This window comes from Schistocerca gregaria, chromosome 1, assembly GCF_023897955.1.
Source record: "Schistocerca gregaria isolate iqSchGreg1 chromosome 1, iqSchGreg1.2, whole genome shotgun sequence".
Taxonomy (NCBI): Eukaryota; Metazoa; Arthropoda; class Insecta; order Orthoptera; family Acrididae; genus Schistocerca; species Schistocerca gregaria.
The window spans coordinates 1,166,814,397-1,166,886,485 of record NC_064920.1 but is presented as its reverse complement, the minus strand read 5'-3'; the positions used below and the strand labels follow the sequence as shown (position 1 = coordinate 1,166,886,485).

Genomic DNA, 72,089 nt, shown 5'->3' with positions numbered 1-72,089 from the left:
TCACTCCTAATGCGTACTCCCAGATAATTTATGGAATTAACTGCTTCCAGTTGCTGACCTGCTATTTTGTAGTTAAATGATAAGGGACCTATCTTTCTATCTATCTTTTTTAAAGAGAAATACAAAAGTTTACATTATATTTTACTTTTTTAAGTCACAGCTACACATGTACATAAAGTAATACATGTACTACAATCTCAGTGTTCGGACTGTGAAGTTGTCCTCAATGAATTCATTGACAGAATAATAACACTTTTCCACCAGAAGAGTAAAGAGCAACCTTTCAGTGAACCAAGCTTCATTTTAAATATATTAATGCCTTTTATTTTATTGAAAATTGTTAACCCCCTAAACTATGGCATTTGGGCATAAAGTTTTAAACGATGTGTTGGAAGTTTGAAGTTATCTCTGTGGCGAGTGCTATAGTTGTGGTCAAAACGGAAAGTGTCTAGTGTATATTGATTTTATATAGGAACAATGCCATCTCATATATGTAAAGTGTGGGGATAGATAGTATTTTAAATTTTTTAACGGTGGTCAACAGGATTCACATTTTTTTGCAATGCACATGTTTCTAATTTCTTTCTTTTGCAAAACTAGAAGCCTAGTGACATTTGCTGAATTTCCCCAGAAGATTATGCCATAAAGAGTAACTGACTCAAAGTAACAGTGATAAACTATCTTTTTGGTATCCATGTTTGTGGCAGCTGACAAAATACAAATTGCAAATGCTAAGTTGTTCAGTTTATTAGCTAAGTAATCTATGTGTACCTTCCAATTTAAATTTTTGTCAAGATTTAGGCCTAAGAACTTCATGTGGTTTGCTTCTGTGATATCTTGATCATTGCAAGTTATCTTTATTTCCATCCTTTCTACTGCTTTAGCTTCAAATTGCATCATTTTGGTTTTAGTTACATTTAGTTTTAGTCCATTTTGATAGAACCAAGATTTGAGTTTTTCGAAATATTTTTTGGCTTTTTCTGGAATATTTTCAGATACCTCATTTTCAATTAGAACTGATGTATCAGCAGCAAATAAGACTGAATTAACATCAATAATAATAATAATAATAATAATAATTTTATTGTCATTCAGCTGATTACAGCAATAGACAAAGTCAAGAGCATATATTTCTACATAAACAACTATATTGATGTAAATTGGTTTACATAAAATAGGTACACGTTAGAATACAGTATTTTCATCTTCAAAGAATTCATCAATGGTATAAAATGGATTGTTCACTAGTAGCTTGTATAATTTAGCTTTAAAGATATTTACAGGCAGTTCTTTAAAGTCAGCACTTAGTCTATTAAACATCCTTAGTCCAAGAATTAGGCAAGAGTTATGCGATTTTGATAATCTATGATATGGAACATCTACAGATGTTCTGTTTCTAGTATTATGGCTATGAATATCACTTCTCAACACAAAATTAGACACATTGTTTCTAATGTACATTAAAACATTGTAGATGAATAAGTTTACTACTGTAAGACACTGAAATTTTATAAACAGAGGTTTACAATGTTCTGTTTTATCAGAATCTGTTATTATCCTTATTACTTTCTTCTGTAAAAGTAAAATGTCATTTACATGACAGCTACTACCCCACAGTAAAATTCCATAAGAGATGATGCTTTGGAAGAAAGCAGAATATGCTGATCTCACATAGTCATTGTTTACATGTCTTTTTAAATTTCTAACTAGATAAATAACTCTTGAAAGCCTGGCCAATATATTTTTAATGTGTGGTTCCCATGTCAATTTATTGTCAATAGTAACACCTAAAAATTTATCAGTTTCTAATACCTGGTAGTTAGGAATCTCTTTGACGCTAAAGTAAGGTCTTTGGGTTTTGTTTTCATTTAGCAAGAAGCCATTAGCTTTGAACCATAATGAGGACTGAGGAAGGTTATTTTTGGTCAGTGTTTTCAGTGTACCTAGATCAGAGCTTTCATGTAGAAAAGTTGTGTCATCAGCATACAATATTGTATGAGAATTTATGAATAAGGGCAGGTCATTAATCATTAGTATAAAAAGTAAAGGTCCAAGCACCGACCCTTGAGGCACTCCGTACCTAACATTAACCAAATTTGATTTCTCCCTACCAATGCACACAACTTGTTGATGGTTCTCTAGAAAAGACCTGAACATATTTATACTGTTGTCATTGACACCATAGTAAACTAGCTTATTCAGCACAGTGTCATGCTCTACACAGTCAAAGGCTCTGCTCAGGTCACAAAATGTAGCCTGGGCATAGTCCCAAGCCTCGAACACATCTAGGACTAATTTTACGAGGGAGTCCATTGCATCTGTTGTGGATTTACCTTTCCTAAATCCAAACTGTTTATCACTAATTATATTTAGTTTACCCAAGTAGGCACTAACTTGCTCATACGTAACCATTTCTAAAATTTTTGAAAAAACTGGGGTTATGGATATTTGTCTGTAACTAGCGGGACAGTTCTTTTCCCCTTTTTTGTGGGCACAACTCTAGAAATTTTTAGTATGTCGGAGAACTTACTTTCAACTAGGAATTTGTTAACACAATAGGCTAAAGGATAAATCACACAATCAATAACATCTTTCAACAAATTACATGACATATCATCAACACTAACTAAAGGTTTTAAAGTTTTCACTGTTTTTAGGATATTATTTGGGCTCATTTCTGTGAAAGTGAAAGTGCTTGGGAGAAACTTTTCAAAGCAGCTGTCCATAATACTAAGTGCATTTTCAGGTGGTTTGATTATTGAACTACTAATTTTTTCAATGGACTGAATGCAATATTTATTAAATTCTTCTGGGGTAATGGCAATTTCCACTTTGTGTTTAGTGTGTGTAATGGAGTTTATTACACTCCAGGCCTTCTTGTATTTATTGTTAGATTTTTCAATGTTTACCATGTTATTCAGTTTCTTTGTTCATTTATTGCCTTCCTATACTTGCATTTAGCTTTAGCATACAGGTCTTTATACAGTTCTGATTTACTGGTTTTGTACAGACTAGAATACAGCATAACAGTATTTTTCAGTTGCCCTAACTGTGGAGTATACCATTCCTTCATTTTCCTTTTCTTGTAATTACTACTAATATTCGCTGTACATTTTTTAGAGGGATGTTATTTTCAAATACATTTAAAAAGATGGAGAAAATCTTTGTGAATACAATATCAGCTGAACAGTGTTGAAGCCTAATAAAATATGTGTGCCAACTGAAATAAGTGAAGGCATGTCTAAACCTATCCATCCTCTCTCTGCTCACTGGTCTAGTAATCACAGTTTTAGATTCTGGTTTAGTGTAGTCTGAAGTTACATTATTAAGACTAAGATATACTACATCATGGTCTGAGAAAGGGAAACTAATTACATCAGTGGACATACAAGTTCTCTTAATGTTTGTAAATATATTGTCTAGACAGGATGAGCCTCTGGTAGGTTTGCAGTTAACGTAGTACAGTTTAAAATGTCGAAGCACATTTTTGAGCTCTGTCGCAATTTTTCTGTCCTGCAGGACATCAAAAATTGAATTGATGTCCCCTCCAATGACAACATTGTATTTTTTCCATTTGGGTATACATATGTATATTAAGAGTTCCTCATGTTTCTCCAGAAAGATATGGGGGTCACCACTAGGTGGCCTGTATGCTACTACTACCATTAGCTTAAGGCTCTCAATTACTAGACCTGATATTTCAAAATGCATTTCATCACAAAAGGTATTGAGATCTATCCTGCCACAGTTTGGTGCAAGAGGTGTTTTTGCATTTATTTCTACCTCACCACGTAAGTGCTGTTTTCTGCAATAGCAACTAAGTAGTATGTAATCATCCAATACTTTGTACCCAAGCTCATACTCTTTACACCAATGTTCACTTAAACATAGAATATCTATCACGTTTTCATTTGAAAATTCGTTGACAATTAAGTTTTTATCTACCATGCCCTGAATATTGAGGTAGCATATTTTAAACTCTACTTTAGGCATTTCTTTTTTTTGCATATTTTCTTAGTTGTCATGACCTACTGTTACTGCATGAAAGTTGAGCAGGTTGTGTCCTTATGTTACTAGAACATCCAACCTGGTCTATGCATGCAACATAGATTAGTAACTCTGATAATAAAATTAAAGCAATTTGGAATATTATTGAAAGGGAAACAGGGCAACCAAGAGCACAGGAAGACTTTAGTGCCATAAAACTGAATGACAAGTGTACTAACAAACAATCTGAAATTGGAAATATTTTCAATAATCATTTTTTAAATGTTGTAGAGAAAGTAGGGTCTAGATCTTCACTAGAAGAAACAAGGCTTCTAATAAAAGAGGCCATACCTGTGCAGTTTGAAACAACTGTATTTCCACAAACCTCTCCCTCTGAAATCAGTAAAATAATAAACTCACTGAAAACTAAAAGCTCTTATGGAATTGATGGCATTTCCAGCAAGATACTTAAAGCTTGTTCCCCACAGATAGGTAGGATTCTCAGCCACGTATGTAATACCACTTTGGAGCAGGGTGTTTTCCTCGATAGACTGAAATATGCCATTGTAAAACCATTGCATAAAAAGGGGGATACGTCAGATGTCAACAACTATCGCCCAATCTCTCTTCTGACAGCTCTATCAAAATTTTTTGAGAAAGTAATGTATTCAAGAGTAGCCTCCCATATATGTAAAAATAAAATGCTAACAAAATATCAGTTTGGTTTTCAGAAAGGCTTTTCAACAGAAAATGCTATATACGCTTTCACTGATCAAATATTAAATGCTCTGAATAACCGGACATCACCCATTGGTATTTTTTGTGATCTCTCAAAGGCCTTTGGCTGTGTAAATCATGGAATTCTTTTAGATAAGCTAAATCATTATGGTTTGAGGGGGGCAGTGCACAAATGGTTTAATTCATACTTAACTGGAAGAATGCAGAAAGTTGAAATAAGTGAAACTTCCTGGCAGATTAAAACTGTGTGCCCGACCGAGACTCGAGTCTCGGTCGGGCACACAGTTTTAATCTGCCAGGAAGTTTCATATCAGCGCACACTCCGCTGCAGAGTGAAAATCTCATTCTTGTAATAAGTGGTTCATGTAGTGTTAATACAACAGCTGATTCCTCAAACTGGGAGGCTATCAAGCATGGGGTCCCACAGGGTTCGGTCTTAGGTCCTTTACTGTTCTTGGTATACATTAATGACTTACCATTCCATATTGATGAAGATGCAAAGTTAGTTCTTTTTGCTGATGATACAAGTATAGTAATAACATCCAAAAACCAAGAACTAAGTGATGTAATTGTAAATAATGTTTTTCACAGAATTATTAAGTGGTCCTCAGCAAACGGACTCTCTTTAAATTTTGATAAAACACTGTATATACAGTTCCGTACAGTAAATGGCACAACTCCAGTAATAAATATAGACTTTGAACAGAAGTCTGTAGCTAAGGTGGAATTTTCAAAATTTTTAGGTGTGTCCATTGATGAGAGGTTAAACTGGAAGCAACACATTGATGGTCTGCTGAAACGTCTGAGTTCGGCTACGTATGCTATCAGGGTTATTGCAAATTTTGGTGATAAGAATCTCAGTAAATTAGCTTACTATGCCTACTTTCATTCACTGCTTTCGTATGGTATCATATTCTGGGGTAATTCATCGTTGAGTAGAAAAGTATTCATTGCTCAAAAACGTGTAATCAGAATAATTGCTGGAGCCCACCCACGGTCATCTTGCAGACTTCTATTTAAGGATCTGAGGATCCTCACAGTAATCTCACAGTATGTATATTCACTTATGAAATTTGTTGTTAATAATCCAGCCCAGTTCAAAAGTAATAGCAGTGTGCATAGCTATAACACCAGGAGAAAGGATGATCTTCACTATGCAGGGTTAAATCTGACTTTGGCACAGAAGGGGGTAAATTATGCTGCCACAAAAGACTTTGGTCACCTACCAAACAGCATCAAAAGCCTGACAGATAGTCAACCAACATTTAATAATAAATTGAAAGAATTTCTAGATGACAACTCCTTCTACTCATTGGCTGAATTTTTAGATATAAATTAAGGGAGGGAAAAAAACTAACTTAAGCATTAGTGTCATGCAATATTTTGTGTAATGTAATATCTTGTACAGACATCTTTCATTAACCTGACACGTTCCACATCATTACGAAGTGTTGTATTCATGATCTATGGAACAACTATTAATCTAATCTCAAGTTTTTTGTCATCTCAGTTGAAACATAATCCAAACACAATAGCAAGTGGTAGGTCATTTATGTAAAAAAGAAACAGATAGGGACCCAATATCGAACCTTGTGGGACTCCTTGGGGAACTGTTTTCCAGTCTGAGGAATAATTGTTTCCATTTGAAGTTAAAAATACTCCTTGTTTCCTACCTGACAGGTAAGAGCTAAACCATTTTAAAGCAGTGTTCCTGATAACATACATATGTAATTTGTGGAGGAGTAATGCATGGTATACTGAATTGAAAGCTTTAGTTAGATCACATTATATTCCTGTGACCTTTCTAACGTGGAGCATATTTTTTTTGCTAAACTCATTTATAGCATTCACAGTGCTTTTACCGTGTTGGAATCCGAACTGGTTTTTAAAAATTATACCATTTACAGTAAGAAATTTATTAATTTGTTTTGCTACAATATTTTCAAACACTTTAGAGAAAACCGGCAAGAGAGAGATAGGGTGGTAATTCCCCATATCCTCTGTGGATCCTTTCTTGAATAGAGGTTTGATCTCAGCATATTTCAATACATCTGGAAAGCATCCCTGTTCAAAAGATTGATTTATAGTAACTGACATTGGTTGAGAAATATAACCGTACAAACACTTGATTACAGATGTTGTTATTTCATTCCACCCATGTGAGGTTTTGTTTTTTAGAGACAATATTACCCTTTCCACATCCCTTTGGGTGATGTTTTCAAATTGTTTAAAAGCTGTTTTCTGGCTGTTTTCCAAATTTGTGATGCCCTAATAGAATGTCATATCTACTTCCAATATTACTACATTTAGGAAGAATTCATTGAAACAACTTGACATCTGAACAGGGTTTACTATAATTTCATTTTCATGTCTAATTTTCAAAATTTTTGCTTTGGCTCCTAATGCAGGCTGAACAGCTGACCACACTGCTTTTGTCTTATTTCTGTGTTCTCGTATGAATTTATTATTTGTACTTTTTTTAGCTGCCACTACAACTTTCCTAAATACAGCTTTACACTGTTTGACATAATTAACAAACTCCAAATTTATGTTTGATTTTAACTCATTGTGGAGCTCTCTCTTTCTGGCACTAGAAATTTTTACTCCTGTTGTAATCCATTTGAGTTCACCATTTACTTCCTTCTGCTTATATCTACGAGGAAATGATTAATTAAAAACCTCTAAGAAACAATTTAAGAATTTGTCATATTTGACCAAGCTTGAACTATTGTGGTCTACAGGACAGGTTATTATACTTAATTTACTGTGGAATAAATCCATTTTACTTTTACTGAGATCCCTTTTTATATACACTCCTGGAGGCTTTAGGTTATTTGCTTTTGGGTGCTCAATAAACAGAGGTGAGTGATCTGAAATACCCAAGTCTCACCAGTATTTGAGCTTATTTCCACTGTTAAAGTTGTAGTCAGTAATAATATTATCAATGCAGGTCACTGATCTGCTGTTTTCCCTAGTTCCTTCAGAAAACTTAGCTTGAAACCTGATTTCTGAATTAAGTCATGAAATTTTGTGGAATCATTGCTTTAAACTAAGACATTTAGGTTAAAGTCTGCTGCTATAACAAATTTTTTCTTAATTTTTTTCTGGAGTTTTTCTAGGAGGCATTCGAATTTGGCTAAAAACACTTTTCTTACCGCACATCCAGGAATTCTGTAGATTGCTATAACCAGTGTGTTCAGATCACTTATTTCTACAGAGCAACATTCAAACACGCTCTCTTCATTTAAATAATTAAAATTATCTCTGACTGTAAACTTACAGAAGAATTCCCAAGAATGCAGGAGCCTCCATGAAATTTGCTTTTTCCACAAAAGCTAGCAGCTACCTTAAAATTATTAATACTATTTAATACTTTTATACTATCTTCTGTTAACCAGTGTTCAGTTAGGCAGATTATTTTAATATTTACAGATTCTGAAAGCAGAATTTTTGGTTTGTCGATTTTTGAGTATTTACGATTTGGTAGTTCTGCCCCTGTTGTTGTTATTGTTGTTGCTGTTGTGGTCTTCAGTCCTAAGACTGGTTTGATGCAGATCTCCATGCTACTCTATCCTGTGCGAGCTTCTTCATTTCCCAGTACGTACTAAAGCCTACATCCTTCTGAATCTGCTTAGTATATTCATCTCTTGGTATCCCTCTACAATTTTTACCCTCCACTCTGCCCTCCAATACTAAATTGGTGATGCCTTCACGCCTCAGAACATGATCTACCTGGTCAAGCTGTGCCACAAACTTCTCTTCTTCCTAATCCTATTCAATACCTCCTCATTAGTTATGTGGTCTACCCATCTAATCTTCAGCATTCTTCTGTAGCACCACATTTCAAAAGCTTCTATTCTCTTCTCGTCCAAACTATTTATTGTCCATGTTTCACTTCCATTCATGGCTACAATCCATACAAATACTTTCAGAAACGACTTCCTGACAGTTAAATCTATACTCGATGTTAACAAATTTCTCTTCTTCAGAAACGCTTTCCTTGCCATTGCCAGTCTACATTTTATGTCCTCTCTACTTCGACCATCGTCATTTATTTTGCTCCCCAAATAGCAAAACTCCTTTACTACTTTCAGTGTCTCATTTCCTAATCTAATTCCCTCAGCATCGCCCGACTTAATTCGACTACATTCCATGATTCTCGTTTTGCTTTTGTTGATGTTCATCTTATATCCTCCTTTCAAGACTCTGCCCATTCCGTTCAACTGCTCTTTCAAGTCCTTTGCTGTCTCTGACAGAATTACAACGTCATCGTCGAACCTCAAAGTTTTTATTTCTTCTCCGTGAATTTTAATACCTACTCCAAATTTTTCTTTTGTTTCCTTTACTGCTTGCTCAATATACAGATTGAATAACATCGGAGACAGGCTACAACCCTGTCTCACTCCCTTCCCAACCACTGCTTCCCTTTCATGCCCCTTGACTCTTATAACTGCCATCTGGTTTCTGAACAAATTGTAAATAGCCTTTTGCTCTCTGTATTTTACCCCTGACACCTTCAGAATCTGAAGGAGAGTATTCCAGTCAACATTGTCAAAAGCTTTCTCTAAGTCTACAAATGCCAGAAATGTAGGATTGCCTTTCATTAATCTAGCTTTTAAGATAAGTTGTAGGGTCAGTATTGCCTCACGTGTACCAATATTTCTATGGAATCCAAACTGATTTTCACCAAGGTCGGCTTCTACTAGTTTTTCCATTCGTCTGTAAAGAATTTGCGTTAGTATTTTGCAGCTGTGACTTATTAAACTGATAATTCGGCAATTTACACACCTGTCAACATCTACTTTCTTTGGGACTGGAATTATTATATTCTTCTTGAAGTCTGAGGGTTTTTCACCTGCCTCATAAATCTTGCTCACCAGATGGTAGAGTTTTGTCAGGACTGGTTCCTCCAAGGCTGTCAGTAGTTCTAATGTAATGTTGTCTACTCCTGGGGCCTTTTTTCATATCAGGTCTTTCGGTGCTCTGTGAAACTCTTCAAACAGTATCATATCTCCCATTTCATCATCTACATCATCTTCCATTTCCATAATATTGTTCTCAAGTACATCATCCTTGTATAGACCCTCTATATACTCCTTCCACCTTTCTGCTTTCCCTTCTTTGCTTAGAACTGGGTTTTGATCTGAGCTCTTGATATTCATACAAGTGGTTCTCTTTTCTCCAAAGGTCTCTTTAATTTTCCTGTAGGCAGTATCTATCTTACCCCTGGTGAGATAAGCCTCTACATCCTTACATTTGTCCTCTAGCCATCCCTCTTAGCCATTTTGCACTTCCTGTCGATATCATTTTTGAAACATTTGTATTCCTTTTTGCCTGAATTTTTATATTTTCTCCTTTCATCAGTTAAATTCAATATTTCTTCTGTTACCCAAGGATTTCTACTAGCCCTCATCTTTTTACATATTTCATCCTCTGCTGCCTTCACTACTTCATCCCTCAGAGCTACCAATTCTTCTTCTACTGTATTTCTTCCCCTCATTCCTGTCAATTGTTCCCCTATGCTCTCCCTGAATCTCTGTACAACCTCTGGTTTAGGCAGTTTATCGGGGTCCCATTTCCTTAAATTCCCACCTTTTTGCAGTTTCTTCAGTTTTAATCTACAGTTCATAACCAATAGATTGTGGTCAGAGTCCACATCTGTCCCTAGAAATGTTTGACAATTTAAAATTTGATTCCTAAATCTCTGTCTTACCATTATATAATTTATCTGAAACCTGCCAGTATCTCCAGGCTCCTTCCATGTATACAACCTTCTTTTATGATTCTTGAACCAAGTGTTAGCTATGATTAATATATGATCTGTGCAAAATTCTACCAGGCGGCTTCCTCTTTCATTCCTTAACCCCATTCCATATTCACCTACAATGTTTCCTTTTCTCCCTTTTCCTATTACCAAATTCCAGTCACCCATGACAATTAAATTTTCATCTCCCTTCACTATATGAATAATTTTTTTTAATTTCATCATACATTTCTTCAATTTGTTCGTCATCTGCAGAGCTAGTTGGCATATAAACTTGTACTGCTGTAGTAGGCATGGGCTATGTATCTATCTTGGCCACAATAATGCATTCACTATGCTGTTTGTAGTAGCTTACCCACACTCCTATTTTTTAATTCATTATTAGGCTTGCGTGCCTCAGCTATACAGATAGCTGTACCGTAGATACAACCACAACGGAGGGGTATCTGTTGAGAGGCCAGACAAACATGTGGTTCCTGAAGAGGGGCAGCAGCCTTTTCAGTAGTTGCAGGGGCAACAGTCTGGATGATTGACTGATCTTGTAATAATAACCAAAACGGCCTTGCTGTGCTGGTACTGCGAACGGGTGAAATCAAGGGGAAACTACAGCCGTAATTTTTCCCGAGGACATGCAGCTTTACTGTATGATTAAATGATGATGGCATCCTCTTGGGTAAAATATTCCGGAGGTAAAATAATCCCCCATTCGGATCTCCGGGTGGGGACTACTCAGGAGGACGTCGTTATCAGGAGAAAGAAAACTGGTGTTCTACGGATCAGAGCGTGGAATGTCAGATCCCTTAATCGGGCAGGTAGGTTAGAAAATTTAAAAAGGGAAACGGATAGGTTAAAGTTAGATATAGTGGGAATTAGTGAAGTTTGGTGGCAGGAGGAACAAGACTTTTGCTCAGGTGAATACAGGGTTATAAATACAAAATCAAATAGGGGTAATGCAGCAGTAGGTTTAATAATGAATAAAAAATAGGAGTGTGGGTAAGCTACTACAAACAGCATAGTGAACGCATTATTGTGGCCAAGATAGACACAAAGCCCATGCCTACTACAGTAGTACAAGTTTATATGCCAACTAGCTCTGCAGATGATGAAGAAATTGATGAAATGTATGATGAAATAAAAGAAATTATTCAAGTAGTGAAGGGAGACGAAAATTTAATAGTCATGGGTGACTGGAATTCGTCAGTAGGAAAAGGGAGAGAAGGAAACATAGTAGGTGATTATGGATTGCGGCTAAGAAATGAAAGAGGAAGCCGTCTGGTAGAATTCTGCACAGAGCATAAATTAATCATAGCTAACACTTGGTTCAAGAATCATAAAAGAAGGTTGTATACATGGAAGAATCCTAGAGATACTAAAAGGTATCAGACAGAGATTTAGGAATCAGGTTTTAAATTGTAGGACATTTCCAGGGGCAGATGTGGACTCTGACCACAATCTATTGGTTATGACCTGCAGGTTAAAACTGAAGAAACTGCAAAAAGGTGGGAATTTAAGGACATGGGATCTGGATAAGCTGAAAGAACCAGAGATTGTACAGAGTTTCAAGGAGAGCATAAGGGAACAATTGACAGCAATGGGGGAAAGAAACACAGTTGAAGAAGAATGGGTAGCTCTGAGGGATGAAGTAGTGAAGGCAGCAGAGGATAAAGTAGGTAAAAAGATGAGGGCTGCTAGAAATCCTTGGGTAACAGAAGAAATATTGAATTTAATTGATGAAAGGAGAAAATATAAAAATGCAGTAAATGAAGCAGGCAAAAATGAATACAAACGTCTCAAAAACGAGATCGACAGGAAGTGCAAAATGGCCAAGCAGGGATGGCTAGAGGACAAATGTAAGGATGTAGAAGTTTATCTCACTAGGGGTAAGATAGATGCTGCCTACAGGAACATTAACAAGACCTTTGGAGAGAAGAGAAGCACGTGTATGAATATCAAGAGCTCAGTTCTAAGCAAAGAAGGGAAGGCAGAAAGGTGGAAGGAGTATATAGAAGGTTTATACAAGGGTGGTGTACTTGAGGACAATATTATGGAAATGGAAGAGGATGTAGATGAAGATGAAATGGGAGATACGATACTTCGTGAAGAGTTTGACAGAGCACTAAAAGACCTGAGTCGAAACAAGGCCCCCAGAGTAGACAACATTCCATTAGAACTACTGATGGCCTTGGGAGAGCCATTCATGACAAAACTCTACCAGCTGGTGAGCAAGATGTATGAGACAGGCTAAATACCCTCAGACTTCAAGAAGAATATAATACTTCCAATCCCAAAGAAAGCAGGTGCTGACAGATGTGAAAATTACCGAACTATCAGTTTAATAAGTCACAGCTGCAAAATACTAACGAAAATTCTTTACAGACGAATGGAAAAACTGGTAGATGCAGACCTTGGGGAGGATCAGTTTGGATTCCGTAGAAATGTTGGAACACGTGAGGCAATACTGACCTTACGACTTATCTTAGAAGAAAGATTAAGAAAAGGCAAACCTAAGTTTCTAGCATTTGTAGACTTAGAGAAAGCTTTTGACAATGTTGACTGGAATACTCTCTTTCAAATTCCAAAGGTGGCAGGGGTAAAATACAGGGGGCAAAAGGCTATTTACAATTTGTACAGAAACCAGATGGCTGTCATAAGAGTCGAGGAGCATGAAATGGAAGCAGTCGTTGGGAAAGGAGTGAGACAGGGTTGTAGCCTGTCCCCGATGTTATTCAATCTGTATATTTACTAAGCAGTAAAGGAACCAAAAGAAAAATTTGGAGTAGGTATTAAAATTCATGGAGAAGAAGTAAAAACTTTGAGGTTCGCCGATGACATTGTAAATCTGTTGGAGACGGCAAAGGACTTGGAAGAGCAGTTGAACGGAATGGACAGTGTCTTGATAGGAGGATATAAGATGAACATCAACAAAAGCAAAACGAGGATAATGGAATGTAGTCAAATTAAATTGGGTGATGCTGAGGGAATTAGACTAGGAAATGAGACACTTAAAGTAGTAAAGGAGTATTGCTATTCGGGGAGCAAAATAACTGATGATGGTCGAAGTAGAGAGGATATAAAATGTAGACTGGCAGTGGCAAGGAAAGCGTTTCTGAAGAAGAGTAATTTCTTAACATCGAATATAGATTTATGTATCAGGAAGTCGTTTATGAAAGTATTTGTTTGGAGTGTAGCCATGTATGGAAGTGAAACATAGACGATAACTGGTTTGGACAAGAAGAGAATAGAAGCTTTCAAAATGTGGTGCTACAGAAGAATGCTGAAGATAAGGTGGATAGATCACATAACTAATGAGGTGGTACTGAATAGGATTGGGGAGAAGCGAAGTTTGTGGCGCAACTTGACTAGAAGAAGGGATCAGTTGGTAGGACATGTTTGAGGCATCAAGGGATCACAAATTTAGCATTGGAGGGCAGCGTGGAGGGTAAAAATCGTAGAGGGAGACCAAGAGATGAATACACTAAGCAGATTCAGAAGGATGTAGGTTGCAGTAGATACTGGGAGATGAAGAAGCTTGCACAGGATAGGGTAGCATGGAGAGCTGCATCAAACCAGTCTCAGTACTGAAGACAACAACAACAACATACTTCAGTCTATCTGGGAAAATACCCTGCTTCATTGAGCTATTACATATGTGGTTAAGAATCTCACTTATTTCTTGGGAACAAGCTTTTATTATCCTTCTAGAAATGCCATCAATTCCTTGTGAGCTTTTTTCTTGAGAGAGTTTATTATCTTCTTAATTTCAGAAGGAGAGGTGAGTGGAATTTCAATTGTATCAAATGGTGTGGGTAAGGCCTCTTCCATTAACTGCCTTACTTCTTCTAATTAACATTTAGATCCTATTTTCTCTACAACATTTAAAAATGATTATTCAAAATGTTTTCGACTTCCAGCTCGTTGTTTACCAAGTTTCCATTCACTTTGATGGTGATGCCATCATCCTGTACTCTTGGTTGCCCTGTCTCCCTTGTAATAATATTCCAGACTGTTGCCCCTGCATCTATGGAAAAGGCTGCTACCCCTCTTCAGGAACCACGCGTTTGTCTGGCCTCTCAACAGATACCCCTCCATTGTGGTTGCACCTACAGTACGGCTATTTGTATCGCTGAAGTACGCAGCCTCCCCACCAATGGCAAGGTCCATGATTCATGGGGGGGGGGGGGGGGGGGGAGAGTTCTGCCCCTAAGCCATTTATATTCCAGCACATCAATAGATCATTTTTGCTTTTAGTTATTTCACGTGCATCCCTTGTTTGGTGCCTAAACTTTTTATTTTCAGTTTGAGTTTTTCATTGTCACCCCTATCAGAATGAATTAGTTTCCCTTGCGTCTTAGGATTTTACACACATCTATGAACATTTTACTAACGTTCTATTCAAGTGCCGGCCGTCTTTTCCCAGACACTCATAGTTTAAGAAACTCCGTTTCAAATAAACTAACTGCCTCAGTGGAAGAAATAACAGAAGCAAATTTCTCCACAAAACTGACAGAAATGGCGTCATTAAGACATTAATGGTTGATTGCTAATAACTTGAAAATAATATAAAATCATAAAATTGAAACTACTAGCTTATTTTGAGTCTTTCATGATTATGAGAATGTGTATTAATTCATTTCATGGCTCCCGGCCACAGAAATCTGTTTTGTTTTCATTTGACGTGTGAGCTGTTCTGTGAGAGAGACTAGCAATTAGCAAATATCACGAAATATACATGCAGGGAACGGTGAGAATGACCCCCACCCCCCTTTCCCCCTATAACAGCGCTTGCTCTGCGCATGCGCAAATCTGGCAGCTTGCGGGTAACTTCTAGCTACTTGCTGCTACTGCTCATACAGCAAACAGCCACGCTTCAAGTAGCCAGAAGCGGGAGGAAGGCACTGCTCGTACTCGAATTCAGCTCTGCGCATGCGCACGAGCCCGCTGGCAACTGCTCATACGAACCTTAGCGCCTGCAGACAACATTAGGTATGGAATGTTGGTACAACTGTAACATTGCCAGCTGTGGAACAACTTTGGTGCAGATAGTATTTTGTCAACATGACTATAAACATAACCAAAGAGAAATCGATAAGTTTAGGAAAGTTGTAGTGAAAAGCGAAATGCATATTCGTTCTCGTGTATCATAATGTCATTGATATAGGTGTACTAACAATGTGGTTTTTTTATTTATTGAGTTGGTTTGCATTGTTGGTGCAAGTGTGCTTTGTGACTGTGGCTGTTGGTAAGTGAAGAACTGTTTATTTGTTGGAGTTGCTTTCATAATACTAAAACTGTTAAGTAAGCACGCACATAATGTTAATAAGAGAGTTTATTTCTAATAGTGATGCGGAGTTAGTGGTACGGTATTCCTATGTTTCCTGTGATAGATGGAGTGGAAGGGGCACTTCTGTCCATGCCAATTTTCGTGGGTGCTGTGGCTTCTGACTAGCTTCCGTAGTGTTTTGTGTGGCTTTTGCTACGTGTTCCCAAAATAGATTTCCCCATATGTTTCAACTCCATCATTAACAATGAAATCAATTTACTTGACACATCATTTATTAGCAGTTTAATAGAAAATTCATGTGTTAACCGGCCTATCGCCATCCAGCATGTACATTAAATCTTTATGTTTCTATTATTAACATCTCTTCCCCGTCCCTCTTCCTGAAGGCCTTCACAGTGGACTATAGACTTTAACTCATAGGCCAAGACAAAAATCCGAAGTCGAAATTATCATTGTTCCTCGTATTGTGGGTATGTAAATCACAGATTAAGTATAACTGATGTTTTGTTGTTAACAACAAGTAGCACTACACTGCTAATGTGCTGGAAATGTGGGGTTATTAATTTTACTTGGTGCTCTTATTACAAGCTTCAGCTCATTGAATACTGCTTCTGAAGATAATTCCATAAAATAACAGAGTGTGAGTATGTTAAGTATTCTAGTGTTCAAGTAGTACACAAAGTGATGGGTACTTCAAGAAGAAAAACTTTCTTAACTGGTTTCCCTGTTTATTTTGAAAAATACACAAGAGTGTAGGTGTCAAATAGTGTGCATCACATTAGGGGGGCATCTCAGTTTTGAACTGTTTTGCATGGTCACCCTCCAATAGCCTCTGGCAACCAGTGAGACTTAATCCTTCACTAGATGCCTTGCTGTGGGTAACAGAGGAGGCAATAAATGCTCTCCTGTAGAGTGTGACTTGGTTGTACTTTGCTGCTGATGCTATTTTATTCAATGTTGCATGCACTTTGTATGACTTGACAACATGGACAGTATTTACCTTTACTCTGCCACCATGCACAAAGAAACCTCACCCGTTCCACACATTTTCTCAGTGCAGAGGTTTCTTCTGACATTTCGCACTGATTGTGTTGTCTCTGATTTAGCTTCTTACTCATGTTGCTGCTAGGGTACATCACACATGACATTTACCTAAGTGTAATTTGTGACAATTGATCTTTATTTCTGGTGCCAACTGGTCATCTGTATTTGTCTGAAACAGTATAGTACAAATCTTTGTGAGACCAGACCCTACACTGTTTTTGTAAACCAATCAGGTCATTCCATTTGAAGTTGACCAATAAAAAAAAAAAAAAAAAAATGTGAAGCATGATGATTTAGGATTTCGTAATTTTTTCCTTCTTCCAAAATAAGCTAAAATCCAAATTAAGATTTTTTTTTGGACAGTATATTTCTGAATTATTAGTTTGTGGATTTTCTAAAAGTGTGCAGTTTCTGCCACATTTTGAAATCTTAAACTGAACATATCCCAAACTATTTTGCACACAGAGCTGAAATGCCTACCATTTTATTCAGTTTATTAGAAGCATTAAAATGTGTGCTATTTGATAAAATTCATTAAAATTCTAAATTTTGCCATTTTTTAAAATTTTGAATTATTTTCCTTTTTATTTGTTCAGTGTCAGTGTGTGCCAAGTTTCTTGTCAGCATTCCAAATGAGGCATATTGAAAGAATAGCAGGAAATTTATATTACAAATATACAACAAAACAAAAAAAATTCACATCCATTGACAGTAATTCACTTCAGAGGAGATGAAATGTTGAGGAAAAAACTAGCAAAGCACTGGTGTGGCAAATGAGAGCAAGTTGGTGCACACATGTGTAACTCATGAAGCATGCTCAGGGGATTTGGCAGAAAACTGCTGTTGTGATAATTTGAAATGCTTAATAGGGCAATAAAAGCACACGTTGGAATGTGACAAGTGCCACCCAGGAAGTGTATATTCCAACATGTGCCTTTCACTTTTTTGGTGGGTTGTTAAACACTTCAAATCATGGCACTGGCACATTTTTGCCACTTTGTTGCCAGTTAAATAAATGCACCTAAGATAACAGTTGAGGTTGTTTTCTTAAACATTCATAATAATCAGTTGTGGAAATGCAATGTTAACCTCCTCCCAATTGTTTAAATGGGGAAAAGGAAATATGGGCAAAATCAAAGACTGTGGCTTTGACCCACTGCGTCATCAAGCGCGTGGACACTCGGTTTCACTATGGCAACCATGATGGCACTCACTACACACATGAACAAATACAAATAATTTAAAAAAAAAACTCTAATTGCAGAATATGAAACTCAAGACAGCTGGATGGAATAGGGAGTTTTGAGCAGGGACATAGTAAGTATAAGACAATCATAACACTGGAGACATACTAAAACAAATACTAATCCAAAAATGAAGCAGAAACTCTTATCGGATATTTCACACAAGACCTTTCTAGCTGAAATGAAGTCCACAATACCGTGAACCCACACATAGTTTTAAAACCTGGTATCCTAAATTGCACTTGACCTATGAAGCTAAATAAAATCCATGATTCCACAAAAACTACACAAAAATCAATAATTCCAGTAGCTAATATTTCACTTGACGTACATAGCTAAAACAAAGTCCAAGGTACCAGAAAGCCTAACATCACTAATGCAGGTAAAACAAATTCCACAATACCTGCCAATCACATTCCAATGTAATTACTAGTAACTAACATCCTAACTCAAAAATACATAAGAAAATGGCATTAACACTATATTCAATATGCAAGAAACACACACTTAACCCCCACCCCGCCCGCCACACACACACTGTATCGTATTTACTACAATGAAATCATAAAAATGTACTTGCCAACAAAAGTCAGCTGACACACACATCTATTGATAGCAAAAATGTGCCATTAACACAATCTCCCGAATGGTCGGTATAGACTTCTCAATCTTTGGTCAATTTCATACCTTCTGCACAAATGTAACACTTGTAATTAACAGTTAAACTTAATAACTGCAGGAATTTAATCATGGTCAACAGTTCAAGCATGCAGAGACCTACCCATAAAATTTGTTATCCACAACTAACAAGAAATGAGACATAAAGTGAATCTCGTACCATAAACAACACACTGCACCAATAATTCCGCACCCAAGAATGAACTACCAACATCAAAATAACTCTCTAGCAAACTGCCACAAACCCCTTCGATATTATTCTTGCAAACAGCACTCAAGGAGTCCAATGAGTCACTGATATCACAAACAATTTAGAAAGATAAATATCACACACTAGAATGCATCACCACTTAGCATCAATACACCCTCTACAAATGTGATCCATTTCAAATATTCCACGCCTCCATGATGTCACAGAACACAACACATTTATATCATGGGTCATAGCAGACATGTGTTAATGCAAACTTCAGTTGGCCCTAAGCATGCCTTAAGTCACTTTTTTGTTTGTGACGGATTATGAACATGCAGCAAGTGGGAAAGGGTTTGGCAAAAAGATTTTATGAAGCCATAGCAGTCACGCGGACTCAGAAGTAACAAACATTTATTCCTATGAGCATTTCCACAGGTAAAGCAAGAATTGTTTCTGATTTTAAGGATTTTGGGGTTCATAAAATTCAAGTGAGTCCAGATGCAGGTAGCATGTTTTCGAAACAAATTGCAGGACATGTTGCTTGTGCCTATTACAGTAACTTGTGGATGGCTTGCCTGTCCAGAGATAAAAATGAGAAGTAAACCTTTAATTTATGCATCATGACTGGCTCTTTCTTTTCTGTAACCAGGAAAGCTGGATAAATTGGCTGTTCTGAAAAAAGTCGTAATTTGTAAACTAAATTATATTGCTGCCATGGAAGAGTGTAAAGTTTATCAGATGAAGAGTTGTGGAAGATGTAGATGTAGGTTTATACTGGAAATGAACATATTGTTAAATTAATAATATGACATTATTACTTGTGAGAACTAGGTTATGTTATTTAAGAGAAAACTGCAATATATCAGCTTAAATTAATAGGACTATCATTGGATAACTATAATGTCTTACTTGGTGAAGATAATAAAATGTTGCTCATTGTACTCAAATAAAGCATTGTTAAATAATAACAGGTGCCCCATTGTTTGTTTAATAATATTGGTTACATTAATTTAATGATAAAATGAAGGCATAATTAACTAAATTATTCATAGTCTTGATTGATGATTTGTTATTATGTTGTATGCTAAAATATTTTCACATGTAACATGGGAAAGCTGTATCTGATTTTAAGTGTGTGATTCTAATAAAGTAATACAGGGTGTTACAAAAAGGTATGGCCGAACTTTCAGGAAAAATTCCTCACACACAAAGAAAGAAACGCTTACTTTCCATGTTAGAGCTCATTTTATTACTTCTCTTCAAATCACATTAATCATGGAATGGAAACACACCGCAACAGTACTTACCAGCGTCCCTTCAAACACTTTGTTACAGGAAATGTTCAAAATGTGCTCTGTTAGCGAGGATGAATGCATCCATCCTCCATCGCATAGAATGCCCGATGTGCTGATGCAGCCCTGAAGAAAGGCGTATTGCATCACAGCCATCCACAATACGAGCACGAAGAGTCTTTACATTTGGTACCGAGGTTGCGTAGACAAGAACTTTCAAATGCCCCCATAAATGAAAGTCAAGAGGGTTGAGGTGAGGAGAGCGTGGAGGCCATGGGATTGGTCTGCTTCTACCAATCCATCGCTCACCGAATCTGTTGTTGAGAAGCATACGAACACTTCGACTGAAATGTGCAGGAGCTCCATCGTACATGTACCACATGTTGTGTCGTACTTGTAAAGGCACATGTTCTAGCAGCACAGGTAGAGTATCCCGTATGAAATCATGATAATGTGCTCCATTGAGTGTAGGTGGAAGAACATGGGGTCCAATCAAGACATCACCAACAATGCCTACCCAAAGGCTCACTGAAAATCTGTGTTGATGACGTGATTGCACAAATGCGTGCGGATTCTCGTCAGCCTACACATGTTGATTGTGAAAATTTACAATTTGATCACTTTGGAATGAAGCCTCATTCGTAAAGAGAACATTTGCACTGAAATGAGGATTGACACATTGTTGGATGAACCATTCGCAGAAGTGTACCCATGGAGGCCAATCAGCTGCTGATACTGCCTGCACACGCTGTACATGGTATGGAAACAACTCGTTCTCCCGTAGCACTCTCCATACAGTGACGTGGTCAATGTTACCTTGTACAGCAGCAACTTCTCTGATGCTGACATTAGAGTTATCGTCAACTGCACGAAGAATTGCCTCGTCCATTGCAGGTGTCCTCGTCTTTCTAGGTCTTCCCCATTCGCGAGTCATAGGCTGGAATGTTCCGTGCTCCGTAAGACGCCGATCAATTGCTTCGAGCGTCTTCCTGTCGGGACGCCTTCGTTCTGGAAATCTGTCTCGATACAAACGTACTGCGCCACAGCTATTGCCCCGTGCTAATCCATACATCAAATGGGCATCTGCCAACTCCGTATTTGGAAACATGGCACTGATGCAAAACCACGTTCATGATGAACACTAACCTGTTGATGCTACGTACAGATGTGCTTGATGCTAGTACTGTAGAGCAATGAGTAGCATGTCAACACAAGCACCGAAGTCAACATTACCTTCCTTCAATTGGGCCAACTGGCAGTGAATCGAGGAAGTACAGTACATACTGATGAAAATAAAATGAGCTCTAACATGGAAATTAAGCGTTTCTGGACACATGTCCACATAACATCTTTTCTTTATTTGTGTGTGAGGAATTTTTCCTGAAAGTTTGGCCAGACCTTTTTGTAACACCCTGTATATTGACTGTCACTGAATAAAAATTAATAATGATTTAAGCTCCTTGTTTAGTTTTAGGCATGGAAGGATTGCAGTAAAACTTAGTAATAAGTTCAAAGGACTACAGACTATGCACAAGATGTTGCACTTATCAGCAAAATAAAATTTATTTTAACATGTTCCCACTGGAATAGCATAGCGCCATGATATTTGGCATGAACTTGACTAACATACATTTTAAATTCACCATTGCATCATAAAATAGCAACTACTTTTAAAGCTTACTAGAAACTGTATAAAATTTTACAAAGTTTAGGTCTGTAAATCGTACAGTCTTGAAGATTTGGCGGTTCAGTGCAACAACCATTGCATAATTTGGAAGTTTTAAAAATTTATTAGTAATGTAATGAATGGTCAAAATATTTTTAATGTGTGATATTTCATGCAAACACTGCTACTACAAATATACAAAAAAATATCCAAATTTGGTACAGGGTGTTTCAAAAATGACCGGTATATTTGAAACTTCAATAAAAACTAAACGAGCAGCGATAGAAATACACCGTTTGTTGCAATATGCTTGGGACAACAGTACATTTGCAGGCGGACAAACTTTCGAAATTACAGTAGTTACAATTTCCAACAACAGATGGCGCTGCAAGTGATGTGAAAGATATAGAAGACAACGTAGTCTGTGGGTGCGCCATTCTGTACGTCGTCTTTCTGCTGTAAGCGTGTGCTGTTCACAACGTGCAAGTGTGCTGTGGACAACATGGTTTATTCCTTAGAACAGAGGATTTTTCTGGTGTTGGAATTCCACCGCCTAGAACACAGTGTTGTTGCAACAAGACGAAGTTTTCAATGGAGGTTTAATGTAACCAAAGGACCGAAAAACGATACAATAAAGGATCTGTTTGAAAAATTTCAACAGACTGGGAACGTGACGGATGAACGTGCTGGAAAGGTAGGGCGACTGCGTACGGCAACCACAGAGGGCAACGCGCACCTAGTGCAGCAGGTGATCCAACAGCGGCCTCGGGTTTCCGTTCGCCATGTTGCGGCTGCGGTCCAAATGACACCAACGTCCACGTATCGTCTCATGCACCAGAGTTTACACCTCTATCCATACAAAATTCAAACGCGGCAACCCCTCAGCGCCGCTACCATTGCTGCACGAGAGACATTCGCTAACGATATATAGTCCACAGGACTGATGACGGCGATATGCATGTGGGCAGCATTTGGTTTACTGACGAAGCTTATTTTTACCTGGACGGCTTCGTCAATAAACAGAACTGGCGCATATGGGGAACCGAAAAGCCCCATGTTGCAGTCCCATCGTCCCTGCATCCTCAAAAAGTACTGGTCTGGGCCGCCATTTCTTCCAAAGGAATCATTGGCCCATTTTTCAGATCCGAAACGATTACTGCATCACGCTATCTGGACATTCTTCGTGAATTTGTGACGGTACAAACTGCCTTAGAAGACACTGCAAACACCTCATGGTTTATGCAAGATGGTGCCCGGCCACATCGCACGGCCGACGTCTTTAATTTCCTGAATGAATATTTCGATGATCATGTGATTGCTTTGGGCTATCCGAAACATACAGGAGGCGGCGTGGATTGGCCTCCCTATTCGCCAGACATGAACCCCTGTGACTTCTTTCTGTGGGGACACTTGAAAGACCAGGTGTACCTCCAGAATGCAGAAACAATTGAACAGCTGAAGCAGCACATCTCATCTGCATGTGAAGCCATTCCGCCAGACACGTTGTCAAAGGTTTCAGGTAATTTCATTCAGAGACTACGCCATATTATTGCTACGCATGGTGGATATGTGGAAAATATCGTACTATAGAGTTTCCCAGACAGCAGCGCCATCTGTTGTTGACAATTGTAACTACTGTAATTTTGAAAGTTTGTCTGCCTGAAAATGTACTGTTGTCCTAAGCATATTGCAACAAACGGTGTATTTCTATCGCTGCTCGTTTAGTTTGTATTGCCGTTTCAAATATACCGGTTATTTTTGAAACACCCTGTATATTGATAACAAGACTCTTGGTTGATTTCCCATTTACTGACCCACTTGTAGACCCACTCAGCTGTAATATATATTGGGTTTGATTTGGTTCAGTTTGGGCCATTGATTAATATAGTTGTCATCAGCTAAAATTAGTTTTGGAACAGTACTTTAAAGGAATTGGTGGTTATTTCTTTAGGTTCAGAAGAGGAGTGACCACATTACAGAATTTTTTTTGAGACTTCACATTTATTTTTTTCTCACTGTGAGTTGGTCTCATTCCTTTGCTGGTTATTGTTGTGACTCCTCTGCTTTCTGTTATGAAAAGATGGCTCTACCCAAGCCAGGAGGGCACCAGATTAGTACTCCACATTAGAATTTTATTTTCTACACAGTCTTCTTAGCAAAGTTGTGAAATATCCCAACAAATTAGTTTAAAGACTTAACTGTATTTCTTCAATGAGTCATGTTGATGACAAGCTCATTGTTTTTAAGCCAGATGGCAGAAAACCTTTTTTTTTTTCAGTTGAATATTAAAAACCACAACATTTTAACAAGTGTCTTGCCGACTCGAGATATTGCAGATGTTATGCAAGAGGTGAAAATACCATTTCCTCTTGGTATAGGTGCCAAGGTCGTGTGAGGTTGGGCCAGAGTAGGAGGCTGCTTTCAGTCTGCGCATGATCCACCATGCGCTGTCCGGAATTTAAAAAAAAGGAGGGTGGTAATTTTTTGTTTTTTTGTTTTGTTGAAAGGAAAGAAAGAAAAAAGGGTGAATAAAGGTGAAGGGAAGTGGTTCTATTTTTACTGGAATGAACTTATTGACGGACATCACAAAAATTTATTTTACCTATATTTTTTTTTTACTCATCGAAGAAGACAACACAACACATATAAAGGAAATCATCACACTAATATTAACCACAGAATGATCGTTTCACAAGACACTTTCTAGCTCGACTGACTCTTAAGACTGAACAAGACTCGACTGACTCTACTCTCTCTCTGGACCACAGCCTCTTCACGTCCCTCTGGACCAGAGATTTCAACTGTGATTAGCATGCCGATTATTTAATTAATCGTACAGCCGCTGGGCGCGCGCTTGGCGCGTCATTTAAATGGGGTTAAACGCACACCGCGAGAGGCGTGGGCTAGCGGTGTCTTACAGGTATCGCCACAACACAGTAGGAGTGGATAGATGCTTATACAGGATCCCACGCCAAACTGAGTTAATAACCCTAGTCTGTGTTGATCAATGGATCCTAATGTTTATTGATTCTTTTATTTTGCCATCCCAGTAAGTCCTGCCTTGGCACAGTAACTTTGTGCTTTCAAACTCAATTGTATGTTCTTCATTCAGGTTGTACTCAGCCACACCTTATTTGCCTTTCTGTTCTAGGGACACATGCCTAATATATTCTTTGCTTCATTTACAGTGATGCATTCGCCTAGTATATTGTTGACCCAACCTCACCAGCAGGGTGAGGAGATAGCACCCCCCCCCCCCCCCCTCGCCTCCCACACACACATATAAACAAGGGTACGTTTGCAATATCTTTACACTTTTCAAGAAGACTGTGCGAACGACAATGGTTCTGCTGCTTTCAAGTCGTATGTAAATCATTTAAAAAAAGTGAGAATAACCAAAGGCCCAACAGAGGGCAATGAAGTACTCCATAATTAACTTTCCAGTATACTGAAAAGTAATTCTTATTTTCTTGAGATGACGAGTTGCAAATTGTTGTTGACTTCAGTCCTGAGACTGGTTTGATGCAGCTCTCCATGCTACTCTATCCTGTGCAAGCTTCTTCATCTCCCAGTAACTACTGCAACCTACATCGTTCTGAATCTGCTTAGTGTATTCATCTCTTGGTCTCCCTCTGATTTTTACACTCCACGCTGCCCACCAAAAGTAAATTTGTGATCCCTTGATGCTTTAGAACATGTCCTACTAACCGGTCCCTTCTTCTCGTCAACTTGTGCCACAAACTCCTCTTCTCCCCAATCCTATTCAATACCTCCTCATTAGTTATGTGGTCTACCCATCTAATCTTCAGCATCCTTCTGTAGCACCACATTTCAAAAGCTTCTATTCTCTTCTTGTCCAAACTATTTATCGTCCATGTTTCACTTCCATACATGACTACACTCCATACAAATATTTTCAGAAACGACTTCCTGACACTTAAATCCATGCTCGATGTTAACAAATTTCTCTTCTTCAGAAACGCTTTCCTTGCCATTGCCAGTCTACATTTTATATCCTCTCTACTTAGACCATCATCAGTTATTTTGCTCCCCATATAGCAAAACTCCTTTACTACTTTAAGTGTTTCATTTCCTAATCTAATTCCCTCAGTATCACCCGATTTAATTCGACTACATTCCGTTATCCTCGTTTTGCTTTTGTTGATGTTCATCTTACATCCTCCTATCAAGACACTGTCCATTCCATTCAACTGCTCTTCCAAGTCCTTTGCTGTCTCTGACAGAATTACAATGTCATCGGCGAACCTCAAAGTTTTTATTTCTTCTCCATGGATTTTAATATCTACTCCGAATTTTTCTTTTGTTTCCTTTACTGCTTGCTCAATATACAGATTGAATAACATCTGGGAGAGGCTACAACCCTGTCTCACTCCCTTCCCAACCACTGCTTTCCTTTCATGCCCCTCGACTCATGCCATCTGGTTTCTGTACAAATTGTAAATAACCTTTCGCTCCCTGTTTCTTACCCCCGCCACCTTTAGAATTTGAAAGAGAGTATTCCAGTCAACATTTTCAAAAGCTTTCTCTATGTCTACAAATGCTAGAAATGTAGGTTTGCCTTTCCTAAATCTATTTTCTAAGACAAGTCGTAGGGTCAGTATCGCAGATAGGCACAACAAAAGACTGTAACAAATAAATAGGCTTACAGCTAGTAAGGCCTTTGTCAAAAATAGAAAACACACACACTCACACACACGTGTGCGCATGCAAATGTGACTTATGCACATGACCGCAGTCTCAGGCAACTGAAACCACATTGCCACCAGCAGCAGCAGCACCGGTGCATGATGGGAGTGGCGACTGGGTAGGGGTAAGGAGGAGGCTGGGGTGGGGAGGGGAGGTATAGTATCATAGGGGTGGCAGACAGTGTAGTGCTGTAGGTTAGATGAATGGCAGGGGGGAGGTGGAAAGGGAAGGGGGACTAGCAGAAAAGAAGAGAATTAATAAGACAGGGTGTGATGGCTGTGTAGCGCTGGAATGGAGACAGGGAAGGGGCTGGATGGGTGAGGACCGTGACTAACGAAGGTTGAGTCCAGGAGGGTTACAGGAACATAGGATGTATTGCAGGAAAAGTTCCCACCTGCGCAATTCAGAACAGCTGGAGTTAGTGCAAAGGGTCCATATGGCTAAGGCTGTAAAGCAGTCATTGAAACGAAGGATTTCATGTTTGGAAATGTGCTCAGCAACAGGGTGGTCCACTTGTTTCTTGGCCACTGTCAGTGGCGTTTCATGCAGACAAATAGCCTGTTGGTTGTCATACCCACATAGAATGCAGCACAGTGGTTGCAGCTTACCTTGTAGATCACATGACTGGTTTAGCATGTAGCCCTGCCTTTGGTGGGGATAGGTGATGTTTGTGACCGAACTGGTGTAGGTGGTGGTGGGAGGATGTATGGGGCAGGTCTTGCATCTAGGTCTATTACAAGAGTATGAGCCATGAGGTAAGGCGTTGGGAGCAGGGGTTGTGTAAGGGTGGACTAGTATACAACATGTTTCAAAAAGAATATATGTATTTTGAATTCATATATTTATTAAACTTTAAGGCATACGAATATGAAACTTTACACACATATTTGAAAACCTCTCAAGTTCAGATTACCGATGTTCAATATGTCCTCCATCAGCGACATGAACAATATGACATCGAAACTCAAATACCTCCCATACTCGGGCAAGCATGTCTTTCTTCACTAATGTTATGACAGCACGGATCCGGTTCTTCAACTCTTCCAGGTTCTGTGGTAGTGGTGGTATATAAACATTGTCTTTGACGAAACCCTACAAGAAGAAGTCAGAGGGTGGCAAATCCGGTGACCGTGGAGACCATCTGAGACATGCTAAGTTGCCAGCTCCTTGATGACAAATCCAATGGTTCGGTAGAGTTTCATTCAGATATTCACGCACTTGGCAACTACAGTGAGAGGGTGCCCCATCTTACCGAGCAAGGTGGCGCAGTGGTTAGCACACCGGACTCGCATTCTGGAGGACGACGGTTCAATCCCGTCTCTGGCCATCCTGATTTAGGTTTTCCGTGATTTCCCTAAATCGCTTCAGGCAAATGCCGGGATGGTTCCTTTGAAATGGCACGGCCGATTTGCTTCCCCATCCTTTCTTCACTCGAGCTTGTGCTCAGTCTCTAATGACCTAGTTGTCGACGGGACGTTAAACACTAATTTCCTCCTCCTGCCCCATCTTGTTGAAAAATGAAGTTGTCCTTCATGCAGCCTCAGAAACAACCAGTTTTGTAACATAGCAAGATACTGCCGACCGTTAACCATGTTGCCATCAAAGAAGAATGGGCCGTAAACTGATGATTGGGATATCACACAAAACACATTGACTTTAGGTGGATCTCATACATATTCAATGGCTGCGTTTGGGTTCTGTGGGTTCCAAATTCGAACATTATATGTTTGCTTAACTGACCACTAATGTGGAAAGACGCTTCATCACTGAACACAGTGTGTTGTGCGAAAGTGTGATCATTGTCAATAGCATAAAGAATCTCATTACAAAATGCCACACATTTGCATTTGTCACCAGGATGCGGAGCTTGTAACAACCAACCGACGTCTCAAAACACGCCTAAGTGTTGTTGTAGGTAGTTGTAACTCCCGACTGGTACGACGAGTTGCTTTTGAAGGACTATGTTGGAAAGCAGTTTGAATTTGTGCAACATTTTCTTCATGAACATGAGGACAGCCAGGACTCTTTCCTTTAGATACACGTTCTGTATCTAGAAACTGTCGATACCATCTTTGAATGTTCCACCCATTTGGAGGATCAGTTTGGTACCTCAGCCGGAAACATCTTTGCACTGTAATCACGGAATTGCACTTTGCAAACTCGAGAACACAAAATGATTTCTGCTGCAGAGTAACCGTTTTAAGCATATTACAATGACAATTACCAAGCAAGACAGAAGACAACTGGCATCTAGCGGCTATTAATATAAACTAAACTATGTATTCATTTCTCCAATACCCGAACCAAGGTGCAGTGATCAATAGTTTGGACAAAATAATACTTTGTAATACATATATTCTTTTTGAAACAACCTGTATTGCGTAGGTTCAGTGGGCGTCGGAATACCACTGTGGAAGTTGTGGGAAGGATAGTGGGCAGGACATTTCTCATTGCAGGGTGCTGCGAGAGGTAGTTGAAACCCTGGTGGTACTGAATTACGAGTTGACTGCTCCTCTGGCTGGACTTGGACGGTGGTACTTGGGAGGTGGTGGGACACTGGAAAGATAGGGTACATGCTATTTGATTGTGTACAAGGTTGGGAGGACAATTACCATCTGAATGCTTCAGTGAGACCCACAGTATATCTCGAGAGGGACCGCTCATCACTGCAGATGCGACGCCCGCAGAGGGGTGGGCTGTGTGGAAGGGACTTCTTGGTATGGAACGGGTAGCAGCTGTCGAAATAGAGGTATTGCTGGTAGTTAGTAGGTTTGATATGGACGGAGGTGCCGATGTAGCCATTTTTGAGACGGAGTTCAACATCTAGGAAGGTGGCTTGTTTGGTTGAGTAGGACCAGGCGATGCAAATTGGGGAGAAGTTTTTGAGGTTTTGGAGGAATGTGGATAGGGTGTCCTCACCCTCAATACAGATTGCAAAGAAATTTGAACCAGATGGAGGGGAGGGTTAGGATTCTGGGTGTTTAATGAGGATTCCTCTAGATGGCCCATGAAAAGGTTGGCATAGGATGGTGCCATGCGGGTGCCAATGGCTGTACACCGGATCTGTTTGTAGGTATTGCCTTCAAAGGAGAAGTAGTTGTGGGTGAGAATGTAGCTGGTTATGGTGACTAGGAAGGAGGTTGTTGGTTTGGAATCCATTGGGTGTTGGGAAAGGTATTATTCAATAGCAGTAAGGCCCCGGGCATTAGAATGTTAGTGTAGAGGGAGATGGCATCAGTAATGACGAGCAGGGCACCCTGTGATAAAGGAACAGGAACTGTGGAGTGTCGATGGAGGAGGTGGTTGGTATTTTTTATATAGGAGGGTAGGTTCTGGGTAATAGGTTGAAGGTGTTGGTCTATGAGAGCAGAGATTCTCTCATTGGGGACAGAGTAACCAGCCCCAATGGGGTGTCCTGGGTGGTTAGGTTTATGGACTTTAGGAAGTATGTAGAAGGTAGGAGTGTGGTGAGTGGTAAAGGTGAGTAGACAGATGGACTCCGGGGAGAGGTTCTGGGATGGTCCTAAGGATTTGAGGAGAGGCTGGAGATCCTGCAGGATTTCTGGAGTAGGGTCACTGTGGCAAGGTTTGTAGGTGCAAGTATCCAACAGCTGGCGGAGTCCTTCTGCCAGGTAATCCCTGCGGTTTGAAACAGCGGTAAATAAGCCTCTGTCAGCAGGTAGGATTATAAGGCCAAGATCAGCTTTTAGATGGTGGACTGTGGTTCTTTCTGTGGATGTAAGGTTGGTTTGCATGTTGAAGGATTTGGGGAATGATGGTGAGGCAAGGTTCGAATTTAGGAAATTCTGGAAAGTTAACAGGAAGTGATTTGGGGGCAGAGGGGATGGATCATGCTTGGATGGAGGACTGAACTGAGTTAGGCAGTGTTCAGTATTGGTGTTTGGTTGAGTCTGATTGGTAGAGTTGATGGCAAAATAGTGTTTCCACTGTAGGGACTGGGAGAAGGAGAGGAGCTCTTTGACAAGGTGTGCATGGTTGAATTTGGGAGTGGGACAAAAGGCGAGGCCTTTGGAATGGGCTGATTTTTTGTGGGACTAAGGCTTCTGGAGGAAAGGTTCATTACTGTGTTATGGGTCAGTTTAGGTTCTGGATTCTGTGCGTTGGTGGGAGGGAGTTTTGGAGGGTGGGGTAAGTGTAGTAGGTCTGTAAGACTGGGTTTGTCAGATATGAGGGGACGTGGGGGAAGTTTGGAGGTTGTTGTAGAGGTGGTGGACAGTGGTACTCCAAGGTAGGAATAGGACTTGAGCAGGGAGGAGGACATTTCGAGGTGGCATTGTGCATGTTGCTCAAGTTCCTGCAGGGCAAGAGTTTCAATGTGTGTTATGGGTTCCAGGAATTTAGGATTGCACCGCAGTCTTTTTGTTGTCCTCGTCTGCGACTCAGCATCTCCGCTATATGGTGAGCAGCAGCTTACCTTTTCATAATATTGTTACATTCCATCTTGTATTTTCCATTGTTTGATCTAAATAAAATAGAAAGAAACTTCCACATGGGAAAAATATATTCAAAAACAAAGATTCTAAGACTTACCAAGCGGGAAAGCGCCGGCAGACAGGCACAATGAACAAAACACACAAACCTGTGTATGTGCGGATGGATGTGTGTGTGTGTGTGTGTGTGTGTGTGTGTGTGTGTGTGTGTGTGTGTGTGTGTGTGTGTGTGTGCGCGCGCGCGAGTGTACACCTGTCCTTTTTTCCCCCTAAGGGAAGTCTTTCCGCTCCCGGGATTGGAATGACTCCTAACCCTCTCCCTTAAAACCCACATCCTTTCGTCTTTTTCTCTCCTTCCTGAAGAAGCAACCATCGGTTGCGAAAGCTAGTAAATGTGTGTGTGTGTGTTTGTGTGTTTTGTTCATTGTGCCTGTCTGCCGGCGCTTTCCCGCTTGGTAAGTCTTGGAATCTTTGTTTTTGAATATATTTTTCCCATTGTTTGATCTTATTTTCTTGACATATTTCTACCATGTGTTGCATGCTAGAAAGGTGTGACTTATGTCAGTTGTAGGCAAACTTCTTTGCACTTTCCTAAGCAGCAGACTATGACTGATCATATCACACGAGATCAAATAGTTTAGATAGATCTAGAAACAGCCCACAGATTGAATATTTGTGGAATCTTCATGGGGTTAAATTATTGGAACTACTGTCTGCCAGTGAAGTAACTAGTGTCTGCAGAATGAATATAATGTATCTGTACTTTCTTGGTTATTAGCAGGTGCAGTGTTTCCTTTCACCATGCAGAACTAGTTATTGAAATTGGTGATGCAGTAATGCTTGCTTTTGTAACTTGAGACCCATTTCTTTGACAATGGGGATGATGTAGGACTATTTATGGATTGAGTAGATGAGTTGCCAAGCAAATCAACTCAAAGGACACACACTAGGAAACGATGTGAGAGATATTCATAAAGTGTAAGAAAGATTTTTATTTTGGATGCTGCCTGTTTTTAATGTACAGGGAAGTTTTTAATTGAAGCAACCCAAAAGGAGTCAAAGCACAACTCTGAGTCTTGCGTTCATCCATCAGTGAAAATAAAAAAATCGCCCTTCGTTGCATGGTCCCTTGGTATTAGTACCACGCCAGATGAAGAAGTCGCTCACATTTAGTGGTGTACAGCTTTAAGCTGGGCTTCACATTATGTGGGACTGCTTGTGTTCTGAAAGGAAAAAAAAGAAGCAAAATAGCCTCTGAACTTTTTATTTTAAGTCCAGTAAATTAGAAATGTAAATATGAAATAGTTGGATAATATAACAGGAAAAATGGTGTGGCTAACTTGATGATACATGTTAAACGGAGTCCAAATTAAAAATATAAAAGGCAGGAGTGTTTTCTCATTCCAAGGGAAAAAATGAACTACTGCTTCAAGCACGCTGAAACTAAATAAACTGGAACAAGACTGATAGCTCCGGTAATGGGAAAAAAAAAAAAACACTCATCGAATCTTAAGCCCTCTGAGATTTACAAGTAGTTACAGGATTGGAACTAGGTATATATAATAATTCTAGAAAACACATTCAGTTATGTGATGGAAGGAGCAGTTGGTCTACATGTGTACTCCACAACCTTTCTCATTGTCTGTATGTGCGTGCGTGTGTATGTATGTAAGTGTGTGCCACTGTCACTTTCTTGTAAGAAGAGTAACATATTTTGAGCACACAATAACTCTTTCATTCTCCTCCCCCTATTCTCTGAATGTAAGAGCTGCTAGTGTGAGGAGCTTTTAGCTTCTAATTTTAAAAAGTTGTGAACCCATTTTTCCAACTAGATAACCTTAGGAGTGAAATAAAAGTTTCTCATGCTGATGACATGTTTCATGTATTCAATATTTGTGCCTCTCCAAGATGTACTGGTACTGAGCAAAACTGTACAACAGTCAAGAAAGTGGTTTTCTGTTAGGAAGAAGTGGGGCTTAAATCCTTGTCAATCCATCTAGATTTCTGTATTAAGTCAGTATGGTTATCACTGTTTTCCTAACTGACCACAGTGTTGAACTCCAGATTACATAGACGAAGTTAAGGTTCTCGACATTTTTCTTGCAATCCGTTGAAAAGGCAGCTATATCTGCTATATATTGAAGAGTTATCCTGTGACTAATTACTTCCTCATTGCCTTCTCTTTGACTGCATACCATGTTCTTTATTTGCTTTGACTCCTGCAACTTAGAACTTTGGCTGAAGCTCAGAAATAGAAATTAGCACACCTGTAAACTAATGCTAAGACTTCAACCTGTTCTTTGTCATGCCCAAAACAAAATTTTTCTTACTATAGTCCACAGAACCTGCTGCCTGCCACACACCCTTCCTTTCTTTCCTGTGTCTCTTGAAGATTGTCAGAAAGTTGTCCCCAGTCCATCTTATTTTACATCTAACTTGTTGGAGGGACTGTTACACTATTAAACACAGGCTCTGCTTCCACTGGAACCAATCATTTTCATTGTGAAATGTTATGTGCCAGGTGAGTCACCTTTGAAACTATTACAGATAGTTGTCACTTACCAAATTCTTTCATTGACCACCATTCTCCCCATGTCTGTTCTAGTGGTATTTTGCCTAAGAACGACACAGAAAAAATGTTCCACAATGTCCTTGCTGTTCGAAGAGCTAGCCTTATAAATAGTAAATCTTAGTTCGGGCTATTGCCATAATAGTGTTCTCCACTGTAGTAAACAAAACCCCAATTGAAACACTCTATATTAAGAAGTTCCTTACACTGTCTGTTGATGAACCCTACTGCTGCCTGTTAAAAGATACATGTACGTATTTGTAACAGAAGACCCAGACAGATGGTGGTTGCAGTGAAAGGTTTCACTTCAGATGATGCCTGATAGTGGATGTAATCAGTCAATTGCTTGAGTTGTCTCCAGAACTGGTACTGTGCTGCACATTCAGGACACAGCTACAATTCTCACTTAGCTGAACTCTGCATGAATGTAAACTTCTTATAAGTGTATTCACATAAATTGTTCACTTGTAAGTGTATTCGCATAAATTGTTCTCTGTGTCCAGCATTGTTGTTTTTGTGTTGTTATGTGTGTACACTATAACATACAAAATATGTTCTCATGAATATGAGGGCTATGAAATTTTGAACGTATGTAGAAAATTAGGAATTATGTATCACATCTCATTTTTACAGCTGCTGGACTGTATTATCTAGCGGAACTTGTGGAAGAATATACCGTTGCATCAAAAAAAGTAATTTGGTGGATGATAATTGTAAGTCAAAATTTGATATTACCTCATAAAATTAACACTACACCTACAAAGTATGTTTGTTGATTTTTTAATTAGCATTTTTTTAAGGTGTTATTGCTTTATTACTAGAAGAAATAGAGCCATAAGCCACTTTTACTATAGTTCTATTTGTGTGAAGACACATTTTGGGTTCTCAATGATCTTAAATTAACATAATAAATTTATATCTTTGTGAGTACACAATTTTTATTGACTGCATTTTGAATTCTTCAGCTGTCTTTTGTCCTGTAATTGTTGGCTCTTTTTTTCCCCACTTCTACGTGCATAGCACCAACATTTCAAGCCTCACTGGTACAGCACAGTATTCACCATGCGGCCGATTATTGCATTATAAGAAAAGTTACTGGCTGCTGTATTTATTCAAACAGTTCAATCGACAGCCATGGAGTGTATCCGACATTAGCATGAATAAATTAGCTTATAGTTACTGTAGTCATACTGCATATATAATTGTATACTCAAACAAGTAATCAGTCTTGTAAGTGCAGTACTTAATGGAGGAAGGTAATAAATGAATAGGGAAAACATTTACAACTCTGGAATTGTTTAGCTGTGATGCTTTGGTATTTAAGCAAAAACGAACAGAATATGGCGGGTGGGGTGTTTAACACAGGGCTAATTAGGCCTTGAAGTCTCCAGTAGAACAATAGTTCATAAGAAAACCAAGCTAACATGACATGCTGTAAGTCGCTATACAGCCGACAGTAGCAGCTATAGGCAGTAAATCTTGAAATGCCAGAACAGTAAGTTTCTGCTTGAGGAGAAAAATAAGCAAAGGGATAGAGGAGGCGTGTAAGTGGCTTAGTTGCAAGTACTGAAAAAAGGAACAAGAGGAGCAGAGTTTAGTGGGAAGACGATAGTGGGCTACAAGCTACTCAAGATCAAAAAAGAAGAGAAATGTTGTGAACAAAGCAGGGAAAGAAAAAAAAAGAAAGAAAAAAAATGAGACTTAAAATTTGAAGGTACCTTGTTTGGTCAGAGAAATCAGAATCTAACATAAGTATTCAGAAGATGTAAACATTGTGCTTTTTTTTTTATTTTTTCAGCAGTCAGAGGGAAAGGGGGGGGGGGAGGAGAGGAAATAAGAAGAGTGTTAAGCATACAGTTGGTCAAGAATGGAAATAGCATCAGACAATTAATTCCAATGTGGTACTGCTGATAATACTATCATGTGAGTAGAAAAAAAGGAAGAATAAAACATAGCTATGGCAACAGCACAGACTTGGGAGACAAGAAACAGGTTAGAAGAGATACCAGCATTAACGGTTCCCATACATTTTTCTACAATCAGTGTTAGTTCACATTAACAGAGAGGATCACCTGATCAGAGTGCAGATTCAATTTGGAGAATGTTTGGTAGGATGTTGGCTGCTGCTTTTTGTAAGGAAGATTTTCAACATAAACCTTGGAAAAAAATTGAATTCGTGAACAAATGCATTTTTACTGATTTTGGAATATGGTATATTCTAAATATAAAGAGGGGAGACATCCAGGAATAGTAAAATTGTGTGCAAGACCAGGGCATGAACACATGCATTTTCCAGGCAACTGTCTTGTTGTCTATCATTTCACACAGCCACATTAAAGGTTTCAACGTGTCACACTTAATGTATTTAACTACCGTAAGCCTGTGGGTTGCCATCCACTTCCTCTATTGCTGATTACATATTTTGAAGAATTGCCACCAGTTGCATCTACACCATCCCCCAGATCCCCATGATTTCATGCTACTTTCCAGCCTGTCAAGTCAATGAAAAAAATTAAATATATATTAAAAACAAAGATTCCAAGACTTACTAAGTGGGAAAGTGCCGGTAGACAGGCACAATAAAAAACACCCAAACACACACACAAAATTTTGAGCTTTCACAACCGGCGGTTGCTTCGTCAGGAAAGAGGGAAAGAGAAGGAAACATGAAAGGATGTGGGTTTTAAGGGAGAGGGTAAGGAGTCATTCCAATCCCGGGAGCGGAAAGACTTACCTTAGGGGAAAAAAGGATGGAAAAAAGGATAGGTATATACTCACACACACACACACACACACACACACACACACACACACACACACACACACACACACACACACACATCCATACATATACAGACACAAACAGACATATTTAAAGGCAAAGAGTTTGGGCAGAGATGTCAGTCGAGGCGGAAGTGCAGAGGCAAAGATGATGTTGAATGACAGGTGAGGTATGAGTGGCGGCAACTTGAAATTAGCGGAGATTGAGGCCTGGTGGATAAGGAGAAGAGAGGATATATTGAAGGGCAAGTTTCCATCTCTGGAGTTCAGATGGGTTGGTGTTAGTGGGAAGTATCCAGATAACCCGGACGGTGTAACACTGTGCCAAGATGTGCTGGCCGTGCACCAAGTCATGTTTAGCCACAGGCTGATCCTCATTACCAACAAACACTGTCTGCCTGCACCCATTCATGCGAATGGACAGTTTGTTGCTGGTCATTCCCACATAGAAAGCGTCACAGTGTAGGCAGGTCAGTTGGTAAATCACGTGGGTGCTTTCACACGTGGCTCTGCCTTTGATTGTGTACACCTTCTGGGTTACAGGACTGGAGTAGTTGGTGGTGGGAGGGTGCATGGGACAGGTTTTACACCAGGGGCAGTTACAAGGGTAGGAGCCAGAGGGTAGGGAAGGTGGTTTGGGGATTTCATAGGGATGAACCAAGAGGTCACGAAGGTTAGGTGGACGGCGGAAAGACCCTCTTGGCGGAGTGGGGAGGATTTCATGAAGGATGGATCTCATTTCGGGGCAGGATTTTAGGAAGTGGTATCCCTGCTGGAGAGCCACATCCAGAGTCTGATCCAGTACTGGGAAGTAGCCTGTCACAAGTGGGACACTTTTGGGGTTCTTCTGTAAGAGGTTATGTCTGCTTGTGTCTGTATATGTATGGGGGTGTGTGTGTGCGTGTGCGTGTGCGCGCGCGCGCGGGGTGTGCGTGTGAGTATATACCTATCCTTTTTTCCCCTAAGGTAAGTCTTTTCGCTACTGGGATTGGAATGACTCCTTACCCTCTCCCTTAAAACTCACATCCTTTCATCTTTCCTTCTCCTTCCCTCTTTCCTGACAAAGCAACCGCTGGTTGCGAAAGCTCAAAATTTTGTGTGTGTGTGTTTTTTTTATTGTGCCTATCTACCGGCACTTTCCGGCTTGTTAAGTCTTGGAATCTTTGTTTTTAATATATTTTTCCCATGTGGAATGTTTCTTTCTATTTTAAAAACATTATAGAGAAATACATATTCTTGCAAACGTCTTTCCTGGAGACTAAGGAGCATTTTGGCATGTTCCACACCATCTTCTTTCATATACTCTCTGTGACCACAGATTGGCTATTCATCTTGTTCTCTGGGTTAAAATGCTGTAAAGAAAACAGTAAACCACTTGTGTTGTCCATGTGGCCTAGTCTGCTTTACAGCTTCACAGTGACAGGTGGGATGAACCAAGGTTCCACAGTGTCACTGCTGCTCATCTCGATTGCAGACACAATCACATCAGACCTGCCACAGAATGTATCTTTGACCTGGTTCTACACTGATACCGCTCACTGCCGTGATTGCTGGTTTCACATCACGGGAATTGAAGTAGCCTGTGCAGGCATGGTATGAACAGTTTGACTCGCATTGAATGTTGCAAAAATTGAGCACTTGGAAACAGTTTTGAATTCTGGAAATCTCCATATCAGATCACAAAATCAAAAGAAGATGGACATATTCCAGTATTTTTTAATTACTATTTTTATTTATTTTTGAAAGAGATTTCCACCATTTTACTGTTAATTGTTCATGTATTTCGCACAATCATGATTTCGGCTTTTTAGCCATTATGAACTGCATGTTAAAATATTAAAATAAGTCTGGCCGTAACTTGCACTTGAGAATGACAACAAACCTGAAATGAAAATCATGTGAAATAAATGAACAATTAAGTCAGACAGCGAAAATGCCTTTCAAAAGCTTCTATATGATTGTGGGCCACTGCAAACGGAAGATATTCTACTATCATGCAATCCATCAGCAAAATGATGACAAAATTGAAGGCCTCTGTGAGGGGGAGGAATCGTCTGATGACATGATTGAAGAAACCTGTGTTGATACAGAAGAGATATGGGGTCCAATATTAGCCAGAATTTAAAAGTGCTTTGGAAGCCTTGAGATTGAATAAGGCGGAAAGGATAGGTAACATTCCATCAGAATTTCTAAAATCATTGGAAGAAGTGGCAACCAAACAATTATTAAAGTTGGTGTGTAGAATCTAGAGGCAGGCAACATACCATCAGACTTTCAGAAAAATAGCATCTTCACAATTCTGAAGATAGAAAGAGTAGATACATACAAGAACTGTTGCTGAATCATATTAACAATTCATGCATCCAAGTTGCTGAAAAGAATAACACACAAAAGAATGGAAAATGGAATAGAAGTTCTGTTAGAGGATGATCAGTTTGGCTTTAGGAAAGATAAAGGCACCAGAAAGGCAGTCCTGACCTGTGCTTGATCATGAAAGCAAGACTAAAGAAAAATCATTACACATTCATAGGACCTGTTGACCTGCCAAAAGTGTTAGACAATGTAAAATGGTGCAAGGTATCAGAAATTCTGAGAAAAAAAGGAGTAAGATTTAGGTAAAGACAGGTGATACACAGTACGTACAAAATCCAAGAAGTAGCAATAAGATTGGAAGACCAAGAATAAAGTGCTCAGATTAAAAAAGATATAAGACAAGGATACAGTCTTTTGTTCCTACTGTTCAGTCTTATACATTGAAGAAGCAATGATGAATATAAAAGAAAGGTTCATGAATGGGATTAAAATTCAGGTTGAGAGGATATTGATGATAAGATTCGCCGGTGAGATTGCAATACTCAGCGAATGTCAAGGAAAATTGCAGGATCTATTGAAGCGAATGAAAAGTGTAATGAGTAGAGAATGTGGATTGAAAGTAATAAAAAGAAAGACACTTATGAGAAGTAGCAGAAATGAGAAGAGCAAGAAACTTGACAACAAAATAGTGATCACAAAATAGTTGAAGTTGAGGAATTCTGCTACCTTGGAAGAAAAATAATACATGATGGAAAAAAGCATAAGAAGAATACTAACACACACAAAGAGGGCTTTCCTGGGCAATAGAAGTCTAAGAGTGTCAAACATAGACCATAATTTGACTAAACAATTTCTGAGAATGTGTGTTTGGAGCACATCATTATATGGTAGTGAATCATGGACTATGAGAAAACTGCAACAGAAGATAATTGAAGCATTTGAGATGTGGTGCTTTAGAAAGACATTGAAAATTAGGTGGGCGGATGAGGTAAGGAATTGTGGAGGTTCTTTCCACAGATTCGTGAAACAAAGTAACATGTGGAGAACAATGAGAACAAGAAGGGCTAGGCTGATAGGACCTGTGATAAGACATTTGAGAATAAACTTCCCTGCTACTAGAGGGAGCTGAACAGGGTAAAAACTGGAGAGGTTGGCACAGGAGAGGAATCTGTGATGGGGTGCATCAAACCAGCCAGAAGACTGATAGACTGATGATGACTGAAAAAAGAAGAGAGTACAAGATTGGTGGTAATGAAAGTGCTAGATTCGAATGACCTGTATGTGATGGCAGGAGCTCAGTGGGGTGAGGAGTGACAAACAGCTGATAGAATTCATGAGGGAGAAGATTTACAAGAATGTTACTTGTTGGAGTGTATGGCATTCAGTGTTGGTTAAACACAGTGGCCTTTGAAAGAAAGTTTTTTCCTATAAAGAACATGTGCTCCTTGCATGATTGGTATTTCATACTTGACCATGTCTCCAGTGTCACTATATGGTAGATATTTGGTATAAAGGGAAGGTTAGCATTGCTGCTGTCAGCACACTCTTGAGGGCTTTTCTGATGTGGCCAAAACTGTGTAGCACACAGAAACCCAAGGGGAGGGGTTGGGGGCGAACATAGATACATAGATAGTCTGTCTTGAGGTAGCAGGATGAGACAACATAGATATCAAGATAACAACAATATGTAAAGGGCAGATTGTTACCCAATACATACAGGTGGCACTGAGTGGCAGAAAGGTACAATGAAAAAGATACTAGAAATGAAGATAACTGCCCTCTGTCCATAAAATGTCAAGGAAAGAAATACTTTTTCTTACTTTTAGACTTTGATGTCTCATATTTACCAGATTTTTAACAGTAACCATGCAGGTAACTAAACTTGCAAATTCTAACATCTTTTGATCATGCCTATTACTTGATTGAGGTTTCAAAATATGAAAAACTGAACAATTTTCCAAAACTAGAAGGTATAAATTTGAGCATAAATACAATTAAAGCTGTAGAAATGACTGTGGTGTCATTTTGAAGACCTTGAACAGTTCTTTAATTTAATATAGTGTACCATTACTGTGAGATTAATGTTGTAAAAATAAAAAAGTTGATTTTTCAACATTTCAAAACACACTTTTTGCTTGTTAGAAAGATACACGTGTCTATGAAAAAAATTGATGATGATGAGTGGATTGAGAGGGAGATTTGTTTTTGCATGTAATACCACTCCACATTGATTCTCCTTAGCAGTTCAAAGGAACTATCAGCAATTAAGAAGTATGTATGTAATGTTGCAGTTTTTATTCTGCAGTTAGATGATGATTGTTCATTTTAATATTTACATGTGTAAGCTAAGTGTGCCTTGTGATGAAAGCTAACTGAAGTGTGAACATTAGTTGTGATATAAGTAAAACGTGAAAATGCAGTTTTATTGACAGAGGGTTTATTTTAAGGTGTGGGGAGCATATGAAGTTTTCCAAAGTGATGTGTCAGTTTGGCATTGCACAAGGGAAGTATGGAGTTCATCTATCACAAACAGCAACACTCATGTACACATTCAGCAATCTATTACACTGTTAAACGTGGTAAACAGGAAATTAATATTTTCTTTTAAAGGTGGGCGTCCCTCTTGGGAACATCCCATCTATGCCCTTTGGAGATATCTAGCTGGCTTACCAAAGGTGGGCGTACCTCTTGGGAACATCCCATCTATGCCCTTTGGAGATATCTAGCTGGCTTACCATGTTGCCTGTGTGGTCAAGTATTATCTTCTTGTAGGACAATGCCAGAAGGTATTGCTCTGGCATAAGGATTTCCATAAGCATAGTGAATATTTTTGTTACAGACGTGCACAGTCACTGTCCCATGTGGAATGACATGGAGGTTCATTTAAAGATCTACCATGCCACACATAAACATTACCTCATTTGCAGACATCTCTTTCACTGAAGTTCAATGAATAATACTTAGTTCAAGCTTGTTGGCTAGTTGAAACACATTTGCCCTCTCTCTGCAAGCAAAAGAAGCAAAAGTGAGACTCTTCCATTGACCTGAAATCTGTTGCACACATTGACAATCTCACATCACAGACAAGTCCCGTGACAAATTATGACTGGCACATGTATGACTTATCAAGATGTGCTTACATTTCTTCATGGAGCCTTCGGTAGATGGTGTTCGGTTATGACACACTTCTGGTTTGCTGCATCAAGAAAAAGAGTGTAGTTGATATGGGATATATAATCGTGTTCCTTTGGGCACTAAAGAATACCGTCCAGTGATTGCCTTGTGCTGCTGTCTTTAACTGGCCATGCATGTATCTTTCTCAAAGCAAAAGCTTGAATTAGAAACTATCCCACAGTCTGTTGTAACTGACAAGAGGTTAGATACATAAGCACCTCATCATATTGTCTGTCTACACTATAGAGCTCCGTCACTGTTCATAAAAAAAGTGCTACCTCATTATAATTTAACCTTATCCTCCACACACACACACACAGATGACCACAGTCTCTGGCTGTTGAGGCCAGACTGTGAGCAGCAGTCCATGATAGGAGAGGCAACTAGGTGGTGGGGGTAAGGAGGAGGCTAGGCTAGGGGAGGGGAGAGGGAGGGAATACAGGATAGGGCTGGGGGATGGTATAGTGCTGCACGTGGGAGCATACTGGGACGAGGTGGAGAGAGGCTACAGCAGCTAGGTGCAGTTGGATAGTTACAGGGAGGGGGGGGGGGGGGGGGTAGCAGAAAAGGAGAGAAGTAAAAGGACTGTGGGTGTGTTGGCGGAATACAGGGCTTTTTAGTGCTGGAATAGCAACAGAGAAGGGCTAGATGAGTAGGAACAATGACTGATGAAGGTTGAGGCCAGGAGCGTTATGGGAATGTAGGTTTTTATTAAAGGTAGAGTTCCCACTTTGTAGCCATTTACCTTTTTTATCTTCTTCTTTGATTGTCCTCGGTGTCGATGTACTTGCTGAAAAAATAGGGGGTGGAAGTGCAAGTACTGTCTACTGTAAATGATGTATCCGTCAGATGTACATTTGCATTTCACTGTCTTTTACTTGCACTTTTAACAACCCCCCCATATACACATTTATATGACCAATGCAATATTGCTTATCTTTCTATAATCCTCATTAATAGTTTGCAGACGAACATTCACATACTGCTATAATAGTTTATACTTGAACATCTACGAGCAGTAAAGAAACTAACCACACAGTTCAGTCTTTCAAATAAAGTGAACAGACATTCGTATTGCTTTAACACATGGTGTAACACTTATTTCACTGTTAAGTTGATGCATTGTTGTCGTTCTAACCAACAAAGTTTTATCGTCTGAAACTCAGCCGTGGACTGACTGTCTCGTGATCAAAATTGGGGTCTTACATATCATCACAATAATAGGTACTGAAGTAGGTTTGAAGTCAAAGTTACAGAAATTACAATTAAAACTTTACTCATTAAATTAACTGAATACATCGAAACATTGGTTCTTTTTAACTGTTTTTTCTACTGCAAGAGTTAGGCCAAATTATTTGTTTAAATGATGAAATTAACATATATAGTTATGTAAACAATACTTTTGATAAAACTGTTAATTACTTTGTAATTAATGAAAGGCTAGTTTTGCTAACATGGTTTCGAATAGAGCCAAATAGATCCTTTAAGAATGCCATTGTTTGGTCTCCCAAATGTTTATAACTTGTACAGAATTCATTTTTGTTTACACATCAGCAGTAGAATTTAAGTTACGTAGCAATTACTGATTTCGCCCTATAATAAAAGATACTAACTAGCTGTTGTTGTTGTTGTTGTGGTCTTCAGTCCTGAGACTGGTTTGATGCAGCTCTCCACGCTACCTTATCCTGTGCAAGCTTCTTCATCTCCCAGTACCTACTGCAACCTACATCCTTCTGAATCTGTTTAGTGTATTCATCTTTTGGTCTCCCTGTACGATTTTTAACCTCCACGCTGCCCTCCAATACTAAATTGGTGATCCCTTGATGCCTCAGAACATGTCCTACCAACCGATCCCTTCTTCTGGTCAAGTTGTGCCACAAACTTCTCTTCTCCTCAATCCTATTCAACACTTCCTCATTAGTTATGTGATCTACCCATCTAATCTTCAGCATTCTTCTGTAGCACCACATTTTGAAAGCTTCTACTCTCGTCTTGTCCAAATTATTTATTGTCCATGTTTCACTTCCATACTTGGCTACACTCCATACAAATACTTTCAGAAAAGACTTCCTCACACTTAAATCTATACTCGATGTTAACAAATTTCTCTTCTTCAGTAACGCTTTCCTTGCCATTGCCAGTCTACATTTTATATCCTCTCTACTTAGACCATCATCAGTTATTTTGCTCCCCATATAGCAAAACTCCTTTACTACTTTAAGTGTTTCATTTCCTAATCTAATTCCCTCAGTATCATCCGACTTAATTCGACTACATTCCGTTATCCTCGTTTTGCTTTTGTTGATGTTCATCTTATATCCTCCTATCAAGACACTGTCCATTCCATTCAACTGCTCTTGCAAGTCCTTTGCTGTCTCTGGCAGAATTACAATGTCATCGGCGAAGCTTAAATTTTTTATTTCTTCTCCATGGATTTTAATATCTACTCCGAATTTTTCTTTTGTTTCCTTTACTGCTTGCTCAATATACAGATTGAATAACATCGGGGAGAGGCTACAACCCTGTCTCACTCTCTTCTCAACTACTGCTTCCCTTTCATGTCCCTTGACTGTTATAATTGCCATCTGCTTTCTGTACAAATTGTAAATAGCCTTTTGCTCCCTGTATTTTACCCCTGCCACCTATAGAATTTGAAGGAGAGTATGCCAGTTAACATTGTCAAAAGCTTTCTCTAAGTCTAGAAATGCTAGAAATGTAGGTTTGCCTTTCCTTAATCTTTCTTCTAAGATAAGTCGTAGGGTAAGTATTGCCTCACGTGTTCCAGTATTTCTACGGAATCCAAACTGATCTTCCCCGAGGTCGGCTTCTACTAGTTTTTCCATTCGTCTGTAAAGAAATTCACATTACTATTTTGCAGCTGTGGCTTATTAAACTAATTGTTCGGTAATTTTCACATCTGTCAACACGTGCTTTCTTTGGGATTGGAATTATTGTAGTCTTCTTGAAGTCTGAGGGTATTTAGCCTGTTTCATACATCTTGCTTACTAGATGGTAGAGTTTTGTCAGGACTGGCTCTCCCAAGGCCGTCAGTTGTTCCAATGGAATGTTGTCTACTCCGGGGGCTTTGTTTCGACTCAGGTCTTTCAGTGCTCTGTCAAACTCTTCACGCAGTATCATATCTCCCATTTCATCTTCATCTACATCCTCTTCCATTTCCATAATATTGTACTCAAGTACATCACACTTGTATAGACCCTCTATATACTCCTTCCACCTTTCTGCTTTCCCTTCTTTGCTTTGAACTAGGTTTCCATCTGAGCTCTTGATGTTCATACAAATGGTTTTCTTATCTCCAAAGGTCTCGTTAATTTTTGTGTAGGCACTATCTATCTTACTCCTAGTGAGATAAGCCTCTACATCCCACATTTGTCCTCTAGCCATCCCTGCTGAGCCATTTTGCACTTCCTGTCAATCTCGTTTTTGAGACGTTTGTATTCCTTTTTGCCTGCTTCATTTACTGTATTTTTATATTTTCTCTTTTCATCAATTAAATTCAATATTTCTTCTGTTACCCAAGGATTTCTACTAGCCCTCATCTTTTTACCTACTTGATACTCTGCTGCCTTCACTACTTCATTCCTCAAAGCTACCCATTCTTCTTCTACTGTATTTCTTTCCCCCATTCCTGTTAATTGTTCCCTTATGCCCTCCCTGAATCTCTGCACAACCTCTGGTTCTTTCAGTTTATCTAAGTCCCATCTCCTTAAATTCCCACCTTTTTGCAGTTTCTTCAGTTTTAATCTATAGGTCATAACCAATAGAATGTGGCCAGAGTCCACATCTGCCCCTGGAAATGTCTTACAATTTAAAACCTGGTTCCTAAATCTCTGTCTTACCATGATATAATCTATCTGATACCTTTTAGTATCTCTGGGGTTCTTTCATGTATACAACCTACTTTCATGATTCTTAAACCAAGTGTTAGGTATGATTAAGTTGTGCTTTTTGCAAAATTCTACCACACAGCTTCCTCTTTCATTTCTTAGCCCCAATCCATATTCACCTACTACGTTTCCTTCTCTCCCTTTTTCCTACACTGAAATTTCAGTCACCCATGACTATTAAATTTTCGCCTCCCTTCACTATCTGAATAATTAATTTTATTTCATCATACATTTCTTCATCATCTGCAGAGCTAGTTGGCATATAAACTTGTATTACTGTAGTAGGTGTGGGCTTCGTATCTATCTTGGCCACAATAATGCGTTGACTATGCTGTTTGTAGTAGCTTACCCGCATTCCTATTTTCCTATTCATTATTAAACCTACTCCTGCATTACCCCTATTTGATTTTGTGTCTGTAACCCTGTAGTCAACTGACCAGAAGTCTTGCTCCTCCTGCCACCGAACTTCACTAATTCCCTCTATATCTAACTTTAACCTATCCATTTCCCTTTTTAAATTTTCTAACCTACCTGCCCGATTAAGGGATCTGACATTCCACGCTCTGATCCGTAGAACACCAGTTTTCTTTTTCCTGATAACGACATCCTCTTGAGTAGTCCCCACCCGGAGATCCGAATGGGGGACTATTTTACCTCCGGAATATTTTACCCAAGAGGATGCCAACATCATTTAATCATACAGTAAAGCTGCATGCCCTTGGGAAAAATTACGGCCGTAGTTTCCCCTTGCTTTCAGCTGTTCACAGTACCAGCACAGCAAGGCCGTTTTGGTTATTGTTACAAGGCCAGATCAGTCAGTCATCCAGACTGTTGCCCTTGCAACTACTAAAATTGCTGCTGCCCCTCTTCAGGAACCACACGTTTGTCTGGCCTCTCAACAGATACCCCTCCGTTGTGGTTGTATCTACGGTACAGCTATCTGTATCGCTGAGGCACGCAAGCCTCCCCACCAACGGCAAGGTGCATGGTTTATGGGGGGGCGGGGGACTAACTAGGAATAGCCAAAATAAATTAGAAAATCAATTACATACCTAAAACTAAGCACAAAATTAGATCTGGTTTTATATTCTTTAAATCTGAGGGTCAGTTTTACTCTTTTATGAAAATGTAGGTTACACTCACTTGTGTTAGTGGTAATTAGTTAAAATTGAAAAAATGAATTTTAAAGAGGCAGATGGAAAAACAAGAGGGGAAGTGAAAATATCCCGGCTTGCATCTTCACAACCAGCACAACTTAGAAAAGCTGGTGGGAAGGATCCAGATGGCACAGGCTGTGAAGCAGTCATTGAAATGAAGAGCATCATGTTGGGCAGTGTGCTCAGCAACAGGGTGGACCAGCTGTTTTTTGACCATAGCTTGTCGGTGGCCTTTCATGTGGATTGGTTGTCAAGCCCCTGTAGACTGCAGCACAGTGATTGCAGCTTAGCTTGTAGATCACATGACTCATTTCACAGATAGCCCTGCCTTTGTTGGGATAGGAGATGCTTGTGACCAGTGTTGGTGGAAGGATATACGGGGTAGGTCTTGCATCTGGATCTGTTGCAGGGATGGGATCTATGAGGCAAGTGGTTGGGAGCAGGGGTTGTGTAGTGATGAATGAGGATATTGTGAAGGTTCGGTAGGCAAGAGAATACCACTGTGGGAAGATAGTGGGTAGGACATTTCTCATTTCAGGGAATGGTGAGAGGTAGTTGAAACCTGGCAGAGAATGTAATTCAGTTGCTCCAGTCATGGGTGTTACTGAGTCACGAAATGAATGCTCCTCTGAGGCTGGACTGTGGGACTTTGAGAGGTGGTGGGTAATTGGAGAAATAAGGCATGGGGCGTCTGTTTTTGTGCAAGTTTGGAAGGTAATTACAGTCTGTGAAGGCCCCAGTGAGACCCTTTGTATATTTCAAGAGTGACAATTTGTCCCCGCTGTTGCGAAGGCTATGGGTGGCTGGGTTGTATGGAAGGGATATCGTGGTTTTCACTGGTGGCAGCTGTCAAAGTGGGCGTATTACGTACTGGTGTTTGGTGGGTTTGATATGGATTGTGGTAATAATGTATCAATCTTTGAGGTGGAGATCAGCATTAAGGTAGGTGGCTTGTTGAATTGAGTAGGACCAGGTGAAGCAAAGTGGGGGGGGGGGGGGGGGGGGGGTGTTTTGGTTCTGGAGGATTGTGAATGGGGTGTTCTCACTCTCTATCCAGATCACAAAGATACCATCAATGAATCTGAACTAGGTGAGAGGTTTGGGCCTCTGGTTGGTTAGGGAGGATTCCTCTGGATGGTTCATAAATAGGTTGGCATAGGATGGTGTCATGCTGGTGCCCATAGCCGTACTGTGGATTTGTTTGTAGATAATACCCTTCAAAGGAGAAGTAGTTGTAGGTGAGGATATAGTTGGTCATGGCGACTAGGAAGGAGGTTGCAGGTTTGGAATTTGTCGGGTGTTGGTAAAAGTAGTGTTTAATAGCATAAAGACCGTGAGCATTAGGAATGTTAGTGTAAAGGGAAGAGGCATCAATAATCATGAGCAGAGTACCGTGTAGTAAAGGAACAGGAACTGTGGAGAGTTGTTGGAGGAGATGGTTGGTATCTTTTATGTAGGAGAGTAGGTTGCAGGCAATAGCTTGAAGTTGTTGGTCTGTGAGAGCAGAGACTCTCTCAGTGGGGGCACAGCACATTAACCAGGCACAATGGGTTGTCTTGGCTGGTTAGGTTTATGGACTTTAGGAAATATGTAGAAGATAGGAGTGTGGGGAGTGGTAAAGGTGAGTAGACAGATGGACTCCTGGGATAGGTTCTGGGATGGTCCTAAGGATTTGAGGAGAGGCTGGAGATCATGCAGGATTTCTGGAATGGAGCCGCTGTGGCAGGGTTTGTAGGTGGATGAATCTGACAGCTGGCGGAGTCCTTCTGCAAAGTAATCCTTGCGGTTCCAAACAAAGGTGGTGGAGCCTTTGTCAGCAGACATGATTATAAGGTCAGGATCAGTTTTTAGGTTGTAGATTGCAGTTCTTTCTGTGGATGTAAGGTTAGTTTACATTTGAGATCATTGGGGAATGGACGTGAGGCAGGGTTAGAGGTTTAGAAATTCTGGAAAATTAACAGGGAGTGATTTGGGGATGGATGATGATTGAATGGAGGAGTGAACTGAGTCAGGCATTGTTCAATATTTGTCTTTGGTCGAGTTCGAATGGTTGAGTTGGTGGCAAAAAGTGAAAGAGAGAAGGTCTTCAACAAGTCATGCATGATTGAATTTGTGAGTGTTTTGGGTCTGTTTGGGTCTTGGACTCTATATGGAGGTGGTAGGGAGTTTATGAGGGTTGGTTAAATGTAGTAGGTCTGCGAGGCATGGTTTTTCAGCTATGAGGGAATGGGGGGGAAGTTGGGATGTTGTTGTCAAGATGGTGGGTAGTGGTAGTCCATGGTGTGATTAGGAAGTGAACAGGGTGGAGAGTTTTTTGAGGTGGTGTTTTGCGTATTTCTCTAGTTCCTGGAGGGCAAGAGTTTCATTGGGTGAAGTGGGAGCCAGGCTGCATAGCAGGAGAGAATTATGCGGATGGAGAGGAGGTATTGCAAGGAGGTTTGGGCCTGATTAATATGCATATTGATGGATTTGGGGAAAAATTTTGGCTGGTGTGCCTGCAGTGACAAGGGGTCCCTCTCACAATATACCCTCCCAATCTTGTACAAAAACAAAAACCTGTCCCATACATCCTCCCACCACCACCTGCTCCAGTCCGGTCACAAGCATCACCTATATTGTAGGCAGGGTTACCTGTGAAACCATTCATGTGATCTACGAGCTAAGCTGCATTCTACATGGGCTTGATAACCAAGAAGCTGTTTATCCACATGCATGGCTGCCGCCAAACTGTGGCTTAAAAACAGCTGGACCACTTGATTGCTGAGCATGCTGCCCAACACGACATTCTTCATTTAAACGACTGCTTCACAGCCTTTGCCATCTGGATCCTTTCCACCAACAGCAGCTTTTCTGAATTCACGGGTGGGAACTAACCCTGCGATATAGCCTACATTCCTGTTATCCTCCGGGCCTCAGCCTTCGCCAGTCATTGTCATTACTCATCTTGCCCTTTCCTGTTCCCATTCCTGCACTATACAGCCCTATATTCCACCAACACACAGTATTTTTACTTCTCTCCTTTTCTGCTACTCCCGCCCTTCATCTAACCTCCCAACTGCACGTAGCTGCCGTACCCTCCTCCACCTCCTCTTTACACCCACCACTCAGTTGCCTCTCCCATCATGTGCTGCTGCTCACAGTCTGGCCTTAACAGCCACAGACTCTGTGTGTGTGTGTGTGTGTGTGTGTGTGTGTGTGTGTGTGTGTGTGTGTGTGTGTGTGTGTGCGCGCGTGCATCTTGTCAATTTCCAAAGAAGGCCTTGTTGGCCGAAAGCTCACTTTCTGACAGTCTTTTTGTTAAGCCTATCTGCGACTCAGCATCTCCGCATGTGGTGAGCAGCATGTATCCTTCTCATAATATTGATACTACTATTAAACATGCACAAATGTATTTCTCTACTTTAGTGTTGCTCCTATACTTGTGGTGGTTTCTATCAAAGTACTAATGTGGCAATGTAATACTCATCCATCTTAGCTCAAGGAACATTCTTTCTGTGATTTTTTTTTTTTCTATGAAATATGGGAAGCAGTATTAAATGTTTAAACAGTTTCGCCAAACAAAATTCATTCAACTTTTTCCAGCATACATAAATTTTTCAGATGGTAGTTAAGACATCAACATTTTTAAAAGGTGCATATTATTGACAGCAAAGCAGTATTACTTATAATTCAGTTATTTATTTATGATAAGAAAGTAGCAGAAAATAAAATTCATAAATAATAAGTATAGCACCCAGGAAACATCTGCGGTCAGCTTTTCTGTTTAATAAACACTTTCATATTCCATTTGTGTATTATAACTTTGATATTTCATGAACATGCATATTTACTTCATTTTATCTTATTTTTTCGCAGGGAACTTTGCTTATATACATTGGCTTCATCCTCTTTGAAGATTTACCCCGCACTCTAACTGTGTGTGGCATTATTAGTCAGATCTCTCATCTTTTTATCCTGAAAACATATCCATATGTTGTGATCACATCACCTTCATTTATAATTGCAGTTATTATGTTGGTTGTGAACCACTATTTAGCATTCCAATATTTTGCTGCTGTGTACCATTCATTTTCAGAGGTGAGTGTCATATTTTGTGCCTGTGCTATAGAATAATACTAACTTGTCTCTTTATATGATAAGAACTACGTCTCTTTATATGATAAGAACAATATTAATGTGCAACTGCTGTAACAGTAATAACTTTAGTTAATGTGAGTGATGGTATGTAACAAGGAAACAAAGGATGCACATGCTTTTATTATATTTCGACAGTTGTCAAAATATGGTGCAGATTTCAGTGTATGAATTCTATATTGCAATAGTTTTGGACATAATAAGAGCATAGATTGTAGAGTACTTTTTGTGTGATTCTTAGAATAACAGGAGTAAATTTCATAGTTTACGTAGGAGCTTATGCCCCACAAAACATGTAATATCATGAGCATACCTGTAGATTTAGATATTCTTTGATTTTGTTAGTTTGAGAGAGTATTTATGAGACTGCAGATTCAGTTTAGTTTGGGCAGTTGCCGAGATAGAGAACAGAGATGAGAGAGAGCAAAATCAGAGAGCAAAATGACTGTACTTTCTGTGCCAAATTGAAACATGAACGTCACCTGTTATGTGAGACAGTAGAGAAATGTTCTCATCCAGCAATAGAAGCAAACAGAGTGCATCAAACTAGTGGCAAGAATGTTTAAAACAAGGAAGAAATAAAATAACTTTAAAAAAATGGCAATCTGAGGATGTGTACTAGTTAACAGATACAAGAAAAATTAGTCTTGTGCTGCCAGGTGATAAGCTTTGTGGAAGCTAGAGCTGTAGAGCTGACTTGCTTAAGTAATACGAGGCAGTACATTCCATTATACGACATATTCCCTAGAGCTTGTAGAGAGGATGTGGAAATATTTGTATTTTATTTAAGTACAATCTCTTGAAGTATAAAATAGTATACTATAAATTGTGAAATGGAATTAGTGAATAGACAGGCTGAGGGTGGAGACTCACAATTTACTCTCACTTTGCCTTCATCTTATATCATCCGCAGTGCAAGTGAGAGAGATTGGCTGTGAATGGGAGTATTAGTGGCTATATACTGTACATTGTGGTGTAAGTGGCAGATCAGCAGAGTCTGCTCATACGAGTTTTCTTATGACATCCAATCGAAAGCATAATTTTGGTTCCCCTAATAAAAAGGTATGAATATTTTATTTGGAACTAAATTCAGGAATCACCATAATTCTATTTGCTCTTTACTGTAGATAACAATCTATGATTGGACAAACAAATATGATAATGGAATACATCGTAGTCATTACAGTGTGTTTGTATTAAATGTTCACCATTGAAGATGTGCCAAGAGAGATCAAAATCAGTATGATATTGCTGATCATACAAGTAAATGGAAAAACAGGGAAATAGTGGCTGGGTACAGTTTATTTTATTTAAAAAAGCATTAAAAATTTAATGTTATGTACCCAGTTGACAGTGTGGGATTGAGTTAGTCTACTGCTGTATTCATTCATTGGATCACCTATAGACAAAAATGAGCCTACCACTCTGATCCAACCCCACTGTCAACCTCTCATAGCACCGTGGCCAGTCTTGCCGACATACTTTACTTTCCACCTGCCCTAATATTTCCCCTATGCTCCATGAAACACACTGCTCCTGAACAAACATCCCATAACACTGTTGTTAACCTGTTTGCTGAAACTCTAAACCCTGCAGAAGTCTCAGAACTTTCTAAGGGCTTCACCTTTATCCCAAAACCTAAGTTCAACCATGCTGTACTTGTAAACTAATTTCTTTCCTTAACTCCATATCATCTCCCTGACAACAATAAACCTGTGAACCAGCCATCAACCAGCATCCTCTGGTCACTCTGGTCTTCAAAAGCTCAACTACATCCTCCACCAGGGCTTCAGTTACCTCTGTGACCAGAGAAGAGGTACATCATACCTAAACTCCTACCCACATCACCCGTAGTTGTGTTCCACCACCAAGACAACTTAAAGAATCTCCTTTTTCATCCCTGCTCCAATTGTGTGCTCCCAATGGTGGAGCCCATGGGTCATTCCATTATAGTCAATTCAAGTGCAAGACCTCCCACATTCACTCAGCCACGACCTCCTACCACAGGCCAGTCGCAGGCATTTCATACTCAGTAAAAGGAAACGCCACATGTGAAAACAGCCGTGTCGTACATAAGCTATGTTGTAATTACTGCACAGCACTCTATGTTGGCATGACAAGTAACCAAATGTCTACTCGCATGAATGCTCGCTGCCAAAATGTGGTGAACCACAAATGGGACCACTAAGTTGCTGATCATGTTGCCCACAACAACACAAGTAACTTCAACAGCAGCTTCACTATGCAAGCCATTTATATACTCCCTCCCAACACAAGTGGAATTTCTCTCTCCAGCATATCCTGCACTGTCACAGTCCCCTGCCCTAAATCTGTGCTAAGCTGTTTCCCTCAACTTCCTATTTTTCCCTCCCACTCTCCCTTCCTCACTCCATATCTTCTGTATGTAGGAACAAGAATATTTTTTGTCACATTCGCTGCCATTGGATAAGCAGAAATCAGTAGCAAGTCGCGCTCTTAGCTCACTTATTTGTTTCGTAGTTTAATTCTTAATTTCTTTGGGTGTTTTTGGGTACTTGCATAGTTTAATTCACAAATTTCAGGCATATTATAGTATTTGAGAGTTGTAGCATCGCATTTTAGTACCTGAATAGTGTAAATTTGCGTAGTCGTCAGTCATCTGTTTGTTTTGAACAGTTTGTGAGAGGAAAGAGAGGAAAAAAATGGTTAGGGATGGATAGGGACTGCACCCATTATGTATGGATTCAGGGGGAATTGGCCACCGTCCATAAACAGCTGGAAACTGTGTTGGCCATGGTCGACAGGCTGCAGGCTGTTACCCTGGGCTGCGTTGACATTGGGACACCTGAGACGAGTGCTTTGGCACCTCTGGAACTTGTAGCATCACCTGGGATCCCTGAAGCTACTTCTCTCTTGGATTTGGATGTCCTTGCTGGTTGACACTTGCCTGATGGTGATTGGCGAACTGTGGCGGGCTCGCGAATCTCTGGGTGAAAGGCGAAAGTTGGTGCTGGCCGCAAGGATGTACCCTTACGCCTTCATAACATGTTTGAGGTACTGCCCACTGCTGGAAGTACTTCAGAGCCAGCAAGGGCGGCCTCGCCTGTTGTGGCAGTGGCCGGGTCGGTCTTCCTGAGAGGTCCAGACAAGCACAGATGGTGGGATTGGTTGTCATTGGGAGCTCCAGTGTTAGGTTGGTGATGGAGCCCCTTAGGGATATGGCAGCTAAGGATGGGAAGAAAGCTAGTGTGCACTTCATGTGCATACCGGGGGGAGTCATCAAAGATGTGGAAACGGTCTTTCTGGATGCCATGAAGGGTACAGGGTGCAGCCAACTGCACGTGGTGGCTCATGTCAGCACTAATGTCGCGTGTCACTATGGATCGGAAGAGATTCTCTCTGGTTTCCGGCAGCTATCTGAGTTGTTGAAGACTACCAGCCTTGCTAGCGAGATGAAGGCTGAGCTCACCATCAGCAGCATCGTCAACAGGATCGGTTGTGGACCTTTGGTACAGAGCCGAGTGGAGTGTCTGAATCAGAGGCTCATGCAGTTCTGTGACCGTGTAGGCTGCAGATTCCTCGACTTGCGCCATAGGGTTCCGCTAAATAGGTCAGGCGTCCACTACACACAGGAGGTGGCTACGCAGGTAGCAGGGGCTGTGTGGCGTGGACTGTGCAGTTTTTTACGTTAGACAGTCTTGGGAAAGATCAAAAAGGGCTCCAGTCTCAAAGGGTACAGGGCAAAGAAATGACGAGAATCGGCCATGCAACAGTCGGTATTGTAGTTGTAAATTGCCGTAGCTGTGTTGGAAAAATACCAGAGCTTCAAGTGCTGATAGAAAGCACTGAAGCTGAAATCGTTATATGAACAGAAAGCTGGCTAAAGCCGTAGATAAATTCTGCCGAAATTTTTACAGAGGCACAAACTGTGTTCAAAAAGGACAGATTAAATAAATAGGTGGTGGTGTGTTTGTGTCTGTTGGTAGTAGTTTATCTTATAGTGAAGTTGAAATAGATAGTTCTTGCGAATTACTATGGGTAGAGGTTATACTCAACAGCCGTACCAAAATAATAATTGGCTCCTTCTACCAAGACGATATAATAGCTGAACAGTTCAAAGAAATCTTGAATCTCATTACAAATAAGTACCCCACTCATACTGCTGTAATTGGTGGAGACTTCAATCTACCCTCAATTTGTTGGCGAAAATACATGTTCAAAGCTGGTGGTAGGCAGAAACATCTTCCAAAATAGTACTAACTGCTTTCTCTGAGAATTACTTCGAACGATAGGTTCATGAGCCCACATGAATTGTAAATGGTTACGAAAACACACTTGACCTCTTAGCCACAAATAATCCTGATCTAATAGAGAGCATCATGATGGATTCAAGGATTAGTGAACACAAGGTCATTGTAGCGATGCTCAAAACCATGTCAACCAAAACCACTAAAAATAAACGCGAAATATATCTTTAAAACAGCAGATAAAAATTCGCTCGATTGCTAATGGAGAGTTTCCATTCCTTCCAAGCTAATTATGTAAGTGTAGACCAGATATGACTCAAATTCATAGATACAGTATCGGCAGAAATAGATAGATGCAACTAAAAAAGCATATCAAATTCAGAAGAACGCAAAATCCCCAAGACTGGCTAAGTTTAATGGAAGCTCGAAATTTAGTGCAGACTTCATTGCGAGATGCTTTTAATAGTTTCCACAATGAAACAGTGTCTCAAAATATGGTAGAAACCCCAAAGAGATTCCGGTCGTATGTAAAGTACGCCAGTGGCACCAAAAAAAAAAAAAAAAAAAACAGTCAATACTGTCACTGCACGATAGCGATGGAAATGTTGCCAATGATGGTGCTACTAAAGCGGAGTTACTAAATACAGTTTTCGGTAATTCCTTCATGAAAGAAGACAGAGTAAATTTTCCAGAATTCGAAGCCAGAACAGCTGTTAGAATGAGTGACATAAAAGTAGATATCTTAGGTGTTGCAAAACAACTTGAATCACTTAGGAAAGGCAAGTCTTCCGATCCAGATGGTGTACCAATCAGGTTCCTTTAATAGCGTCTTTCTTAGCAATCATATACAACCTCTCACTTGACGAAATGTCTGTTCCTAAAGACTGAGTAGTAGCACAGGGCACACCAATATTCAAGAAAGGAAATAGGAGTAACCCATTGAATTAGAGACCCATATCACTGACCTCAATTTGCAGAGGGATTTTGCAGCATATACTGTACTCAAACATTATGAATCACCTTGAAGTAAAGGCTTATTGATAAATAATCAACACGGATTCAGAAAATATCATTCTTGTGCAATACGGCTAGCTCTTTGTTCCAATGAAGTAATGAGTGCTGTCAATAAGGGATCTCAGATCCTAGATTTCCAGAAGGCTTTTGATACCGTTCCTCACAAGCAACTGTTAACCAAGTTGTGTGCATATGAAGTGTAATCTCAGTTGCGTGGCTGGACTCGTGATTTCCTCTCAGAGAGGTCACAGTTTGTAGTGAATGATGGTAAATCATAAAGTAGAACAGAAGTGATATCTGTCATTTCGGAAGGTAGTGTCATAGGCCCTCTGCTGTTCCCGATTTACATAAATGATCTAGGTGATAATCTGAGCAGCCCGCTTTGATTGTTTGCAGATGACGCTATAATTTACCATCTAGTAAAATCACCAGACTATCAATCCCAATTACAAAATGATCTAGAGAGAATTTCTGTATGGTGTGAAAAGTGGCAATTGGCACTAAATATAAAAAATTGTGAGGTCATCCACCTGGATGCCAAAAGAACTCCAATAAATTAAGGGTATACGATAAATCACACAAATCTAAGGGCTGCCAATTCGACTACATACCTAGGAATTACAATTCTGAGTAACTTAAATTGGAAAGACCACATAGATAATATTGTGGCGAAGGCAAAACAAAGTTGCTTTGTTGGCAGAACACTTAGAAGATGCAAGAAACCCACTAAAGATACAGCCTACATTCCACTTGTCTGTCCTCTGCTGGGATATTGCTGCGCGGTATGTGATCCTTACCAGGTAGGATTGAAAGAGGATATCAAAAAAGTGCAAAGAAGGGCAGCTTGTTTTGTGTTATCATGCAATAGGGGTGAGTGTGTCACTGATATGAGAGTAACCATGTAGATGTAGATGCACTTTATGCCAAATTTTGTGCTAGTTTTTTTCTGGCAAATTTGATGTTATTTATTTACCAAATTTGCTGTTTTTTATGTGTGTCTCATATTCAGTGTCACTTTTTCCATGTTTGGCTTTTTTGCCATATTAATTGTAATTTTTTGCCAAATTTGGTGTTATCTTTTTAACAAAGTTGATGTTGTTTATTTGTCCAAATTTGGTGCTTATTTGGCCAAACTTGGCATTTTTTGTCATATTATTTGTTATTTTTACTATGTTTGATGCAATTTTTATTGTCGCATCAAATTTCGTTATACGGGAAATGAACTGTCAGTTTCAGATTATACACAAACGTTGTCCTAGAGGAGATGCAGTTTTAACTTCCAATAAGTGTCAGTTACTAATATTAGTAAACTGCTGTCCTCAGAGCTGAAACACTTTTTATGGCAGAATTGCAAATTTGCAATATCTCATAAAAATGGCTGATTTTTGTGTTCTTTTTCCCTGTTGTTGTTGTTGTGGTCTTCATTCCTGAGACTGGTTTGATGCAGCTCTCCATGATACTCTATCCTGTGCAAGCTGCTTCATCTCCCAGCACGTATTGCAGCCTACATTCTTCTGAATCTGTTTAGCCTATTCATCTCTTGGTCTCCCTCTACGACTTTTACTCTCCATGCTGCCCTCCAATACTAAATTGGTGATTCCTTGATGCCTCAGAACATGTCCTACCAATCGATCCCTTCTTCTTGTCAAGTTGTGCCACAAACTCCTCCCCACTTCTATTCAATACTACCTCCTCTTTAGTTGCATGATCTACCCATCTAATCTTCAGCATTCTTCTGTAGCACCACATTTTGAAAGCTTCTATTCTCTTCCTGTCCAAACTATTGATCATCCATGTTTCACTTCCATTCATGGCTACACTCCGTACAAATACTTTCAGAAACGACTTCCTGACACTTAAATATATACTCGATGTTAACAAATTTCTCTTCTTCAGAAATGCTTTCCTTGCCATTGCCAGTCTACATTTTATACCCTCTCTACTTCGACCATCATTGGTTATTTTGCTCCCCAAATAGCAAAACTCCTTTACTATTTTAAGTGTTTCATTTCCTAATCTAATTCCCTCAGCATCACCCAAATTAATTCGACTACATTCCGTTATCCTTGTTTTGCTTTTGTTGTTGTTCATCTTATACCCTCCTACTCTTCCAAGCCCTTTGCTGTCTCTGACACTACTGAATTTCTAATACATGTTTAGTGTACTGTATAAATTAAAATAGTGTGTATGTACAGCAATTTACTGTACAGTTTTCCATACTTAGACTAACACTTTTCATGTTCAGATTAACCAAACGTTCAGCTTATCGGGGTTCAGATTAGCGGAATTCTGCTGTACTTAGAAGCTTAACATTTATGAAGTTTAAGGAATGTGATCCATCAATGGCAGCTGCAGTAGAGAAAAGCTGATGCATGGGTCACATGCAGTACTGCATTGTCTTCACCTTGTAACAAATATTGCTGCCAACAATAAATAGCTTCATTATTAATGAATAATGTGAAACAAAATACTGCATTACATAAAATAAGGGAAAGTCAACACCTACAGCAGACTGATGTGTGCAGCACAGAAACACCTAACAGGAAATGGTACTCACTCTAGCTTTCAAACCATTCTTTGAACAGCTTACCATCCATCCATACTTTTTTCTTGTTGTGATAGTATACGGGCAGGGACTTCATGTTGCAGTTTTTAAAAGCTCTGGGCCTAGCAGATTTGCTGATCAGTATTAAAGGCAGCTTGTGATTACCAGCAGTGTTGCTAATAAAGTCATAGGATCTGTGCACATTTTAAAACCAGGAACATGGTCCTCTGCTTTTGATGCCTGGCTTTTTACTGGCAATGCCCTAAAATTAAGGCCAGTCTCGTTAGCGTTATAAATTTGTTGGGAAGAATACTTTCCCTCTCTTATCATTTTTTCAAACTCACCCAAGTATTCCTTTGCTGCATCACGGTCAGAAGAAAGCTTCTCTCCAGTAATTGTTACCTGACATATTCCATGATGTTTTTTGAATCTGTCCAACCAACTTGTTCTTGCACTAAAAGACTCATCACCATTCGTTAACTTGTTCAGGTAAGCAGCCTCCTCCTGAACCAGTGCGCCACTCAAAGGAGTTCCCTTTTCCCTTTCCTGCATAAACCAAAGGTAAACAGCTTCATCCACTTTGTCATACTGGGACTGTTTCAAAGTCTGCCGAATTTTGAGTGTTTTTCCTGAAGACGTCACACAGGACTGTTCAAGCTTCACTCGGTTCTTCTTCCAATCACAAATGGTTGCTTTACCAATCCCCAGTTCCATTGCCAGTTTAGGTACATTGTCACTATTGTCTGTCCGCTTCAAAGCATTCAGTTTTTCTTTGAGAGTTAACATTGTATGTTTCTGTTTACTCATGATGAAAATACGTACAACACTACACCTGAATGAATACAATACAACTGTTACGCATGCCAGCAATAGGTAACTAACATAACCAAGCGCTTTGCGAGCTGACTGGCTGTGTACTGACCTCGCACACTACAAGGGTCTCAACAATGCACAACAACAAGGGTAGGGAGTGAGAGTGAGCCATTGTTCCCACACTTGTTCCCATTTGTTACCATTGTGCACATGCTTATCTGCTTGGTATACTTCATTCTAGAAACTTGTCACCGTAATTCCGACTGATCTGAACAAGGTCCTCGCATTCGGGAGGACGACGGTTCAATCCCACGTCCGGCCACCCTGATTTAGGTTTTCTATGATTTCCCTAAATCACTCCAGGCAAATGCCGGGATGGTTCCTTTGAAAGGGTACGGCCGATTTCCTTCCCTAATCCGATGAGACCGATGACCTCGCTGTTTGGTCTCTTCCCCAAACCAATCCAATCTGAACAAGGTCCAGTCCCGATTAGTTCAGATTAACGGGACTCTACATCATTAAAATTTCTGTTTTGTAGAATAGGCACAGTTACATATTGTTCTCACTAACACACAGTTCCTTTTCCTCTTTTAGTTTTACAACAATTAAAATTGTTACATATTGTTCTTACTAACACACACTTCCTTTTCCTCTTTTAGTTTTACAACAATTAAAATTGCCGGAGTTTGTTCTCATGCTTGTGAATGTCTTTTCAGGTACTTTCATATTTTACATTATGCCTATGGCTAGTTCCATTTGCATTATTCGTCTCACTGTCTGCAAACGAAAATGTTCTGCCTACAGTGGCAGAAACAAGACCACTTCTTGGTAAGTAAAAAACAAAAAAAAAATCTTAAAATCAGTTTCACAGTTGCTTATGCTCCGTAATGTACTGTTAGCATCCCTTCAAGTTGTTGCAGCCATTTCTCAAGTTAGAAAATTGTTTTTCTTGCATGTAAACACACTCAAAACTACAGGGTTTGTCTGACACTGAAAATCTATACATGTCATGCTGAGATACTATACAAACAATCAACAAACATAAAAAATAGACCAGAAGAGTATTATGACAGGTACAAATTACTATCCATTTACGTATAGCGTAAGCAAATGGGTCCCTATCACTATGGCAAGAAAATAAGTATCACAATAACTAGCTGCAAGAGCTAACTCTTTGCAGTCATACCTTTTACAAATGTTTGCAATTCTTTGTTTTAAACCAGTACCTAAATGCACTAATTCCAAGTTTATAATTGTAATTTGCCGCACCTTTAAAATGTTGCCAAGACTCTAACTTAGCTTTAATGAATGTTACAGTTTGGGTTATGAAAATGTGTACTTCAACTCAGAGAATGGCTGTGTAGTGATCCAGAGAACGGCTGTGTAGTGGTCATAATATCTTTCATCTTCTACCACTAATCTGCACCATTAAACCTTTGTGGAGTTAACAGCTATTTTTGAGTTTAGGTTAATGAAACACTGAGGAAATACTTTTAGGACTTGTGTAGGTATAAAACACATGCATCACATGGATTTTTTGAGATAATAAAATCACAAGATTAGTAAATGCAGTCACCTCTCTAGACCACAAAAGTGAAGTACACTTAAATGTTCACAGTATTACTTTGGTCAATTCTACAATACATTCAGTGCAAACATGTTGCAGATTTTAACAGTTTTGCAGAAACAAAACTTCCTGGCAGATTAAAACTGTGTGCTGGACCTGGAGTTCAAGTCTCTGTCCACCAGACAGTTTTAATCTCCCAGGAAGTTTCATATCAGTGCACACTCAGCTGCAGATTGAAAATTTCAATCAGTTTTGCAGAAATTTATTACACCATTCCTGTTCCTTGTTCTAATTTGAGAACTCTGCAACCACTGTTTCAAACATTTTTTTGTTCCACACCTTTAACTAAGAGGGTTGTTTGGAACATAAGTTCCAGTCTCTGTGCTGTGATGAAGAGTGGAAATTGCTGTTTGTGCTGTAACTGTAAATCAGGATGGCCATTGTTATTGAAAATACTCGTCATCTTTCTAAATTATATGCTGTAATGTATTTTCTGTATGCAAAAACATGAAATATTCTGAAATTTGTGGTTAACATTGTGGGTTATATGGTGAAAACTTTGAGCAGTTGTGCTGTAAGAAAATGATGCCGTTTGTTTCAGAAAGATTGGGTGAATGGCCATAATAAAGAAAGAAGTAGAAAAGCATCTGTTGTGACAAACAAGAATGTTACGAAGATTAATGCCAGAGTCGGCAGTTCACAATTACAGAATTATCAGTCAGTTTCCCTCAGGTATTGTGGACATTGTTGTATGAACACAGTTATCACAAATGTTGTGCCAAATGGGTCCCAAAGTTTAAAATGATGCCCACAAAATGAAAGGGTTGGAAGCTGCATTAATTTTCCTGATGTGGTGCAATACCAAAGGAGACTAATTTCTCAATCACATTGTGAAACATGAGTTGCATGCATCAACATGGAGACCAAAAAACATTTATTGGAGCAAAACTAGTGTCGTGTGTAAGTCTCTGAAGTAGTGCCAAAGATATCCTATGTGGAATCCGATGACAGCTGTTTTATGGAACAGAAAGGAAGTACTAATTGTTGAATTTTGGGAAAGAGATACTACAGTGAACTGTGAAATTTACTGTGAAACCCTAAAAGAGCTCAAGAGGGTCATCCAGAACAAAACACATTGGATGTCAGAGTTGTGGTCTTGGTTTGTTTAAAATAATGGTAGACCACATAATGCCACACATTCAAAAACATTGTTTAACAGTTTTAGCTGGGAATTGTTTGATCATCTTCCTATTTTTAAAGTTGAAGAAATGGATAGGGTGATAGCAGTTCAAAGAGACTATGAGTTAAAGGAGAGTGTCAAAGCTTGGATTAGCTCACAGGTGGCAGAATTTTATAGTGAGGCCATTGGCAAACTCGATGCAGAGAAAAATAGCTGACAGTTGTAGCTTTGAGTTATACACTATATGATAAAATACCTCTTTATGTATACTCTAAACAGACACTAACAGGTACCACAAATTACACAAATTTGTTTTCATACAGAAGTACATTTTAATTGTAACATTGAAAGGGTGTGTAAAAGTTTTGTCCAGAAAGTAATGTTGCTGGTTCTATTCTGATGCTCCTGTTGGTTGGAGCCCAATCAACCCAATGGGCTAGTTTATGGGGCTTGTTAGCTTCTCAATGCAAGCAATACTAGTTTCCTCTGAGCTCCTGGAGACTCAGCCCTTGCCCTTACGTGAACCTCTGTTTGGTGATCGTACACCAGCTGTGATGCAGTGTTTGCTTGAACAAAGGTCTTCGGTCAGATTCTGCTTGAAACTTGGGAAGTCCACTGCAAAAACATTTTCAACAATTAAGCAGGCATTTGGGAATGAAGACTTGTCAAAAATGTAGGTGTTTTGTGGCCAAAGGCGTTTTTGTAAGGCTGAGGTGACATTGATGAAGAAACATGGTCTGGAGACCTTTTAATGTTGAAAATTGAAGGTAGTGTGATTTGTGTGCGTGGACCGTTGAACGTAGGCCCTAGCATAAGCGTTCTCTGATAGCTACGACTCTGGATATACCCAAAACCGTTTTCCACAGGATTGGAACCAAACAATTGCAGATGAAGGAAATGTGTTGCAAAACTAGTCCTGAAAATCTTTACTGACTACCACAAATTCCAACCAAGTGCCTTTTTGTAAAGAACTTCCTGAATTCTGTAAAAATGATGTTACGTTTTTGTACAGTGTTATAGGAACTAAGACATAGGGTTTTGAATACAACACTGAGACAAAGATACAGAGCTCCGAGTGATGCACCTCGTTATCACCGTGCCCCAAGAAGGCATGCATGTAGTGATCCAGACCGAAAGCAGTGCTCATTTTTTGTTTGATGCTGGTGGTACCATCAACCATGAGTTTGTGCATGCTGGACCCACCCTGCCTGTTATGTGGAAATGTTCAAAAGGCTGAAAAAAAAGAATGTGTGAGGAATTTGTGCACTTCAGACCATACTTCAGTTGTTCTTGAAACTTCCACCAAGGCAATTCACCCAGCCACATCGTCAAAAATGACCTCCAAAATTGCTCACCCCTCCCCCTCCCTCGGAGGCGCGTGCGCGCTCACACACACACACACACACACACACACACACACACACACACACTCTTTACAGTCATACCTCACACCAGCAGACTTTTTTTTTTTTTGTTCACCCAGTTGAAGGGATGTTTGAAAGGACACCATTTCGAGACCATCGACAGTGTGGAAGCTGCTGCTATGTTCGCCATGAAGCACATTTCAACCCAGGCCTTCAGGATGCCTGCAGTGCTTGGAAATCTCACTGACCGAACACTTGTCCACATGCGACAATGTACATCTGCGCAGACAGATCATTGTGTGTGAACAGGAGATGTGTGCATGTATGAGATATGTGTAAACCTGGAAGTTGGAGTTGGAGGTTTGAGCAAAATTGCTCTAGGTACCAATCACATCTACACTAATAAATGATAGTGGATGGGCAGGAGAATGCCACAAATCTGACAGGCGAAATTTGTTTGAGTCTGGTGTTTGAATCAGCTGTTTGTTCAGTGTAGTGTTTCTTGTCTGCATTTGTACAGTGAATTTCAAAATGGCAGATTCATGTCATTACTCTGGAGAGTTCATTGCTGAAGTTACTGAAATGTTCATGAATCACATGTTCGTGGAAGATTAATAGTAATGGATACAGTGATAGAGATAAGAAGGCAGCTGCTTGTAATTCTTTAATAGGGAAATTAAGAGCAGTTGATCCTACACCCTATAGAGAAACAATAATTAAAAAAATTGTTTCAAACTATTTATTAAAAAGAGATAAGTAACAAAATCTGTTCGAACGGGCACTGAGTATGATAAAATACATAAGCCAGGTTTGTGATATTTTGACATCCTCTGCTTTCTGAGTGATGCCGATGAAGATGGATCATATAAAAAAGAGTTTAAGGTTTATCTTGGAGGTAACGGTAACTGATACTTGTCTTTTGCAGCTCTATTCACTTAGCTACAAGGTAATAAGCATGTAAGTAACTACCAAGTAAAATGACTGCAGATATTAACACATAGCTTAACCCAGTTCCCATTTTAGATACTGCTGGTAGACCTCATTTAATCAAACAGAGGTGGCACTAATATGTGGATAACTGAACTAGAGTCGCAGTTCTGCTTGCATTGTGCATAGAAATCTCTCTCATTATGTTGACCTGCAAAAGGGACTGCTAGCATACTTTCATTCAGTATACGGTCAATGAGTTATCTGGGACAAAATAAAGACTAAAATACTAAATTTTAAAAAAAGTGTGATTTAGAATTTTAGGACATGTTCAAAGTGAATACAATTTACGTCAGAAAATAACTGAGATATGTGCAGCTCTCTGAAAACTCAGTACGAAAAACTTAAAAATTACGAAAACGATGTCACTGAAATGTGGAAGTATAGGTCATTGCCGAATGTAGACATCGTAGTGGTATACCGATAAAATGTGTTGTTTTATTGTGATGAAATAAACAATTGCATTTTTGAAACTGTAGAGTATATTAGCATGTTGCAGCTTATTGTAAACATATTCAGTCCAAAATTGCTGAAAACAAACACAAATTACCCTTTTTTTGAAGACATTCTGACAATATAATAAACAACTTCCTTCAAGCAGGTGCTGCAACCTACTCGAAATAAAAACAATTGATGTACACAAAATCACACGGTGTAAAGTATATGCTGCAATCCCAAGCAAGGAAATAAATAAAAGTTGGATGGAGTGTATATGCTACATAAGGGCTGAGGAGGATGCATCTCTTCACTTTTCTCAGCTATTCTCCATGAGCATATTCTGTGTTGCAAAAGATTGTATATTCTCAGCTTGTCATTTCATGTACAACAATATCTCATATTCACGATTTATTCCTTGTTATATTTTGTGATGTTTTCACACATGCTTGATGCTCGTACCTCAAGAGCATGGATGGTGTTACTATCTGATGCTGGAAATATTTAAGTCCATTGGCATTTTTAATAGTTCTTTGGAAATTACTTCAGTTTCTTTCAGTTAATGTGGTTTGAGAGAAAGCATTACACATCCGAAACAAAGCAGTCTTTACAGTGTGGAAGTATTTCTCATCTCCACCTCCAAAAAATTCACAGTGACACAGTCTGTAAAGATTGTGTGCAAATAACTATATACACAGCTGATGGAGTTTGAAAGTTATGCACCACTAAGAGATATGTGCCAAGAAACTTGGAGCATGTGATGAAAAATACCCAGGGAAATTAATATCAGTTTATACACTGGTGGAAATGGAAAGTATTATGCCTTGAAGCACAAGTATGGTATTTATCAGCCTTTGTAGAGATGTCAATTACATATTGGTACAAATACTTAAAATTTTGTTCCATTCAGAACTGAGGTCTCATCACCAGTATCAGTATGTGGTGTTTCCCCCATTGGCATCAATACATTCTTGTATTTGTTCCGGTATGCAAACAAGCAGTCTCCACATGTCGTTTTGACAAATTCATTGCCCTGCCTGAAACACTTGCTGTGTCAGTTTAAGAAGGTTTCTGGCCAGAGGCTGCAATGAAAGTATGTGTCTTCCCATCATATCGGTAACGTCCTCTAATTGTAACAAATCCGGGAACTGGGCAGACCAGTCAAAGATCTGTATATTTCTCAAGGTCTTTATTAACAAACTACAGTGTGACGTTTTCACTATCCTGCTGAAATATGCCATTTGCTACCCTGGTCATAAAGTACATGACTACAAGAGTTTACCATTCTTGTCACGCATTCATCTTCTTTTGAACAATTACCATATCAGTACCTGTTAACATATCCATTAACCTCCAACACCTTAATTACAGGAATTGCAGAGGGATGAGTCCTGAGAATTATTGTACCCTGTGACCTTTCATCAGGTTGTCTACAGATTAGATTACTTTAGATTAGATTAATACTAGTTCCATGGATTATGAATACGATATTTCGTAATGATGTGGAACGAGTCAAATTTTCCGATACATGACATAATTAAGTTAATTTAACAACATAATTAAGCTTATATAACAACTTCTTTAATTTTTTTAATTTTGTTTCTTTTTTTTCTTCATTTATATCTAAAAATTCCTCTATGGAGTAGAAGGAGTTGTCATTCAGAAATTCTTTTAATTTCTTCTTAAACACTTGTTGGTTATCTGTCAGACTTTTGATACTATTTGGTAAGTGACCAAAGACTTTAGTGGCAGTGTAATTCACCCCTTTCTGTGCCAAAGTTAGATTTAATCTTGAATAGTGAAGATAATCCTTTCTCCTAGTATTGTAGTTATGCACACTGCTATTACTTTTGAATTGGGTTTGGTTGTTAATAACAAATTTCACAAGAGAGCTACTGTTAATATCCCTAGATCCTGAAATAAATGTCTACAGGATGATCGGGTGGACTCCAGCTATTATTCTGATTACACACTTTTGTGCAATAAATACTTTATTCCTCAGTGATGAATTACCCCAAAATATGATGCCATATGCAAGCAATGAGTGAAATTAAGTGTAGTAAGCTAATTTACTAAGATGTTAATCATCAAAATTTGCAATGACCCTTATTGCATAAGTAGCGAACTCAAATGTTTCAGCAGATCATCAATGTGTTTCTTCAAATTTAATCTCTCATCAATGGACACACCTAAATATTTTGAATATTCTACCTTAGCTATATGCTTCTGATTAAGGTCTGTATTTATTAATGGTGTCATACCATTTACTGTATGGGCCTGTATGTACTGTGTCTCATCAAAGTTCAGTGAGAGTCCATTTACAAGGAACCACTTAGTAATTTTCTGAAAGATGTTATTTACAATTTCATCAGTTAATTCTTGTTTGTCAGGTGTGATTACTATACTTGTATCATCAGCAAAGAGAACTAACTTTGCCTCTTCATGAATATAGAACGGCAAGTCATTAATATATATTAAGAACAACAAAGGACCCAAGACCGACCCTTGTGGAACCCCATTCTTGATAGTTCCCCAGTTTGAGGAATGTGCTGATCTTTGCATATTATGAGAACTTCTTATTTAAACTTTCTGCTCTCTTCCAGTTAGGTACGAATTAAACCATTTGTGCACTGTCCCTCTCATGCCACAATACTTGACCTTGTCTAGCAGAATTACATGATTTACACAATCAAAAGCCTTTGAGAGATCACAAAAAATTTCAATGGGTGGTGTTTGGTTATTCAGATCATTCAAAATTTGATTGGTGAAAGCATATATGGCATTTTCTGTTGAAAAACCTTTCTGGAAACCAAACTGACATTTTGTTAGTACTTCATTTTTACAGATATGTGAAGCTACTCTTGAATACATTACTTTCTCAAAAATTTTGGATAAAGCTGTTAGAAGGGAGATTGGACAGTAATTATTGACATCAGATCTATCCCCTTTTTTATGCAAAGGTATAACAATAGCATATTTCAATCTATCAGGGAAAATGCCCTGTTCCAGAGAGCTATTACACAGGTGGCTGAGAATCTTACTTATCTGTTGAGAACAAGCTTTTAGTATTTTGCTGGAAATGCCATCAATTCCATGTGAGTTTTTGCTTTTAAGCAAGTTTATTATTTTCCTAATTTCAGAGGGAGAAGTGGGTGAGATTGTATCAAATTGCATAGGTATGGCCTCTTCCATTAACTACCTAGCATCTTCTAATGAACACCTGGATCCTACTATATCCAAAACATTTAGAAAATGATTATTAAAAATATTTTCAACTTCTGACTTTTTGTTCGTAAAGTTTTCATTCAATTTGATGGTAATACTGTCTTCCTGAGCTCTTGGTTGACCTGTTTCTCTTTTAATAATATTCCAAATTGTTTTAATTTTATTATCAGAGTTGCTTATTTCAGACATGATACACATACTTTTGGATTTTTTAATAACTTTTCTTAATATAGCACAGTAGTTTTTATAATGTTTTATAGTTTCTGGGTCACTACTTTTTCTTGCTGTCAGATACATTTCCCTTTTCCAGTTACAAGATATTTTTATACCCTTAGTAAGCCATGGTTTGTTACATGGTTTCTTATGAGTATATTTAACTATTTTCTTGGGGAAGCAGTTTTCAAATGAATTTACAAAAGTGTCGTGAAATAAACTATATTTTAAATTGGCATCAGGTTCACAGTACACTTCATCCCAGTCTAACTGCTGTAGGCTTTCCCAGAAATTTGCAATTGTTAAATCGTTGACCGAACGTACATAGCTGAATGGAGCTATGTCATATATTGTAACTAGCTGCGCACCATGATCAGAAACACCATTCTCAACAGGCTGATCATTTATCTGGTTAAACTTATCTTGGTCTATAAAGACGTTATCTATCAGAGAGCTGCTATCCTTTACCACCCAAGTAGGAAAATCAATAACGGGTGTCAAATTGAAAGAACCGAGTAATACTTCAAAGTCATTTTTCCTATTACCCTCTTTGAAGTCCCCACAAATAATAATTTGCTCCCCCCTGTCTGACAGATAGCACAACAAGGAGTCCAGATTTATTAGAAATCAATGAATAATTCCCGATGGGGACCTATATACAGTTACAATTATAAATGTGCCTTAATTTAATTTAAGCTCACAGGCACATGCTTCTATATGTTTCTCTACACACAACTTTTTTGTTTCTATGCTTTTTGCACAATGATAACTTTTGACATATATATGGCAACTCCTCCTTTTTCCACATTTTCTCTAGTTACATGTGCAGATAGTTTATATCCACTTAAATTTACCTTATCCATATCAGTAACAATGTGATGCTCAGACAGTGTCAATCTGACCACCACAGACAGAAGTGAGACTTGTCACTGGACACCACAGAAAGCCACTTAATGTCTCAGTTGACCCTACACCATGCAAGTCTGTGGTATGGTGCCAGTGTTTGATGGTGCATGATGTTTAGAGGCCTCAGCCTAGACAAAAGTAGAGGGAAGACAACAGCTAAAATCCAGGTAGAGTGTACAGGTGACCACAAACTGTTGGGACCAGGTTGTTGGAAGTAAGTAATCTGTTCTTTATGGTTTGTGATGACACTGTGCCTGTAACTTCTTCCCATATTTCAGCTGTTGTTATATAGCTGTTTATCGGAGTCGGTAGACAGACATACAATCATGTAGTGTAGTCCTTCGGGAAGAAACTGTGCCACCTCTTCTCGCCACACAGCTCTCCTGAGACCATCTCATCACCACTTATTCTGGAACTATTGAGCCACGTCCTACTGTCTCAGTATGATTCCAGCATGTCTTTCATGCCAATGATTCAACCTTTCTCAAAGTTCAAAAGATGGCTGTTGGCTACATGTGGACATCCTATGATCTTATAGTGTTGTGATTTCTATTTGAAAACTTCCAGTAATGTTTTACACACACACACACACACACACACACACACACACACACACACACAATTTCTGTCATGTGTTCTCACCAGAATTGGCTTTGTTCTGTACTGAAAATAAGCTTGCTTAAGGCTAAATTTGTGATCAACAAAACCCCCTGGCACTGAAATACTGGTGTAATAGTTGGGTAACATTCAGTCTAGGTGATCATTGCGTAACACTTTCTTTTTCGATCAGTTTATGTTTTTGGATCTGTTGAAGATATTAAGTGACTAATGAAATGATTTCTGTATATTACTATTTGATTCATCTCTGTAAATGAAGGGTTAAGTAAGAAGACATTTTGTAAGACATTCAGAATTTGAGAATGAGGAATGTAGCTGAAAACAGGAATTAATCTCATTTTCCGTTAAGCCTGTGGTGATCAGTCATACAAAAATTCAACTGTTCTTTTTAACTTGCTTATTTTGTATTTAAGTAGTAATAGTTTCTCTTCTTTGATTACAGATGACAGTGATGTGGTTACCAACTACTTTTCAAGGAAAGGAAAGAAATATGGACTGTTGTCATTCTTCAATTATGCGAAGGATTCTATACTACCTCAGCGAACTAAGAAGGCATTTTAACTGGTTTGGGTGAATGGTTTTGTGTAATAATTTGCAATGAAAATGTCATGTGGCAACAGAAATGACAATTGTGTTTGTAACCTGTGATACATATATTTTTTGAAAAGGACGGAATTGTTTATAATTTTATGTGTTGTTAACATTGGTGATTAAGGTGATCACTGAATTTTGTACCTTTCTGCTATCTATGAGACTGCTTTAGTGTTTTTATGTAATTAAGATGATGATAACAAACACCATCAGTGATTTTTACTACAAGAGCTAGTCACGAGTATTAATTCAGAAGTTACACATTCTGATTTAATTCTGTTTCGTACATTTCAGGAAGTCTGTGTTGTATGTTACTTATTACTGAATTTCCAATTTAAATAAAAAATGGTTGAATACTCTTTGTAAAAGAAGTTAATTTATGTATACAGTGTGTTTCTGAGCAAATACTGAGTATTTCAGATTTGATTTTTTGTTGAAAAAGTCATGTACACATGTGTATATTTCAGTTGAAATACAGTTGCTAGAAGTTTATACATACTGTTCCGAGACTAGCAACCTAAGTCTGAAAGAGACTTCAAACTCATGACTCTGATGTCTTAATGGAACAATATTGCAGTTGAAATTGTCTTTCTGTGGTAATAAAAATGTTTCAAACAGTGCGACACATGTTACACATTCTGAATATACCAGTACAGTATTTGTTTTATTGGTTTTGTATTGGAGTACTGTTACTGCTTGTGAAGAATACTATTTATGGATTTCCAATGTCAGAGTACTGAGTCGAACAAAATAGATAGGAAGAGGTTACAATTGCTCTGTCAGTAGAACTTAGTCCCATTACAAATAGCAGAAACTCCAGGTGGGAAAATCAACAATATAAGGAAAAAAATAGATTGCTACCCACCGTAAAGAAGACATATTGGGTTGCAGACAGGTACAATGAAGGGCCAGTTCTGTAACAACTGAAAATCTCACACACATGCATAGGACTTTTTCAGTTTATTTTCACATGCAGAATCGCCTCACAAATTATGTGACTTCTTCTGAATCACCCTATATATTGTTTATTTGACAGTATTTATCTCAAAATAATCATTCCATAAAAAGATACCTCTATTCGTGGGTAATAAATTTGACACAGTTTGTTATTGAAATAATTTAGTAAAGATTGTTCCTTGTCTAATCTTTCATCTGGTTTTGGGTGTCTTGGCAGTGGATTATTGACAATGTAACAAATTTCTGAAGAAGAAAAGTATTTCTTCTAAGCTTGTATATATCCAATTACAAACCCTATACCCGAACACTGTAATGTTACTCAGAAGCATATTCACTGTATTTGTTTGTCTTATCAACTACAAATTGAAGT

The 72,089-nt window shown here is 39.1% G+C and overlaps 1 protein-coding gene across 1 annotated transcript; it reads left to right on the top strand.

Moving 5' to 3' along the window:
* Nucleotides 1-15,336: 15,336 nt before the first annotated feature.
* On the top strand, nt 15,337-71,382 carry LOC126284192 (protein TEX261). The gene is made up of 5 exons (XM_049982951.1): nt 15,337-15,728; nt 34,248-34,327; nt 50,800-51,021; nt 60,393-60,504; nt 70,614-71,382. The coding sequence occupies exons 1-5, from the start codon at nt 15,659-15,661 to the stop codon at nt 70,730-70,732; spliced, it is 603 nt and encodes a 200-aa protein (XP_049838908.1). The 5' UTR covers nt 15,337-15,658; the 3' UTR covers nt 70,733-71,382.
* Nucleotides 71,383-72,089: the final 707 nt, after the last annotated feature.

What these genes read in the sequence shown, in the direction of transcription:
- LOC126284192 (XM_049982951.1), top strand. Translation starts at nt 15,659, where the DNA reads ATGTGGTTTTTTTATTTATTGAGTTGGTTTGCATTGTTGGTGCAAGTG. An exon ending in CTTTGTGACTGTGGCTGTTG is followed by an intron (nt 15,729 to 34,247) that starts GTAAGTGAAGAA and finishes TCATTTTTACAG; the next exon opens with CTGCTGGACTGTATTATCTA. An exon ending in AGAAACAAGACCACTTCTTG is followed by an intron (nt 60,505 to 70,613) that starts GTAAGTAAAAAA and finishes CTTTGATTACAG; the next exon opens with ATGACAGTGATGTGGTTACC.